The sequence below is a fragment of the Nycticebus coucang genome, chromosome 8, assembly GCF_027406575.1.
Source record: "Nycticebus coucang isolate mNycCou1 chromosome 8, mNycCou1.pri, whole genome shotgun sequence".
NCBI lineage: Eukaryota > Metazoa > Chordata > Mammalia > Primates > Lorisidae > Nycticebus > Nycticebus coucang.
The window spans coordinates 84,638,115-84,710,203 of NC_069787.1; the positions used below are offsets into that span (position 1 = coordinate 84,638,115).

Here is a 72,089-nt window from a genome sequence, read left to right on the forward strand (position 1 = left end):
GAGAACATGATGTACATTACCACGCAGGTCACCAAAGGCCAGAACACAATTGTGACTGGGCCCTAGCAGAGCAGAGGGAGAGACCGAGATGTTGGGTGTGGAGCTGGGGAACACACAGAGGCTTTGTCTGAGTGGCTGTCAGCTCAGTTGGTATCACATTCCTCTGTTTACCATTGAAAGTCAGGGCTATGTAACTAAAAATTTGTAAGGCTACAGTCAAAATCTTGGATAAGACAGATTTACACTGAAAGTGAGGATTTAAGAGCAATGGAGAAACTTTTTAGGTTTATTTCTCTTAGATTTGATCAACTAATTCATTATTATTTACCTTCTAATAATTAAATGATCTTATAGTTATTTATAAAATAAAACAGTACTTTTTCATGTTTATATAGGAAAAATAGCATTGTTGTGACTAAAAAATCTCTGGCATTCCTTTTAGCTTTCTAATTAAAAACACCAACTTTTACAATACATATTTTGATATATACTTTTGTTAAGTAAACAATAATTGTCTAATTGTGGATATGACTTTATGTGGGAGATGTTTTTATCTTACCAATGACATATATATTTTCTTTCTTAAGGTAATTTTCCTCTGTAAATAATTTACTCATTTTATACTAATTTTTAATAACCTCCCTAACAAAATGTTTGCAATTCCCAGTGACCCTTTTTATGATTGAATATCTCTCTTATATTGAATATGTGTCAATATAAAATAGTATTGTGAGGCTTGTCACCTGTAGCTCAGCAGCTAGGGCATCAGCCACATACACTGGAGCTGGCGGGTTTAAATCCAGGCCTGGCCTAGACAAACAACAATGACAACTGCAACAAAAAAATAGCTGGGTGTTGTGGCGGGCGCCTGTAGTTCCAGCTACTTGGGAGGCTGAGGCAAGACAATCACTTAAGCCCAAGAGTTTGAGGTTGCTGTGAGCTGTGATGCCACAGCACTCTACCCAGGGTGACATAGTGAGATTCTGTCTCAAAAAAAAAAAAAATAGTATTGTGTCTAACTGCTTATGAGTTTGGGATTTCTTTTTAGAGTGATCAAGATGTTACAAAATTAGAGAATGATGATGGCTCCAAAGCCTTGTGAATATATAAAAAATCCTCTAAATTTATAAGTAAATTTGATGGTGTGTATAAATTATCTCTCAATAAAAACAGTGGCTATGTCCACTGGTAGACAGTGACAGGTTAACTACACTAACTTTTTTTGATCTACTCCCCCGCCCCCAAACTTATAGTAGAATCATTTTAAGAAGGCAAAGGATTAAAAAATATTTTGTTCCCTAAAGGCAATAAGACATTTAAAAAAGAGGGTTTTAACCCCCATCAAAAAGAAGAAACCAAAAAATGAGAGATTATAATGGAATTTGGGGAGATAAAAGGTGGGTGGAGGATGGTAACTGACTTTAGAGTGGAGGAAGTTTAGGGCTGTAAAGTGATCCAGAGAAAAGCACCTCAGAGATGGCCCTGAGGATCACCACATCTGGAGGTTCCAGAGAGGATAAGACTCGAGAAGCTGCACACTCTGAAAATATTCTTAGGTTTACTGTGCTAGCTTGCTGTGTCACTGGAAGTTTATTATGGAGAAACTTCCAGACTCAGGAACAGTGAGAAGCAAGGGTGACAGGTAAGACTTATAAAAAGAACAAATCCACACACTCTCATGGGTTCCTTGTCTGTTTTGATAACCGAATATTAGCAGCAGAATATTTCAACTCCCTTACCTTCTCTATCCCTGTCAACCTGAAAAACAGATAGCTTTTTATGGAAGTAACTGAATGACCCAGTGGGAAAATCTTCTATGTCCTTGTATTCTGAGGTTGACCCCAACATGGCTGCCCTTACAGCTCCAGCAATAAGTCCACAGAGCATCTGTCATCTCTTGAATGGCAGACTATTAAACAGCAATGGACAGTGAAAGATCACCAAAGGGGAAAACTTTCAGCGAGACGGGGTGAGACAAAAACAAATAACCAGTATGAAGAAACCTGGAGTAAGCAAACCAATGTGATGCAAGGAGCAAAACTAACAAGGAAGTAAAGAAAACCAAAAATTAGCAAACATCTCCCAAGAGTTTACAGAAATAGGTGCTTTGAGAAAGGAAAAGTCAGTAAACAATAATGAGGGCCTGAAATTTCAAAATATGATTGTCAAAACGAAATAGAAAATTCAATAAGAGAGGTATAATGACTAAAATAAGGAAGCTTCATGAAAGCTAAAACAAGAAGTCAACAGCTGGGAACCAGGACTGAGGAGAATGAGGGACAACTTGATGGATCATTGGGTAGTTCAGTGGGCAAATAATGGAAATTTTTAGAAAGAAGAAAGAAAATAGGCAGCAGCAAGTTAATAAAAACAATAACAACAAAAAATTTACAGAATGGAATATCATCCATTTCCAGACGAAAAGAAGTCCACCAAGTGAGGATAAAAAAAGATTCACATTGAAACATAGCATGGTGAGTTTTCAAAACAGTTGGGGTTAAAATAAGATCTTGAACATTTCCAAAGGTTTAGAAAAAAAATCACTGCCACAGAAAGGGGAATTTGAAAAGTCTAGAACTTTTTAAAAACAGCACTAGAGGAAAAAATACAGAAAAACAATGCTTCCTGGCTGAGTGCAGTGGATCATGCCTGTAATTCTAGCTCTCTGGAGGCTGAGATGGGAGGAGCCCTAGGGCTCAGGAGTTTGAGACCAACCTGACCGAGAGCGAGACACCCCCATCTCTACTAAATGTAGAAAAATTAGCTGGGCGTTGCCGTGGTTGCCTGTAGTCCCACCTGCTGGGGAGGCTGAGGAAGGAGGGTTGATTGAGCCCAGGTTGCTGTGACCCAGGTTGCTGAGCAACAGAGTGAGATTCTGTCTAAAATAAATAAATAAATAAATAAAAAAACCCCAAACAATGCATTTACATTGTTTTTCTGAGGGATAAACATTTCAAACCAGAATTCTATACACAAATTGGCAATCAAGTGTGAAGGCAGAATAAAGGAGTTTTCAGGTATGCAAACATCAAAAAAAAATTACTTTGTATATATCCTATCTAAGAAAGGTATTAGGGGATGTGTTTCAGGAAAATGAGGGGGTAAACCCAAGATGAGGATGGCGTGGGATGCAGGACAAGGTGATACCTTACAGCAGAGTAAGGGAGGGAAGGCCCAGGCCTGCATCAGGCCTAGAGGGCCCAATCTAAAGCCAGAACAAGAAGGCAGACAACCACATAAGGCAATTGACATAAAAATTATTCAATGTATTGGAATGCTTAAAAATCATTAATAGATACTTGACAGAACTGTGGGAGTACTTGTGAAAAATGAGTGATAAGTAGGGCGGCACCTGTGGCTCAACAGAGTAGGGCACCGGCTCCATATCCCGGAGGTGGTAGGTTCAAACCCAGCCCCGGCCAGAAACTGCCAAAAAAAAAACAATGAGTGATAAGTAAATTTAAAAAATCTAACTAGATTAAATAAGCAAAAGCAGAACAAGAATTAAAACTTCAGGAGAAAAAATTGTGCAAATAAAGGAAACAATCATAGTTCATCACAAGATTCTGTAGGAAATAATATTTACATATTTATAATAATATGAATACTGACGGTTCTAACTACGTTCACTAGGTGTGGGAAAAGGGAGAGGAAAGAGTAGAATGTAAGAAAACTATACCCTAAAAAGGAAGCCAATAGCTGGCCATACATAAGTAAGTATGTAAGTGGCACTTTGTGTGAATTATTTGGCAATATTGAAATAAATAGAGAGAATATAGCTTGAAAAAGTGAAATGCAGTTGCATCTGGTGAGGGGGATGTTGGAGTGAGATGAGATGGCACAAGAGGCTATTGTGTTTCAACATAAGCCTGTTAATATTGTTATAACCTTGTACAAGTGTTATTTTACTTGTAAATATAAATAAATGTTTACTTATTGACATTTCATGGTGTCTTAGCTGGTATATCAGTTCGTTGGGACTACCAAAACAGAGTAACACAAACTGGGGGTCCTGGACAACAGATATGTATTGTCTCACAGTTCTCAAAGCTTGAAGTCTGAGATCAGGATCAGGGCAACATTGGTTTCTTCTGAGGGCTGCGAGGGAAGAATCTGGTCCAGGCCTCCCTCCCTGGCTTGTGGGGAGCCACTTTCTCCCTGTGTCTTCACACTGTCTTCCTTGTAAGGGTGTCTTTGTGTCCACAATTCCCCTTTGTGTAAGGACACTAGTCATATCATGTTAGGGCCCACCCTAATGACTTCATTTTAACTTGATTACCTCTGTAAAGACTATCTTCAGATAAGATGAAATTCTGAGGTCATGATGGTTAGGACCAGCACAAGAATTTGGACGATGGAGGGAGAGGGTGTGCCACAATTCATCACATACCATTGGGGGGGGGGGATTGTCAGTTGTAGCTGAAGTTTCTCTGGGGAAATCCTCTGTCATGTTAGAAAGTTATTTACCTTTGACTGTGAATTCATCTGGAGTCCTGAGAGGTCTTTCCCTGTGTGAAACACTTTGAAGGGAGTGACAGTGGCTCAGATGCCACCCCCATAGCAATCTTCTGGGAGTGAGAGTGCCATCATAGGAAAGACAAACACCCATGATTGAAACAGGAATAAAAAGGTGGCTTAACCTCTGCACTTTGGTCCCATAAATTGTCTATGACTCTGCATATTATGGATTAGAAGATCAAAGATGGGACTTCACAAAAATTTGTCATTAAGGATCTCTGTTGGGAAGGTTGGAGAAGCAGAGGGGTCCTTTAGTAAAGATGAATCTTTATCATCTACAAACTCAATCTTTTTTTTTTTTTTTGTAGAGACAGAGTCTCACTTTATGGCCCTCGGTAGAGTGCCATGCCCTCACACAGCTCACAGCAACCTCCAACTCCTGGGCTTAAGCGATTCTCTTGCCTCAGCCTCCCGAGTAGCTGGGACTACAGGCGCCCGCCACAACGCCCGGCCATTTTTTGGTTGCAGTTTGGCCAGGGCCGGGGTTTGAACCCATCACCCCCGGAATATGGGGCCAGCGCCTTACCCACTGAGCCACAGGCGCCGCCCTACAAACTCAATCTTGTGGTTTTTTTTTTTTTAATCTTCTGTTTTTTAAATAGTCTGAATTCGTCTCCAGTCGTTTTGTGAATAGAAAGCACCTTACACCTGCCACCCACCCCTGTTTGTAAGCTTTTTTAGGGCTCAGACCATAAGAGCTGACACTGAGGCAGGACTCTGTGTGCTAGGTGCTGTTTTAACCAGTGTACACATCTTCACTGATTTCGTCCTTGCTCTAATCCTATGAGGCAGGTCCTGTGATTATCCCTGGGTCAGGGCCTCCAGAGCCCATGCTCTAGACAACCTGAATATCCTCAGCCCTCAGTCACGGTTACTGCAATACAAGCCAAACACTAACCTCACAGTAGGAATGAATAAACCAGCCAAATTTTATAATTGATTGCTTGGAGAAAGAATGTTTGATTGACTATGAAGTTAGTGCATAATGAGCTTTATATTGAATGTTTGCAGTCTCATTGGATTACCTCTTCAAGGTTGCCTGGCTGATTCTTTTTGTTTGTTTGTTTTTGAGATAGGGTTTCACTGACCCCTGGGCTAGAGTGGCATCATTGTAACTCGCTGTATTGTCAAACTCCTGGTCTCAAGCAATTCTCCTGCTTCAGTCTCCTGAGTAGCTGGGACTACAGGTAGAAGCCATGGCCTCCAGCCTCCTGGCTGATCCTTATTGCCTACACTGAGAAAAGAGCCTAAAGAAAAGTTGGGGACGATGTTGACATTTGTATTTCATGCAATTGGGTGCTTTGGGAATTTAAGAGGCAAGGCTGCTGTTGGTTGAATTGGTTTCAGAAGTATACTTTTATCTTTCAAATTATTAATGGGTAGTTCTGCATATATAAAATAAAATGAAACTTAGGAGCAGCAAAGAGTTACAAGTCCCATGGTGTTTAACAGAGCACAAAGTTTGGGGACCCAATAATGTGATTCTCAAAATTTAAGGGAACAGCAAGAAAATGCCAAAGTCTAAGACTGAAGCCAATATTACCATGTTAATTGAATGAAGTTTATCATTTGCAGAAACCATCCACTGTAAGGGAGGATTTATAAAAGTTTTCGTAAGTTTGAATGCACAATTGTCATGGAAACTTCAATCTCATTTATAACTAGACTGGATTAGACTCATGCTAAATTAAGCGTGCAAGGGCATGCTTCAATTTAGGAATTTGTCATTGTGACTCCAACTCTGTTCATGGCTTGTGATGTGTGGGTTGAGGTGTGGCATGTTGTGGTTACACAGTGGCTTGTTGTGTCAAAGTGGTGTGGTTTGGTGGTGTGAGTTAACATGTGGTGTGATTAGACCTGGCATGTGGTTTGATGTGGAGTTGGTGTGGAATGAGCCTTGACGAGGGGTGAGGTTGCACTTGGGTATTGATTATGTGGGATGTAGGAGGTGGAAGGCTGGAAAATGTGGGTGTGGGGGAGGATATATAGAGTAGATATGGGGGGTGTGTGTGTGTGTGGTATGGTTGTAGCTTAGCTTAGCTTTTGTTTAGATTTTCTTTTGCTCTTTGTTTTGGTCTTTGTTTGGCCTTTGTTTTGTCTTTGTTTCACTCTTTGTTTAAACTTTCTTTGGGTTTTGTTTGGTCTTTCTTTAGCCTTTTGTTTAAACTTTGTGTGGCCTTTTTGTAGTCTTTGTGCAGATTTGTTTTTAAGTGGATCTTGGCTGAGGACCCATCAAAAGCACCTTGTGTGATGAAAAACCCAGATCTATAATCTCTCCCTATATATTCTGCATGCATTGAGGTGGCCTCCACACTCAGGGATCTGGTACAGACTTGGAACCTGCTTCACACACCAACCACTATTTGAAGGTAAGGGGAGTCCACTGGTTTTTATTTGGCTTCATTTTATACTTCAAGTGGCAAGTGTACATTTCTGTATGAACCATTTCATTGTATCCCAGGGAAGACTTGCAGGAATAGCAGTGAAGATGGAGAGGACATAAAAGCCTGGAGAAAACCAGAACCAAGGACACCAAGTTTATTCTGATGTGGGCAGATGGCCCTCCTGGAATGCTCCTGCTCATGTTTGGGAATTGTCTGGGCCTGGGGAGAGGCTCTGAATACCGACTCAGCCCTGTCATGTTTGAGCTAGATCAGTGGTGCTGTAGGTTTCTTTCCCTCCCTTTTCTTCCTTTACTATTTGTTATGATTTAAAAATGAGCTTTTCTTCTTATCTAGGAACAACTTGTTCCCTTGCGCAGTTGGATTTAGGCATGTTGGATACTAATGGAACAGCCAAGCCCAAATCTTCTTAGAATTCTGCTTCTCGCAGACTAGCAACCTTAAGTGGAGAGACATTAATGCTTTGTCTGATACAAAATCTCTTACAAACCACAGGAAGTTTTCAGTGCTAGGGTTGACAGAAAAAGGAAATTATGCATCAGGGAAACAAAGTAATAAACTTGGCTAGAGTATTAGGAGGAAAATGGGAAAAAGGATTTTAATGTTTTGTTTGAAAAACAGGGAGGCAGGAAAAAAAACTGATGTCAGGTGTGCGGGTATGCTGTTTTGTGATTATTTAGAATGGCAGGGACTCGGTGAGTGGATTTCAAAAATTGTTTCAAACAATTAACAGAATAGTTGCAAACAATATAAAAATTCCAGGTGCACCCAGATTACTCAAATGTTAATGTTTTACTGCATTTATCATTCACTTCTCTTTCTGTATATTTTTCTGAGTCATTTGAGATTAAATTACACAGATCATTAAAATTAGAGAAAATGCTATTATTTGATTTGGAGATATCTAGAGTTCATCAATTGTCCCAGGAACCAATTGGAACCATACCTGAGACAGCCATTGTTTTCCACGACCTTGACAGTTTTGAAGAGGATACACCAGTTATTTTGTTAAATGCCCCTCAGTAGGAGTTGGTCTAAAGTTTTCTCATGATTAGATCCAGATTACACAGTTTTCAAAGGAATATGTTTGCATTTTAGATTATATGTATCCAAATTCATACTTGAATCTGATAATACAAACCTTTAATTTAAGGTCTGTTGTAAAACTTGCTAGGATTTTAAATGAGTACCTAAAATCTTTGCACACAAAATTATACAAAATTTAAAAATCCAGAGCTTTTACAGATAATTCCCAAGCAATCACCAAAAGTGGGTTAAGTGCTGCCCTTGGATTATGGATGGCAATTATAGTGATATGTGTGTGAACTTGATAGGGTTAGAGTGAGGTGTGTAATTTAGATTCTTTGTGTGTGTTGTACTCATGTATTAGTTCCATAAACGTAATAATTTCTTTCTAAGAGCAGCCATCTACTGAAAGCAGATATAGGTCAGTAAAGAGTTGCCCTGGGAAGCCACTCCAGGCTCGCTGGCGTCCTTTTGTAGGTTGGCAGAGACGTCTGCATTAACGGAGGAGGTGTCCCTCTGGCAAGGTTGTGAAAAGGTTTCCTGCATGTTCCAGCACTCACATCCCAGCATAGAACTCTCCTCTGATGGGGATGGGAATCAAAACTATGAGATTCTGACCCTGTACCAGGCATTCTTTTTTTTTATTATTATATTTTTATTAAATCATAGCTGTGTACATTGATATGATCATGGGGCATCATTCACTAGCTTTACAGACCATTTACCAAATCTCTTCAACAAAATCTGTGAAGGAAGAACTATTCTACATTTTTATTATTATTTTTTTTTTTTGCAGTTTTTGGCCGGGGCTGGGTTTGAACCCACCACCTACCCCTTTGAACCACAGGCGCCGCCCTATTCTACATTTTATAGATGAGAAAATTGAGATCCAGAACTAGCTCATGATTATACACAGCTAGTGAAGGGCAGAGTCCAGAACTCAAACTATGATACAGGCCTACTGATTTTTTATGGATGACGTGCCTTATCTCTTTTTTACTAATATATTGCATACCTTAAAGCTACAACAACTAATATTAAAAAGGTGGCCTAAAGATAAATTTTATAGCATTTTTAGTAAGAGCAATTGAGTTCAATATGGCAAATCCACTTAGATTATCCTTGTTTCTTCCTCTTTGTTAATCTAAAGAAAGTTACGTTTTTAGCAGTATGAAGCATTATCTTTTTCTTCTGTTTCTTTTCTTGAGACAGCATCTCACTCTGGTGTGCAGTGGTGTGATCATAACTCACTGCAGCCTTTAACTCCTGGGTCTAGGAGATCCTTCTGCCTCAGCTTCTTGAGTAGCTAGGACTACAGGCACATGCCACCATGCTTGACTAATTTATCTAAAAATTTTTTTTGTAGGAATGGGGTCTTCCTATGTTGCCTAGGTTGGTCTTGAACTCCTGGTGGTAGGGTTATGGGCATGAGCCACTGCACCCAGCCATTGGTATGATCTTAAAGTCTTAAGTCATACATTAGTTTCTTCTGTAAAAAAATAAGTTCAGCTAAAACTGGATGATATCATCAGCAAATCCACTCCTGAGGTGCAGTATGTAATAATTTTTGGTATCCTGAGAGCAAAGGGACAATTTAGGACACCCAGCCAGCCAGCCATTGGTCAGGGAAAGTAAGGGCAGCAGAATCAATACATGAATTACATGTTAAATGTAACAATCTCGTTTTTATCCTTTTAGAAAACAATAAATATAAAAGGAACATCTCATATCCCATTTTCCTTACCTCAGAGAAGCATCTTGGGACCCCCCCCTCTGTAGGGTACGTGCACCCTGCTTTGAAGGTCACTAGGCTGTCCCATCTACTGCCATGATTCAGTCACAACAGGAAACAGTGGATCGACACCAGCTCCTCTTGGTATTTCAGGCTCTGCTTGATGCCCCAAGCCTGGGATATCACCTCTTCAATTTCACTCCCAGCTCCTCCTCTGGTATGGGACAGGAAGCATCCTGGCTGTCCCGCTGCTGCCCTTGTATCTGTTCAGCTCTCATCACCTGCTACAACTGCCCAGTGGAAAACACCCAGACAGCTAGTGATTACTCATAGAAGGGATCTAACTTGAACTGAGAAGTACACACTGTAGCTCCAAAGAGAAAACAAGTGTACAGAAGTGTGACTCAGTTAACACCCCCTTGGCATCAGCAGGGCAGAGCTCACTTGTCCACAAAAGGTTTGGTTCAGATAGATGAGGGTTTCTGGTGTCTTCAAGTTCAGTGGGATTTAGTATAGCTACTATGGAGAACCTTTGTGGTGCTTTCCTCAGAATCGCCAAGGTTAACTTCAAAACTCTACTCATCAGGCAGTTCTATAGCAGAGTGCCTAGTAGAGACAGAACTTTCCTTTGCTTTGTTTGTAATGGGAGATCTTCTGTTTGGAAGTGGCTGGCAGCTTTACTTTTCTGGAGATGGAGACTGACTTCCCAACAGACTTGTTTTGTTTTGGAAAAATTATTAAAATGTATTCCTTAGATTTGCAAATATAAAACATCCATTATTTCTCAGAGAAAACCTGGAAGTCATCAAAAATCTGAATGTGAGACAGTTGATGACCCTATTATATAATATTTACAGCGTAGTGAATGTACTATGGCTTTAACAGGGCTGTTCCCTGGATGAAGTAGATAAGTGTTGTTTTTCCCTAAACATAGAATTAGTTTAAAAGTTTGGGGTTCTTCATATGATGCTATTTAATGTTGAGGAACTCAGCTGTTGGGAAAATGTAGTGCCAGCTATTATGACAGCCTTCTCTTGGCCCTGGAAGTCACCCTATAGTTTGATAAAATGTTTTCAATCTAAATGAATATGAAGACTACTCTGGGGTGGAAAATGAGGCCCCACTTCTCTTATTCATACAAAAGAATTGGGATCCAGGGCATGGAAGGCTTGGAAGGCCAGGAGAGTCCTGTGGATGAGCCTAAGCTGCTTCCTATAACCTGGAAATCTGATGGGAGGTCTGGGGCCCTGGGATTAGGTCTCATTATGTGGTCCCTAAGAGTAACTTCCTTTGCAGGCCACTCTGGCTTCTGTTGCTTTGGTTACCCTGAATGCATTAGGTGAAAACCCAGTGTCAGCTGTGCTCTGGGTGGTTAAGGAGCCGCCTGTCAAATGTACCTGGGATTTTGTTTTTATTCTGTTCCTGTGGAGCCAACAGATCAGGAGACAATTCCTTGTGGTTTTGCTGGGAGGAATAACCTAGTCAGGGTAAGTGGACAAGGCAGGTTTAGGATATTGGCTAGTTGGAACATCAGTGGGCTCTGAGGTATAACAGCTGTCCCAAGTTGTCTGCTATCTGGCCCTGGGGTGATCAGGACAGGGGGATAGTGATTTAACCTGTTAAGAGCTTCAGTAATGGATTAATAAATTGTGGTACATGTACACCATGGAATATTATGCAGCCTTAAAAAATATGGAGACTTTACCTCTTTCATGTTTACATGGATGCAGCTGGAACATATTCTTCTTAGCAAAGTATCTCAAGAATGAAAGAAAAAGTATCCAATGTACTCAGCCTTACTATGAAACCGATTATAGCTTTCATATGAAAGCTATAACCCAATTATAGCCCAAGAAGAAGGGGAAAGAGGGGAGGGAGGAGGATGAGGGAGGGTAATTGGTGGGACCACACATACTGTGCATTTTACAAGGATACATGTCCAATTTACTAAGTGTAGAGTATAAATGTCTGAACACAATAACTAAGAAAACGTGGTGAAGGCTATGTTAACCAGTTTGATGAAAATATTTCAAATGGTATATAAAACCAGCACATTGTACCCCATGATTGCATAATTATGCATAGTACATAACTATGATTTAATAAAAATAAAACTCCATGGATCAGATAAATTATTGTAAGAAAAACATGGATGGCACTAACTTAAACAAACACAGGATCAAATTACAGTTGTGTTGCATAACTCTAGGGATACATTCTGAGAAATAAATCATCAGGTGATTTCATCATTGTGTGAACATCACAAAGTGTTCTTATGACATATGCCTACATGGTGCAGCCTACTACACACCTGGGCTATAAACCCTCACAACATGTTACTGTACTGAACCCTGTAAGCAATTGTAACACAATGCCAAGTATTTGTGTACCTAAACATATTTAAACCAAGAAAAGGTACAGCAAAAATACAGTATTATAATCTTATGGGAACAGTGTCATATAAGCAGTCTGTCAACTGAAATGTTGTCATGTGGCTCATGACTGTATATGTATCACCTAAATTATATAAATATCATCACCTTAAGTAGCGATTTTTTTCTTAATTGCTTTTCTCATCCACAAATTTTAATACTACGGATATACTGAAACCAATTTACAGTCACTCACACTTTCATATGAAGACTAGATCACAACTATGGCCCAGGATGAAGGAGGGAGGAGGGGGGGATGGGCGAGGAGGGGGGGATGGACGGGGAGGTGGGAAGGTCAGATGGAGGGAGGGTGAAGGTGGGATCATACCTATGGTACATATTGCAAGGATACATGTCAGATCTATTAAGTATAGAGTATAAATATCTTAACACAATAATTAAGTAAATGAGATGAGGTATGTATGAAAACCAGTGCGATGTAAGCATTCCTAATTCTATATGAAATCAGCAAATTGTACCCCATAAATACATTAATGTATACATGATCAGTGTGTTTATGATTTAATTTAAAAAAGAAGAATTACATAGAGGTGATGTACCCTTCTCTGATCAAAGAGTAAATGATGATGATTTGTTTTACTACAAGTGATGTTAATGTTGATCATTTGATTCAGGTGGTATTTTTCAGATTTCTCCACTATAAAGTTACTACCTTTTCTTTTAAAATAATAAATATTTCTTTTGGAGGGGTATTTGGAAATTATGCAAATATATTTTCTCTCCTCAAACTTTTATTTATGAATTTTGGCATCTATTAGTGAATGTTGCTTGCAAAAATTATTATTGCATTATTCTAATAGTGGTTTTCTATTTCCCTCATTGTTTCTACATTTATTAATTAAAATTCTTCTTCCCTTTCTTCTCTATTTCTTATTTTTTTTTAATAAATCAGAATTTATTAATCTAAAGGAGTATTATCCATCAGGGTCTCAGTTTATAAGATCACAAATGTATTTCAAGGGCATTATAATACTCAACATTCATTAATTCCAGCTACCTTTTTGGAAATCCACCCCAACTGGCCCTTTTCTTTCTTTTTGAGACAGAGTCTCACCCTGAGGCCCAGGCTAGAGAGCCATGGCCTCAGCCCAGCTCACAGCAATCTCAAACTCCTGAGTTCTAGCTATCCTCCTGTCTTAGCTGTCCAACTAGTTAGGACTACAGCTAACAGGAGGTGCCCACCACAATGCCCAGCTAATGTTTCTATTTTTCATGGAGATTAGGTCTTGCTCTTGCTCAGGCTGGTCTTAATTGGCCTCTTACAGTGCTAGGATTACAGGAACGAGCCTTTGAACTTGGCCATATTAATTGGAATTATTCTTTAATGAAGAATATTTCAGTTCATTTATTTACTCAGTTATTTATTTATATCAGTAGAGAACCAGTGATATTTATTTTATTCCTTAGTTTATAATCCAGTACTATTTCTATTTATTTTCTTGCTCAAATGGCTTCGGACATTGTGAGCTCTTTCACATTGGCTCCTGTGCCCTTTGAGGTGTTCTTATCCTCTCTGAGCACTTTTTGACATTACAATTTGCTCCATGATCAACTTATATTTTCTGTCTCAGCTTTGAATTAACCACATCTTCAATGAGCCATGATTCTTTTCATTGGATATCTTACTAGCCTATCTTGGTATCCAGATGTTTAGAACTCAAAATCTGGGTATTACGTGTATTCTTTGTTATTGAGGTGTCACTTCTTTTAAGCCCTCTCAGTGGACAGAGCTAGGAAGTATATTTGTATATACTAATTTACATATGCACACATCTGTATTTATTCCTGTATCTGTGACTCCAATTCAGCACCAGAGGTTCATGCTGGCCTTCCTCCTTTCCCTCATCTGTAGCTTCATTCTTTGATAATAAGAAACCTGATTCTCATTACCTACGATATATTTACTAATTTGCTCAATCCTGTTCTTGTAGGATTATCTCCATTATTTTCCAAAGTTACTTCCTTTTTACCCCTTCCCTTCAGTGTGGTTTTGTGATTAATTTGATTTGTTTATTATGGTCAGATTCACACAGTCTACATTCCATCTTGGATTCCCTTTTCCTCCCACATCTTGATTGATTTTTAAGAAAATTTCTTATTCTTTGCTGAAAAGTCACACTTGTTATATATCATTTCTTTTTTCTGTTTTCTTTAGCATGTCAATAATGATAATCTCTGATTCTATTTCAATTAATCATTTTTTTCTCTTGAATTTTGGTATTTTCCTGTGTTTTCAGTATCCTTTATTATATGCTAAACATTGTGGATAATAGATTGTAGAGATTCTGTGTTATGTTAAATTACTGGAGAAACATTTTGATCTTGTCAAGTCTTGGTTTTAGTCCTTGATAGGATAGACCTATTCTATCTTTGCCTTACTCTTAGGAGTGGTCCCTGACCTGGAATGAGATCTTTCTGGGGTATCAACTGAAAGCTTGGGGCATTCATTAAGATCTTACACTGTTTCCCCAGTAATGTGTGAACTCTGATACTTCTGGTTGGTTATTAGCTACGTAGTAGATGTCACTTCCTGGGCTTGCCAAAGTCTCATACTGTGATTATTTGATTTGGATTAGGCCAAGTCTCTGAGAGAAATTGTATACATTCATGTGCCACATAATGACATTTTGGTCAATGACAGTAGTGATCCCATAAGATTGTACTTGATAATGGTAATAAATTACTATGCTACTGGCGTGTATTTACTATACCATACTTTTTATTGCTATTTTAGAGCATACTCCTTCTACTTATACATACAAAAAATTAACTGTAAAAAAGCCTCAGGCTGGGCTTTAGGAGATATTCCAGAAGAAAGCATTATTATCACAGGAGATGACAGCATTGCCCCTGAAGACCTTCTAATGGAATAAGATGTGGAGATGGAAGACAGTAATATTGATGATCCTGCCCCTGATCCTTTGTAGGCCTAGGCTTATGCATGTGTTTATGTCTTAGTTTTAACAAAAAAGTTAAAAAGGTAAAAAATAAAAATAAAAATTTTAAAAAATAGGAGAAAGCTTATAGAATAAGGATACAAAGAAAGGAAATACTATTTATTGTTCAGCTATACAATATGTTTGTATTTTAAGCTAAGTATTAGCACAAAAGAGTCCAAAAGTTAAAAAAATTAAAAGTTTATAAAGCAAAACTGTATGGAAAGCTATGAGGTTAATTGTAATACTCAATATATACTGATAATATCTGTTATCTTATATATTATATCTTGTATCTTTTGTAATCGCAGAAGTCAAATGTGACTTAAGTGTTATAATTTTAATATAGTTTTTTTCTTTCTTAAGATGTGTATACTTTTTTGGCACCCTCTTATAAATTAGTGTATCCTAAGTGTTTATAAAGTCTACAGGAGTGTACAGTAGTAATGTCATAGGGCTAGGCCTTCACATTCACTCGCCACTCACTCACTGATTCAACTTCCAGTCCATTGTAAATGATCTCTATAGGTGTGCTATTTTTTATTTTTTATACCACATTTTTACTGCATCATTTCTTTATTTAGATTTGTTTAGATTCGCAAATACCATTGTGTTACAATTGTCTACAGAATTTAGGCCAAGTGATACAATTATGGCCTCGGTGTGTAATAGGCTATACCTTCTAGGCTTGTGTAAGTACATTCTATGATGTTTGTGCAATGACAGAATTGCTTATTGACACATTTCTCAGAATGCACCCCTGTCCTTAAGTAGTGAAGTGACACATGACTGTATCTTCCCAGTGATTCCCTACTGTCTGCTACTCTCCCCTCTGCCCGTTCAAATTCTTATGTGTTAGCATAGCTCTTACCTCCTACCTCTTACTACTGTTTCTCTTACCACTCTTTCTTTTACCCCTGTTTCTTCCTTTCTCTTCTTAGACTTTTTTTTTAATCTTGTATAGCAGTTTGAAAAATATCCTCAGACAGAAAACCAAGATGAATGTGGGGTTTAACTCACTTAATTCCTTTCTTTCAAGGATCTTAGCCTTGCAATGATAGCCATTCAATGCCTGAACTTAATTATTTTGTATGTTTTCTTCAGTTTTATTGTTTTCAGTGGGAAGGTGAGTTCAATATTTGCTATTATATCATTATTGATCACTTTTTTTTTTTTAAGGAAGAAAGCTTGTAGACTCATAAGATTTCAATTATTCTGCCAAGCAGATGGGAAAAGAGTTATAGGCTAGAGATCTTTATCTGACTTGACTTGTAACTCTTACAAAGATTTATATAGTTATTATACAGAGTTTTCAATAGCATCTTTACTATTAGTATAAAAATTATTAACTAAGACAACCAATCAGAATTATAGGTTTCTTTTTGTGGGTATTTTTATGTCTAGAATTTTCATAATATTATAAGATCTTTTTATTCAAACTACATTTCCAAGATCTAATATATTTTAAGAAAAATTGCCATAAACCTCCATATTGCGTACGGAAATGAGACTGATGTCCTTTGAAAGTTCCCAATTTAATGACTTATCAAATCGTACTTCATCTAATTTATTGTGCAGAAAACATCTCTCTCTCTCTTTTTAAAGAGCAATAGGGAGAAGGACATTCCTTTAACTCCTTTCTTGGGATGATTTATTTGACTGTGAAGACAGATCCTAAAATTTTCATTTTTTTAAAGCATGAAATGAAGTTTATTGAGGAACAGAAAGATAAATTTACAGATCAAGAGCAAGATACGTTCACCATAGATGATACTGGGTCCCTTGTCATAACAACAAGACTCTGGAAGTTTGTAGTTAATGTTACAAGCAAAAATCAAGCAGGTAGAACTTACTAGGAGAAATGGAACTATGATTACAGATTTTTTATTTAATGATAGTGAATTAACTGGACACGTAGCATTTTTTTTTCTCTGTAATGTTAACAGTGATTTTAAGGAGTTGACGTGGTGTTGTGACGGTATTCTCCTCTTCATCCCTCAACTGGCAGATAGCACGTAGATCAAACCTTATAATCCTTTCTAGGACTATGAAAGTGAAGCTCTGTGTATAACATTTGAATTAACTACCACCTAAGACACTAAATTAAATGGAACATATTGTACTGTTTTACTTTTAGGAAATAAAGAAGCAAATGATACCAAGACAAGCTCATAACAGAGATCTATTCACCAGATGTGTATGGACAAAAATACAGGTACAAATGAATCTCTTATAGCTTTTTGGGTCTATATCTAAATTATTGCAAAATGATTACTAGTATTCAGAATGTTATAGTAGAGTGTAGAATTGGCAAAGACTGGCAATCAAACTTTTGAATAAGAGTTAAACACCTTTCTTATTATGTCCAGGTGTCTCACAGTATTCTAGATTTGGGGAGTAGAAATGTGAAAAAAAATTTTCTCTGCCAGTGAAAATTTTCCAGTGAATTATCCACTTTGCTCATCTATCTATTGTCATTCTATGGCCCTTGTCAATACTTGAAACTACTTCATCAGTCAAATAATGCAAAAATCTAGCATCTTATTCACAACCTTCCTTTCTTTCCACTTGCCTTCCATACTCTGTTATAGCTATTTTTTCATTAGGTGTGTCTTGCTGACTTGCCCTTCCATCTCCCCACCCATTCGCGAGTCCATTTACCTGTCCAGTTTTCAACCTCCCCTTTCTGCCTTCTGTTTCTTCAAATTACTGATAGAATCGAAGATTCATCACTTTAATTATTCTCTTGCAAATTGTCTGACACATTTCAAACTTGGATGAAACTATTTTCTTCATGTCTATACCCAGGCTGCTGAGAACAACTGGGGAAAAACACAATGTAGCAGATTCCTGCACTACAAATTAATGGTCAGTGATCCCAACTAAGCTCTCAAAACTGCCTGGTAGCCTGGTTCCAATTTTTTTTTTTTTTTTTTTGCAGTTTTTGGGTGGGGCCAGCGCCCTAGTCCTTTGAGCCACAGGTGCTGCCCAGCCTGGTTCCAATTTTTTACAAAATCTCTCTTAAATCCATCCTATTCTTGTCAAATGTCCAGCTCTCTCCTCCTCAGTTGGTAACTTTGCCTCCATTTCACTGGAACAGTGGAAGCTATTCAGTGGGAACTTAATACAGCCAAACGATTTCCCTCTTCTAACAAAGGCCGACCATTTCACAAGTGCTCTGTAGTCTGTCTCCTCGGGTTTTCCTCAATAGTACTATTTCCTCTCTTTCTGATTTTATCTTGGTTTCTTCCTCTCTACTAGACCTTATGCATGCTCTCATTTTTCTTATTGTCATGAACAAATCAGCAAACCAAACAATCACCTATTCCCCCCACCCCATCCTCTGCAAACCACCTAAGACTCTACTTACCACCTCTCTCCTTCTTCTCTTCTCAAACTTTTGGGGTGAGTTTCCTATATAGTTTCTCTCTCCAGATCTTTAGCTGCTATTCCTGCCACAAATCCTCAAATCTAACTCCTGTTTCAACCACTCCATGGTAACAACTCTTGCTGAAGTCACAAATTATTTCCATATCACATAATCAAATGTACTCTTATAGTCCTCATCTTACACCACCTCTCAGAATCGTTTTACAAAATTGACCACTTTGACCCAGTACTTGCCTTTGGTTCCCATGACATCATCTGCTCCTAGTTTCTCTCCTACCTCTCTAACTCTTTATTCATCTTTTGCCAGTTTCTACCTTAACCTGTAAATATGGGACTTCTCCAAGGCTTGGTTATGGTCTCTTCTCATTCTGCCACCAAGGCAACTCCACCCACCCTCATGGCTTTAATTGCCCCCTACACTCCAACAACTTTCAAATTCTATCTCCAGTCAGACTTCCCTGAAGTGTCCATGTGACGTCTCCATCTAGATGCCTTCAAACACCTCAACCGGAATGCATCTAAAATTGAACTAATGCTTTTGTCTTTGCCCCTTTGCCTTCTTTTTCTCCAATAGATATAATTACCACTTACCTAGTTGCTCAAATGATATGCCTTGGATTCACCTTTGACCCCTCCTGGTTACCACTGGGTACAATCAGTCACCCAGTCTTGTTGATTCTGCTCTAGTTGTCACCGCCATCATTTATCACATGGCCTCCTGGAATTGCATGATAATAGGTCTCCTTTCTTTCATGGGCCTCTTCCTTCCATTTTTCCAAAAACTATAAAGGTGAGCTTATAAAAGTGCACATATAATTATTTACACATTCGTCAGTGGCTTCCCCTCCCTTCCAGTATTATGTGATCTACTAAGCATGTCAGGTCATAAGTCAATGTCTGATTTCCTCTCCAGCCCATTCTGATCCACTTTCCTTCTTACATACAATGCTGTAGCTACACTTGCCTTGCCCTAAGTCCTCAAATGCACCCCCACCCCACATATACTCTCAGAGTCCTCCTTCTCTAGGCTAGAATAACACTGACTCACTCGTTGGCTCCTTTCCTCCAAGAAGACTTCCCTGACCTCTTATTCTGGTTACAGTCCTCATTCTATATGAGCTCATTGCCCACTGGACTTTTCCTTCAAGTCACTAATTATAACTCTAAGAAATTACTTCTAAACATGTTACTTGTTTAACATCTGTTCTGTTTGCTAAAGTATGCACTCCCTGAGGTCAGAGTCTTTGTTCATGGTCATATTGTCAGGAACTAACATTGTGTTTGCCTCATCATATGTGCTCAGCAACTGCTTTTTTGAATTGATGATTGATTTCCATATAATATGGTAAATATAAAGATGGAGGTATACAGATTGCAAAGTCGAACAAAGATAAGTGACATTTCATCTGACCAAGGAATCTACCAGTGTAACTGCTGTTAGGTAACTTGGATGATGGTCTTGGACCTGAAATTTGGGAAAAGAAGGACCTGCGATGCCTAAAGAAGGGAGAAAGGGAAGCCATAAAGGTCGGTTAAGGCAGTACGTGAGCCCTGAGGAGACAGATGCACAGCTCCAGGCTGAAAGGAAAAAACCAGAGAAGAAGAGGAACAAGGAAAAGAAGGTGGAGATGGGGCTGCAGGAGACCCTCAAAAGGAGAAGAGATCTCTAGACTCAGATAAGAGTGAGGATGAAGAAGATGACTACCAGCAAAGATGTGGAAGGGCTCATTGGCATCAAGAACCTCAACCGGGTGACACAGACACCAAAAAGGTCACACAAGTGGATCTAGATGGGCCAAATGAGCTTTCAAGGATGGAATGAGAAGAAATTGAGAAACAGAAAGCAAAAGAACATTGTATGAGGATGAATTTATCTGGGAAGACTGAGCAAGCCAAGGCTGACCTTGCTTGGCTGGCAATCATCGGGAAACAGTGGGAGGAAGCTGCCAGGAAGAAAGAGGAGGAAAGGAAAGCAGAAGATGATGCCACATTGTCAGGAAAATGAATGCGGTTGCTCTCCCTGAATAAATAAGCATGACCTGTGGGAAGAGATGCCAGGAAACTGGGCCATGCCGCCAGGACCTCTGCTGTGTCTCACTCACCCCGTGCCCTGGTGGGGCTGCAGCAGCCCCCCATGGCTAGAAGCCTGCCACAGCCTGAGATTGCCTCCTCTTCTTGGCACAGAAACTGGGGGAATGTGGGGGTTCTGGGGGGCAGCTACCCTCTTTGAGACAGAAAGATGCAGGACAGCACTTCATATGTAACCATTTGAAGGTTTTCACTGTTTTAAACTTCAGAACCCTTGTTGAAGGGTGCCTGGGAGGTGGGGTAAGAGGAGCTTCCATTTGTCTGGTAGATTGCACATTAGTGGATGGTTGTGCCAGGAGGTGGCTGTTGACAAGCTGTGACAACCAGCCCCTGTATGTGGCCTGGGTGCTCCTTCAGAGAGGGGCTGTCATGTGGGAGTCCATACCGTGGGTCCATGAGGGTCAAGGCTTGCCCCTGGCCAGTCCCCTGTGTCTGAGGCTGCTTCTTTTTGCCCTATCCTATCCTATTCCCACCTCTCTGGCCAGGGTGTGGGCCCATTTTTAACTGTACCCATCGATCATTTCAAGAACCTCTGTTGACTGTGCAGCACCCAGGTAAAACATGCTCCACAAATTCAACTTGTATATTTGGCAGATTAAATTTTACATTTACGTAAAACAAATTTTGGGAAAAGGGGTGGTCAGGAATCCAGTGTTTATTTCAACAGTGTCTCCAGTCCAGCCTCTTTTTCATCTATCTAAGACTGGCACCCTTGGACAACCAAGACATCTTAGTAATTATCACCACCTACTAGTTGTAAAAATCAGCCCATCAGGCAATCTGAGTTCTCTTCTTATGACCCCTGCTATGACTACAGATCAAATTAGCATTTATTTTTTATAAAATAATGCAATCTAGAAAATTGGTTGCCTTCCTCATCCTTCAAGAAAGAATTATGAAAGGATTTTGTTTAACCTGTATGTGTACATTCAAAATCCCATCATTTTCATGGGAAAAACATATAATCTTGATTTCTTACAACACAAACACTGTATTAAAAAAGGCAAATGATTCTAAATCCAAGCACACATTGAAATAGTAATGTTTTCCATGGAGGCACTGTTTTATGTTAAAACTTTAATTCATAACGGAGTTGTTCCTAGAATTTGACAAAAGTAGTCTGAGTCCCACATGGCATCCCAGGGAACAGAAGAACCTGGAGATTTTTTTTTTTCCTAAGTGACAGAGTCTCACTTTATCGCCCTTGGTAGAGTGCCGTGGCATCACAGCTCACAACAACCTCCAACTCCTGGGCTTAGGCGATTCTCTTGCCTCAGCTTCCCGAGTAGCTGGGACTACAGGCGCCCACTACAATGCCCAGCTATTTTTTGTTTGCAGTTTGGCCGGAGCTGGGTTTGAACCTGCCACCCTCGGTATATGGAGCCCTACCCACTGAACCACAGGCACCGCCCAAACCTGGAGATTTTTAAGATATTTTCTATCCAATTCAGCATTAACATTCACTCATTGACTGGATGGTACAACAGAGCCCCAAGGATTCAGACAGAAACCTTGCTGTTAAGGAGTGTATGCTGACAGCCTAGGTATATAGCTACATTATTAATAACCTGGTCCATTAATAGAAGTATAAGTTGTAGAGATAGCCCAGAGGAAGGACAAATCCTTTGATAAGCTAAGACCCGAACTGAGTTGTTAAGGGTGATTAAGTATTTACTATTCGAACATGATGGGGGACAAGATATTCCAGGCAAAGGAAACAGTATACTCAAAGGTACATTCCTTTTATGCCAGGATAATGCTTCTGTCCCATACCAGTGAGGGGTGGTGTGGGAGGTAAGGGAAATGTGGACAGGGATCAAATCATGAAGACTATTATGTGCCATATTAATTAAGAAGCAAGGACTTGTTTCTGTAACTGATAGGACCCTTGCAGTTTGTGACTAAGGGTAGATATGATAAATTTTACATTATCTTCATGGCAACATGGAGAATAGACTAGAGAAAAATGAGTTTAGAGACAGGATAAATAGGGAGAGTCCACTGGACTCTCTTGGCTTCCACAGCCTGTAGAACATTGTGGGATTATTCATCCACATACAATCCCAGCATAAATTTGTTTGTTCCTACATCACATATTGTATGTGTGTAGTTTTAGATATAAGATAACAAAGGGTGTCATGTTATTTAAATAACATTCATAAAACTACTGTTCTTTTTCTTTTTCTTTTTTATTGTTGAGGATTCATTGAGGGTACAAAGAATTAGGTTACACTGATTGCATTTGTTAGGTAGAGTCCCTCTTAGAATTGTGTCCTGCCCCCAAAAGGTGTGTCATATACCGTCATCCCCATCCCCTATTTCTTGTATGTTTATCAAGGTTTTAATCCTGAAATACTTGCTAAATATATTATCTGCTAAGGACATCAACTTTACATCACACTTTTTCCTTTTTCTAGAATAGCCACTTCCAGGTGGAGTTTGTTCATCAGACAGGGTCTCTCACAGCTCCAGGAGACAGTCGTCGGTGGGCAGGGTGTCTCTTGGACCACTTCAGTTTGTCCTTGTTGCCTAAAACAAAGCAAAGCAATGAGAGTGTTTAACATGGCATTGTTTTGTGTGCCCATATGGACTATTACCTCTGAGGTAATTAGGACCCTCTTATTCTGTTATTTTTTTCATGGTCTTGGCAAGACCCCACATCAGTATTAAATTTTGACATCTTGCTGCTGTCTGTGGAAAAGCACCCTGATTCCAAATAAATATGTGTATGAAATTTTCCATTACCTGGCACTGGTTTGTCACCAACAATCTATGGTTCAACACTCATTGCACTAATTTGTCAATATAATTGTTGCCAAGGAGATAGGTGGATAAACAAGGACAAATGGAAAGCAGTATCCTTAGAAAGAACATGTAATAGTCACTACAAGCTTATAGCTGCTTCCCTCATCACAACCAACGTTCACACGCTACATTTTTGTGTTTTTGCTACTGTGGACTAACACCGAACCTTGTCTTTTACTGTGTAAATCCACACTCAAGAAACCATCTCATCTGGCCCGAGAGAGGATTACTAGGGTTTTAGGGACTACTAAAGGTCTCTAAGAGAGCTAGCAAATGTGGGATGAATTTACTCTGCATAACAATTGATCATTTTCTGTACACACATTTTGGGGGGACTGTATTGAAATTGTAATACTCAAGTCACATTTGACTTCTGCAATTACAAGAGATACAGACACAATATACAAGATAACAAATGTTATTGGTATAGGTTGAGTGTTGCAATTTTGGTAGTTTTTTCCTTTCTTAAGGTGTGTGTATATTTTTTGGCACCCTCTGTATTATAAAAAATGTTTCCTCGACCAAATTGGGACTTTTCTTTCATATACTGCTTGGTAATATTCTTTTCACTTAACATTGTACGTTGTTATCTATTTTCACTCTAACTTTAAAGTCAAATACAATGGATTTTGAGTTACTTTTGTACATATATATATATTTTTTGTAGAGACAGAGTCTCACTCCATTGCCCTTGGTAGAGTGCTGTGGCATCACAACTCACAGCAACCTCCAGCTACTGGGCCCACACGATTCTCTTGCCTCAGCCTCTCAAGTAGCTGGGACTACAGGTGCCAGCCACAACGCCCGGCTATTTTTTTGTTGCAGTTTGGCCAGGGCTGGGTTTGAACCCACCACCCTCAGCATATGGGGCCGGCGCCCTACCCACTGCTCCATAGGCGCTGCCCCTTTTGTACATATTTTATACTTTTTTTCCTCCTTAGTATAAGACCATCTATGTGATATTGTGAGTAAGTTTCTTATTTTGGCCAAAAAAAGAAAAAGAACAGGGAGGAAAAAAAGAAAGCAATATATAATAAACAGAAATGAATAAAATAAATATATCCAAAAAAAAATTGATCATTTTCCTTACAATGGAGGAGTTGGGGCTGAGCAGTGTTTAGAAGGTGGTGGTTAGCGATATGTTAATGAGAGTTCAAGCCTGAGGTGGAAGCTTTGAATCCCCAGTTTTTATTCCAGAATAGCTCTTCTACAAGCACCCATATACTTCTCACTTGCAGGGAGTGTGGGTTCCTTCTGACAGCCCAAGGCTCGCAGGCCAGTGTCAGTTCTTCACCCCAGTGCACACCCAGTCAGTGTTTGTGCTTCCCTGCCTCTCTCCAGAGCCTCTGATTGGCCGTCTTTCCTGCTACTGCAAAGTCGTTTTTTCATCTGTTTTTGATGGCCAGGTGGACACAAAATGACCTTCTTTAATGTTATTCCCCTTTCTCTGAGTACTACAGAGTTAAACATATTTGTAATATGATTGCTAGCCATTTAAGATTCCTTTTTAAAATGATTTACCTGTTTTTCTATTTTTTTTTTATAGTTTGCATTTACTTTAAACATCCTGGTTTCTAAAACTTTATACTTTTATGTGTGAGAATATTTTATTCTAAGTCAGCATTGGTGTTTTAATTTGTAACTTGAGGTTATGGTGTAAAATAATCCTTTCATTCTACAAAATAACCTTTATAGCTTGCTTTCCTCCTCTTGCCATTTGTTGTGTTAGAAGGAACATATTCAGGAATATTTTAGGAATATTAGGAATATTTTAGTTTATCGTAGCTGGCATCTTGGAACCTTGGTTACTAACTCTGTGTTCTCAGATGAGTGATCTGATTTCTCCGTGTCTCTCATTTGCAGCATGGGGTTTTATGAGATCATGAGGATGAAATGGTTATATACATAATGCCCTTGAATTGCGCCTGGCTTGTATCTCCTGCTACGTGATTGCTATTATCAATCTTACTAGGGTCCTTGGTCTAATTTCAGTTTGTTTTTCTTTTGAAGTCCATCCACTTTTTAATTAAAGAAAAAAGCTCCCCCTGTTATGAACTATGCTACTATACATCTGGGAGTCTGTTTCTGGGCTCTCTATCCTGTTCCATTGGTCCCCTGGTCTTTTTTCAAGCCAATACTTAACTATTTTAATTAGTATAATTTATTAGGAGTGTTGCTACTTTGTAGGACAAAACCTTCTTCTTATTCAAAATTGCCTTGGCTGGTCTTGGTTCTTCATACTTCCATAAAAACTATAGGTTTATTTTATCAATTATATGAAAATCTGATATTGATTGGAATCACATTAAATTTATAGATTTTCTTGGAGCTATTCAGCATACTTATGGTGTCAAGTATTTCTTTTTTTCATCAGATATATTTCTACCTGTAGGTGCCCATAGTTTCATGGTCAGTGTGAATGGCTTCTTTTATTTCATATTTTCTAATTGGATTTTCCCGTTCTATAGAAATGATGTTGATTTTTGTATATTGATCTTGTGTCCAGAAATCTTGCTGGATTCTGTTTAGTTCTAATAGCTTGTAGAGTCTCATAGCTTCATTTTTTTTCTTTTTGTTTTAGACAGTCTCATTCTGTTGCCCTACACTAGAGTGCCACTGTGGCATCATAGCTCACAACATCAAACTCCTGGGCTCAAGTGATCCTCTTGCCTCAGCCTTCTGAGTAGATGAAACTACAGGTGCCTGCCACAATGCCCGGCTAGTTTTTCTCTTTTGAGTAGAGACAGGATCTCACTTTTGCCCAAGCTGGTCTCGAACTCCTGAGCTCAAGTAATGCACCTGTGTCGGTCTCCCAGAGTGCTGGGATTGATTACAGGTGTGAGCCACAGGGCCAGATCTTCACAGGTTGTTTTTTGTTTTTGTGTTTTGGCTAGGATTTCAAGTGCTAGGTTGAATTGTAGTAATGATTGGTGGTGTCCTTGCTGCAGTGTCTGGTTTAGATAAAATGTTTCTAAGATTTCACTGGCGGAGGACATTTTCTACCCTTTCCTTTATGCTAAGAGTATCATGAATGGATATTAAATTTCTTAGTATCTACTACAAGTCATTTTCCCTTTAATTTGTTAATATGGCAAATTAGACTTATAGACTTACCTAATTTAAACCATTTTGAGATTTACTTTATTTAGTTTGTATCAGGAAACATTCTACCTATCAGATTGGCAAAAAATCCAAAGATTTGATAAGCCACTCTGTTGTTAAGATCACAGCAAAATGGGCATTATCATATGTTTATTATGGAATAATAATTTGTATAAACCACATGGAGAGAAAGCTGGCAAATCTATCAAAATCTACAAAATTACAAATACATAGATTCTTTTATCTGGTCACCCCATTTTTAGGATTTTATCCCTCAGAAAGTCACATGTGTGAAATGATAGATGTGCACTTTTACTCCCTACAGCATCATCTGTAGTAATAACAAATGGAATGCAGCCAAACTGTTCATTTAGGAGATTAGTTAATTAAGAGTTGTTTTATAATGGAATTTTGGGCAGCTATAAAAAGGAATGGAGAAGCTCTTTGTGTTTCTATGGAAAGATAATATGATTAAGTGAGAAAAGTAAGAGATACATGTTATGTTTTTGTGTAAAAAATAATGGCAAAAAGAAAACATACAAACACAAACAGGCACATATCTACAAAGAAAAGCACAGCAATGTATTTTTTTTTAAAAGACACACAAAAAGCCAAGTGAAAACAGCAATGTACATTGAAGGCTTTCTGTGCCCCAAGAACCCTACAAGGCACTGAAGACGGAATGGGAAACAAAGTGCCTGCTCTCATTAAGTCTATTATTTCTCTAAGAGGAGATAAAAATAAATAATGATAAATATCCTATAGGGGTCTTACCTAAGATATCATCAGAGATGTATTTTACACAGTCTCTGTTTTATCTTCTCATTTCTTCAATTTTTTTATTCAGAAGTATGTTTGTTGAAAGGGTCAAGTCCATGTATAGAGATCCAGTTAATTATTTTAAATTGCTGCACAGAATTCCATTGTATGAATATCACACTTTATCCATTTCTCTAATGAACGTGTAGTTTATATTTTGGTTTTTATTTTTCAATTGAAGCTGAAGTCAACATTGTTTTATAAGCGTCTCTGTGCATACATATTATAATTTCTCTAAGATATGTATATATTACTATTTAGAAGTGAAATTCCTGAGTCTTTACATGCCTGCTTTCAGCTCTACTACCTACTTCCAGCTTGTCCTCCCTAGTGGCTCTTCTGAGCTTTATGCTCGTCAGCTGTGCTTGTGTTGTTTGCCTACAACTTGACTTCACTTCACTTTTACCAACCTGGTGGTTGTAGAATGGCATCAGTTGTTTCAATTTATGTCTTGATAAATGTTGAGTGTGAATGTACTTTCTTATGCTTATAACTCATCCACTGCTTGTTCTTCTGTAAATTACCTGTTTACGTGATTTGCCTGAATTTTTTCTAGGTCGTCTTATTGTGCAGGTGTTCGTTAAAGATTCTGGATAGTAATTCTTTGTATATTTGTATGTGTTTTATTCTCCCCGTATTGCTTATCTTTTGGCCATGTTTATTGTGTCCTTTCATACACAGTAGTTTTTAATTTTTTTTTTTTTTTGAGACAGAGTCTCGCTTTGTCGCCCTCGGTAGAGTGCCGTGGAGTCACAGCTCACAGCAACCTCCAGCTCTTGGGCTTAGGTGATTCTCTTGCCTCAACCTCCTGAGTAGCTGGAACTACAGGTATCTGCCACAACACCCAGCTATTTTTTTGTTGCAGTTTGGTGGGGGGTGGGTTCAAACTCGCTAACCTTGGTATATGGGACTGGTGCCCTATTCCCTGAGCCACAGGCACCGCCAGTAGTTTTTAACTTTGATGTAATCAATTATAGCATCTTGTAAGTTAATTATATCAATACTATGGAAGAATTAATCTCCCCACTCACATATAAAAACATCCTTACCAGGCTCAGCGCCTGTGGCTCAAGTGGCTAAGGTGCCAGCCACATATATCTGAGCAGGAGGGTTTGAATCCAGCCCAGGTCCGCTGAACAACAATGACGGCTGCAACCCAAAAATAGCCGGGTGTTGTGGTGGGTGCCTGTAGTCCCAGCTACTTGGGGGGTGGAGGCAGGAGAATTAATTGCTTGAGCCCAGGAGTTGGAGGTTGCCGTGAGCTGTGACACCACAGCACTCTACCCAGGGCAACAGCTTGAGGCTGTCTCAAAAAAGAAAAAAAAAAAAAACCCAACCAACCAAACAACAACAAAAAAACCTTCTTATCATATATCAAGGACTCTTGTTTATATAGATTTGTTTGTGAGTTCTGTTTTCTATGCCACTGTTCCATTTGTCTACTTCTAGTAGACATACTATTGCCATACTATTTAATTACTATCTCTTAGTAGTATGTTTTGATATCTGGTCTGAAAAGTCCTGTCATTCTTTCCAGAACGTTCTTACTGATTCTTGGTTCTCTGTTCTTCAGTCAGATCAGATTGTCACATGCGTCAAAAAATCTGTGGTGATTTCAGTATGAATTATGAATTAACTTTGGAAAAATTTGCATCCTCATGATAAAGACCATTTCTAGGAACAATTTTTCTTTCTATTTATTTACACCTTCTTTTATGCTTTCACTGAAGTTTTGAATTTTTTCCCCATGAAGATTTACACATTTTAGCTTTTGCTTTATTCCTAGGTATTTCATGATTCTTGTTGCTTTTGTGAATAAAAACTTTTTCAGTTATTTTTTTTCATACTCCTTCTCTTCTTGGGTGTTCTTATGTGTTCCATTGGCTGTAAATCTCACTTATATATCAAATACAGTTAAAATGTATTTCTGGCCCTCTCTCAAGATGTCTTGACCCACATGACCAATCACTTCCTTTCACAGCCACTGGGAGGCTGCACAAGTTTTTCAGACTGAACATCTTTAAGACTAAAATTTTGATCCTTCATTTTTTCCATTCATCCATTCTCCCACCTTAAAAAAATGTTTGGTTATCTACCTAATTTCTTTTGTGTCGTCCTGGACATCAGCACTTTCTTGTCTACTTTCAGTGTGCAGGTCCTGTTCATTGCTGGGTTCCCCTGACCTTCAGCAATTTTGAGGCATGTATTAATACTTCTATCTCAGACAAATTTATTGGCTAGCCTCATCGTATTTATACTCCTATCAGCACCTTAGATTTAATCTATTTGGCACCCAGTTGGTGCCCAATTGATATTTGTTGAACAAATCAATGCCCTGAACTGTATTCTTACTTCCTTCCCCACCAGCCTTCTGCACTCAGTAAATTGCTGCACTGGGCACTTGTGTAAGCCATAGCCTGGTAGTCTTATCATTTCCAACAAACCCACATCTAGTTTGCCCTCAAGTCTTATTAATTTTGTCTCTGAAATCAACCTCCTGTGCCGCTGCTGGAGTCCAAGTCTCTGTTATCTTTCACTGGTTTTGTTGTTTGCACTTGTGCCTCCTCCCAATCTATGTTGCAAAGAGACTGAGTGATCTTCATGGAACGTAAATAGGAAGCTTTATCTCCTCTTATCAAGACCTCCCAGTGCCTGCCTACTCTTCCCATCCTAATTTAACTTACCTGCAAGGCCCGGCTCAGTCTTGCCCACACTGCACACCCCAGCCTAGATGTCATCCTTCCTCACTGTGCTCCAGCCAACCCCCTTCTCTAGTTTCTCGAGCACATCAATTCTCAGGGCCTCCATGTGTGGATGGAGCCCACTTATCTATGTTGCTCAGGCTGGTCTCGAACTCCTGTCTTCCAGCAATCTTCTTGTCTCTGTTTCCCAGAGTTTTAGAATTACATGTCTGCACCTGGCCCACTCATCTTTTGGATTTCAAGTTAAGTATCATTTCTTCAGGAATACTTCCTTAACCCCTCAGTCTAAATTTGTCTTACTGTTACATTACATTTTCTCTAGCACTCAGTTCCTTTCCTTCAGAGCTTGAATCACATTTCAGTTTTACATGGTATATGCTATTCATGGGGTAAACGGTGATCTGTTAGGGTCTCTTTCTCCTTGTCCTGTCTCTGTGAGTAGAGAAACCTTCGTTGTCTTATTTACCACTGGCACCTAAGAGTACTCAATAAATCTTCAAATGGATGAGGGAGTGTTAGTGTTGTATTTGGCTGCATGTACCTTTAGTCACTGGTATATTTTTTATACATGTAGTTGAATGTTATCTGTCCTTCTCTGTCAGTGGGGTCTATTGTGGCCATAAAAAAGTTGTCACAATAGCTCCTACATGCAGTTCAGAGGATCCTCACCAGCCTTAAAATTAGCACCCAGAATTGCTCCAGTGTACTAACATCTATTCTAGGCAAGGACAGTTGTACTTTATGGAGGGCACCCTGTTCGCATCCCAGCTCCTGCTGAGATGCTGCCTGTCTAGGTGACTTCAGGTACCTGACAGAGCTCTTGTGAAGTGGACTGCCATACTGAGTCTTAGCTGATTATAGCTGGGATGGCTGTCCAGAGTTGGTGCCATGCAATAAATAATCTGCTTTCTGCCATTTTCAGTTGATAATATAGAAGTATTTTCTTATGTCAGTACAACTTCTTTATGCACAGCTTTTAAAATAGCTGTCAAGGCTCGGCACCGGTAGCTCAGTGGTTATGTCGCCAGCCACATGCACTGGGGCTGGTGGGTTCAAACCTGGCCTGGGCCTCCTAAACAGCAATAACAACAACAACAACAACAAAATAATAGCCAGGCATTGTGATGGGCACCTGTAGTCCCAGCTACTTTGGAGGCTGAGGCAAGAGAATCTCTTGAGTCCAAAGGTTTGAGGTTGCTGTGAGCTGGGAAGCCACGGCACTCTGCTGAGGGCGACAAAGTAAGACTCTGTCTCAAAAAAAAAAAAGAAAGAAAAAGAAAAAAGCTGTCAAATATTCAGTTGGCTTCAAATGACTACATAATATTTTCATGATAAACCATATAACAATATAAAATTAAATACAAACCAGTCCTTACTGATTAACATCGTATTTTTGCAAATATGCAAAGATTACTTTGCCATCCTCTCTTCTTTAATAAGCTGGGGTGACTTTATGAAAGTTAAAGAATAATGAATGCTTCACTATTTCTGTTTTGACAATTTCTTGACCACCCCTGTTTCTGGGGAGTATGCAAAAATTAAGTTTGGGATTTTCTTACCTGCCTCCTCTTGTCCCTAACAGTAAATAAAATCCCACTTATGATTTTTCATGCATATTCTCACATTATTACTGAAAATATGTTTTTATCTCTGTCTCTCCTCATAGAATGAAAGGTCAAAAAATTTTATTGCTCTCAAGGGTGTTGATATTCAGAAAGTAAATATTAGATTATAAAAGGGAGACAAGGTTTAACAAAAACTCATTTAAGATTTATAAATATTTTAAGCACTTGAAGTTAATTCTTCGTGCTTTGAAATGATTCCATATTCTAAATGTTAGACATTTCGTCTTGTTTTTGAAACCAATGTATAAAAATTGCAATAATAATAATTGCAATAATTGGTTACTTCTATTTCTTCCTTACAATACTTCTAATTATTAAGTCACAGAGGGTGTTGGTGTGGGTTTTAAAGAGAAACTATAGTCATCTATTGGAAGAAATTGTGGAAAATGACAGGAAAGGTCTAGGATGAACATGACCCACTTTCCTCAAGCCTTCTCCACTTAGTGAATTCATGTCATACATTTTTAGATTGTGGAAGAGAACTTCTTTCACATTTTATTTCTTAAAGTGGAAGCAAAAGAAGAGGGCTGGGGTAGGTAACTTGTTAGAATCATCTTCACCCTTTCTCTAGTGGTAGGCACATCAGAGTGATGTGACCGGACTGGGAATGACCAGTCGATAAAGCCACAGAGACCCCATGTGCCCTGTATGGATCACAGCAGACCATTGGCCTCACTGGTCACTTGCGAGTTGTGCTGATTCTTATTGACCTGTCATCTCTGGGCTTCAGTTTCCTTATCTGTAAAATAAGGATAAATGTAATAATATCTACCTCCTAGTATTACTAGGCCTCCATAGATTAGTAAATGTCATGCACATAGAAGAGTGTTTGCTTCATAGACAGCTCTCAGTCAATAGTACAATTATTCACTACAACCCATGCTTGCCAATGGGTATGATGTAAGGAATATTAAAATAACATTATTTTTTGAGACAGAGTCTGCTCTATTTCCCTGTCTAGAGTGCCATGACATCAGCCTAGCTCACAACTTCAAACTCCTGGGTTCAAGCAATCCTCCTGCCTCAGCCTGCTGAGTAGGTAGGACTACAAATATGTGCCATGTCCAGCCAAAATGTCCAGCTAATTTTTCTATTTTTAGTGAAAGCAGTGCTCACTCTTTCTCAGGCTGATCTCGAACTCCTGAGTTCAAGCGATGCTCCTGCCTTGACCTCTCAGAGTGCTAGGATTACCAGTGTGAGCCTCTATACCTAACCAAAATAACGTGTATTTGTTCTTCATAATCCTTAGTTCCAAATGATCTGGCAGCTCACATACCATGCCAAACAACCCGCAGCAGAGTTTCCTTAATAGTGTAAAGTGGATGATTTTATGCCAAGAGAATTAAGCCTCAGCTTTGGTACCCTCAGGTAGGAAGAAGATACGATCGAGGTAAAGTCCTCTGAGAGAAGGAGGAAGTGGAAAAGAGTCCTTCTACCCAAAGAAAAATGGGAAAGGAGAGAGAGAGAGAGAAAGAGAGAAAAAGCAAAGGAGGCAGATGTCTATTGTGGGGGATAGTATGGTAGAATCACCCAGATAGGTTTTTTTTTTTTTTGAGACAAGTCTCGCTATGTTGCCCTAGGTAGAGTGCTGTGGGGTCACAGCTCACAGCAACTTCAAACTCTTGGGCTTAAGCGATTCTCTTGCCTCAGTCTCCCAAGTAGCTGGGACTACAGGCGCCCGCCACAATGCCTGGCTATTTTTTGTTGCAGTTGTCATTGTTATTTAGCTGGCTGGGGCTGGGTTCGAACCCGCCACCCTCGGTGTGTATGTGGCTGGTACGTAACCTCTGTACTACAGGCGCTGAGCCTCAGATAGGTTTTAATTCTGTGCATGAGTGTGAGGGGTAGTGCCACATTTAGACAGGAGTAGTGTGGCACAGGTTATAAGCCTCTTGAAGAGGCCTGCCCTCAGCCACATCCAGTGTGGCCCACAAGTGAGAGCACAGCTTTGGTTGGGATGCTGTCTAGGCCGATGACCCCAGGACAGGGTTCTTAATTCCCCACCTGTTGTGCATGGCATGCATGGGAACCAGGAGTTTCCCAGGGTAATGTGGAGGAGCCACGAGGACAGCTGGACCAGAATAGGAGGCTACTGAGTCAGGAGCCTGATACCAAGGGCTGTGGTCTGGTCAAGTGGTCAGCAGCAATATATGTCATTCATGCTAAGGGGCGAGTGAGGCCAGATAAGGCACAGAGTCCAACAGAGAAGGTCACCACCCAGACCTGCCAGCCCTTCCATGGCCATGAGGAGGCCATGAGGATACTCAGCTTCTCCCTACTCTTACTCATCTTGAAAGGGAAGGGAGGAAGGTGAGAAATAGTGTGTTCTCTTAGGGACCTGAACTCTAAATGACTACTAACTAGGGAGAGATGGCTTAAACCAGAAGCCATCAAGGCACTATAAATTCAGAGGTTCAGTTACTCTCTCCCTTTCCTTTTCTTTTCCAGCCGATAATCAGCATGGAGTAAGCTTCTCATATTTCATCAATTTCACAATTACAGAGAAATAGAAAAGTTGTGGGGTTTTTGTGTAAATAAGCTAAATTTTAATAAATTTAAAATTTCTTTGTGGATTCTGGTTATTAAACCTTTGTCAGAGACATAACCTGCAAATATCTTCTCCCATTCTGAGGGCTGTTTGCTTGCTTTACTTACTGTGTCCTTGGCTGTGCAGAAGCTTTTTAGTTTGATCAAGTCCCAGTAGTATATTTTTGAAGTTGCTTCAATTGCCCGGGGGGGTCCTCCTCATAAAATACTCGCCCAGCCCGATTTCTTCAAGGGTTTTCCCTGCACTCTCTTCTACTATTTTTATAGTTTCATGTCTTAAGTTTAAATCTTTAATCCATTGAGAGTCTATCTTAGTTAATGGTGAAAGGCCTGGGTCCAGTTTCAGTCTTCTGCAGGTTGCCAGCCAGTTCACCCAGCACCATCTTTTCCCCACTGAATGTTTTTAATTGGCTTGTCAAAGATTAAATAACGGTAAGTAGCTGGATTCATCTCTTGGTTCTCTATTCTGTTCCAGACATCTACTTCTCTGTTTTTGTGCCAATACCATGCTGTTTTGATCACTATCGATTTGTAGTATAATCTGAAGTCTGGTAGCGTAATTCCTCCTGCTTTGTTTTTCTTTCTAAGTAATGTCTTGGCTATTTGAGGTTTTTTCTGATTCCATGTAAAACGAAGTATTGTTTTTTCAAGATCTTTAAAGTATGACAGTGGAGCTTTAATAGGGATTGCATTGAAATTATATATTGCTTTGGGGAGCTGGAACATATTCTTCTCAGTAAAGTATCTCAAGAATGGAAGAAAAAGTACCCAATGTACTCAGCCCTACTATGAAACTAATTTAGGGTTTGCACGTGAAAGCTATAACCCAGTTACAACCTAAGAATTGGGGGAAGGGGGAAAGGGAGAGGAGGGAGGGGGGAGGGAGGTAGAGGGAAGGAGATTGGTGGGATTACACCAGCGGTGCATCTTACAAGGGTATATGTGAAACTTGGTAAATGTGGAATGTAAGTGTCTTGGCACAGTAAATGAGAGAATGCCAGGAAGGCTATGTTAACCAGTGTGATGAAAGTGTGTCAAACGGTCTGTGAAGCTAGTGAATGATGTCCCATGATCATATCAATGTACACAGCTATGATTTAATAAATAAAAAAATTCTTGCTTTAATTTTAAATTATTTTCATAAGTATATATTAAAAATTCCCATTCCTGAATCCATATAACATATTAATAGGTCTTGAGACCAATCATTGCTTTCCTTTGGACTTTTGATACCTGAAGCCCGAATATTGTTCTCATATAAGATTTAGGTCCTAAGGCCAGGCACAGTGGCTCACGCCTGTAATCTCAGCACTCTGGGAGGCTGAGGCAGGTGGATTGCTTGAGCTCAGAAGTTTGAGACCAGTCTGAGCAAGAGCAGGACCCCATCTCTAAAAAGTAGCTGGGAGCTGTGATAGGTACCTGTAGTCCCAGATACCATGGAGGCTGAGGCAAGAGAACCGCTTTATGCCCAAGAGTTTGAGGTTGCTGTGAGCTATGATGCCATGGCATGCTACCCAGGGTGACAAAGTGAGACTCTGTCTCAAAAAAAAGATTTAGGTCCTGGATAGTTAAGGAAAAGCTTGTCTCCTGTCCCTCCCACTCTGAGTTCTTTTTAACAAGAGAGGGGTAGATCCTTGCTCACGGTTGTGAGGAATCTAAGTGACAAGAGCCAAAGAGCTGTTCTGTTTTCCAAATACTGACCTGCGTTTACTCTTTATTCCTCAGAGAGAGTCTACACCCACTTATGCATTTGACTTTCTGTGGCGTCAGGTAGATGGGGAGGGGTACATGGCTGCAACATGTCAACTTACAACTTGCATTACCTTTCTTTTCCAGAAGACTGCCCAGGACTGAAGTTCACTTGCAGCTTTTATTAAATAATTAGTTACATCTTCTTTTTTTTTGTTGAGACAGGGTCCCTGAGCAGAGTGCAGTGAGCGTGGTAGCTCACGGCAACATCAGACTCCGGCTGCGGGCACCCGGCTGCTTCAGCCTCCGGAAGCCGCTGGGATTACAGGCGCTCGCCGCGGCGCCCGGCTGGGTTTTTCCATTTTTTTTTCATGAGTCGGGGTCTCACTGTCTCTCAGGCGAGTCATGAACTCCTGAGCTCAAGCGATTCTCCCTCCTCAGCCTCCCACAGTGCTGGGATTACAGGCGTGAGCCACCACGCCCGGCAATGTTACATCTTAATTGCCTTTAAAGAAAAGATCATAGAAAGGAAGAAAGGATGAATGGAGGGAAGAAGACTCATTTTATGCAGTCTTCTTAGAGAATGGTGAAGCTGTGTTTAAAAACGCTCGTGACACTGGTGATTATAAAGATTCTAATGCCATCTCTAGGATATGTAATGAAACATGTATGTACTGATTAAAGCTTGCTAATTAATTTGCATGAATTAGGAAAAGGTGTGGCTTGTTCACAAAATCTCTTTTTTGTTTTCCTTCTCGAGGAGCCCAGTTTTATGGCTTTTTTTTTTTTTTTTTGAGACAGAGTTTTATTTTGTTGCCCTTGGTAGAGTGCCATGGCATCACAGCTCACAGCAACTTCAAACTCTTGGGCTTAAGCAATTCTCTTGCTTCAGCCTCGCAAACAGCTGAGAATACAGGTGCCTGCCACAATGCCCAGCTGATTTTAGAGACAAGGTCTTGCTTTGGCTCATGCTGGTCTCGAACTCATGAGCTCAGGCAATCCACCTGCCTCGGCCTCCAAGAGTGCTGAGATTATAGGTGTGAGCCACTGCCCCTGGCCCAGTTTTATAACTTTTAAGTTCAGTTAGAAAGATTTCTTCCTGCATTAAGCAAACGTTGTTGCCTGAGCCAGAGCAGAGTTCCTGATGCAACGTGGGGCTGGGAGAGGGCATTTGGGCAGAGGCAACGAATGCCAGAGGGGTCCTGCAGCTATTGTGAGAGACACTTGTGTTCATTTGTTCATTCTCTCATTGTCATCAAGCATCTACTGAACAGTTGTTCGGAATAAGGGATTTGACAATGGCTTAAAAGAAAAAATTAAGTAGAAGTGAAACAGTAAAGGTAGCATTAAAGTTTCTAGCTACTTGCTTAGAATTACATATCGGGCTCAAAGACTTAGAATTACATATAGGGAGACATGATCATTACTCTTCGGGGAGTTACTTACCAGGGAACATATCACAGTCAAATAAAACCAAGGTTTGTTATTGAAGAAGGAGACTATAGCATAGTCAACTAGTCACATTGATCATTCTGAGTTTGCTAGTTTTAAAAATTATTGTTGTATGATGTTGGAGAGTTTACTTAAGCTCTTCAGGCCTTAATTCTCATGCTTAAAATGGGGATGGTAGAGATTATTTGGAAGAGTTATTTGGGGAATTATAAATGATAGCTAGTAAGCCTATGGTGCATAGTAGGTGCTCAATAAACAATGGGGAGGTTTTGTTCTCCTCTCTTGGGGTCTTCTCCTTTACTCCCTTTTCTTGCTTTGAATACTTGCCTCCCTTTTCTCTCTCTTTAGTATTACATTATATAGAAATACCTGGAAAGCCAGAAGAAGATCGTATTTTACAGTTTCAAATTCAGTTCTTTTTCTCTTCATTCTGCAGCTAGCTCACAATTATCCTTGTTCTGCAGTTAGGTGGTATCCGTTGTGAAAGTGTCATGCAATGTTTAGAATGATTTGTTTTTAGCCATTTAAGTAAATAAAGATGCGATTAATGCTTAAATTAAATGTCATCAGAGATACACAGTGAGATAAATAGAGTGTGTCTAAAGAATTCAGCAGAATTAGACAGGTCGCTTGAATGAATTATCAGTCAGTGAAAGGGGAATGGAATTTATTACGTAAGTTATTTACATTAGCTACAGTGCTAGGTTCAGTTCTTTATCTACTCTTTCTTTAACACTTTCAAAAGCCCTCTGAGTTAAATATTATTGTTATTTGTTATTTTTCACTTTGAGATGAAGTAACTGAGTATATCAATTAGAAATTGTATTTGACTACTTGCAACTGAAAAAATAATGGTTTCAACAAAGTGGAAGTTTGTGTCATGGAAAAAGTGTTCGGAATTCAGGGGAACAGGAGGTCTCCGCAGAAAGGTTGAGTCGGGATCACGGATGTCTGCTGTACCCAAAGAGAAACAGCAAACCTAGGTTGTAGTTTGTGCACATTTTTATTTTCATTAGGTAGTCCCAAATTGTTTCAGAAATACAAAGATTTTTTTTCAAGCATGTATAGACTATTTTAAATTGTTGACTATGTAGTAGACCAGAAAGCAAATCTCAACAAACACCAGAGTTATCACCATACAGACTACTTTCTCTGACTAAATGCATTAAAATTAGGAGTCAATGTAAAAAAAATTCCATACATTTCAAAATTTTACAATAGATTGAAAAATTCATGAAACTAAGAAGAAATCCATATTTAAAATAAAGTGAAGATGAAAAATTTATGTTAATATTTATGATATGTAGCCAAAGTTATACAGTGCAAAAACCATAGCCATAAATATATATTTGAGAAGTGTTTGGTTCAATAGAAAAAAATAACAAGATCTAAATATAAAGAAAATGGAAGAAAAAATAATGAGCATATGTAGAAATTAATAAAGTAGAAAAAGTAAAGACAAGAAAACTAAGACCTTGTTTGTTTTTTTTTAAGTGACAGAATCTCACTATGTTACCCGGGCTGGAGGGTAGTAATGCCATCATAGTTTACTGTAACCTTGAACTCCTGAGCTCAAGCAATCCTCCTGTCACTCAGCCTCCCAAGTGGCTGGGACTATAGGTGTGTGCCACCACACCTGGATAAATTTTTAATTTTTTTGTAAAGATAGAGTCTTGCGATGTTGCCCAGGCTGGTCTCATACTCCTGTGCTCAAGCAATCCTCCTGTCTTAGCCTCACTAAATGCTGAAATTACAGCTGGAATTACCACACTGAACCATTGTTTTTGAAAAAAAATAATGAAGTAGATAACCTCTGACAAGAATACTTAAGAAAAATGAGACAAGATACAAATATTTAATACAAACTATAGCAGAGGTTATAATTACTAATTTGTCACATATTTTAAAAGCCATAATACTATGGATAACATTACATCTTAAGTTTAAGATTTGAAAAAAATGAATGATTTTCCAATTATATAAATTTGAGCAGTATGTAAGTTATGTAAGGTATGTGTCTCACTTTTTATTAACTATGTATTTACATGTAAATATTCTCAAAGAGAAAAATGTTAAAGTATTTTACAAGTGCTTGACTACAAGGTAAGAATTCATGAATTTGTACTATTTTCACCCATCTGACTTTTCTAATTTTCAACAGTGACTATAGATTTTGAAGTCTACTAAAAGACTGAAGAGGGAAGAGTTGCAGTGAGTCACACTCCCTCAGGACCCATCCTAAGTTAACATTCTAGTTCCTGTCTGTGGGCCTTCTTGCTCTAGTGGGGAGGTTCTGGCCAACATATTGTTGTGACATTTCCAAACTCTATTCTTTACCTTTTTCTTCTGGAGAGATCTATTTCCAGCTTTGAGTCTTTTTCACTCTAGGACATGGGCCCACAACATATTTAGCCTCATTACATCCCTGGGCCCATCTCCAGTCCCTTGAAGTCCATTCTGGACCCAGCATCTAAACTGTTGTTTCTAGGAGAGGAGGGCTGAGTATTTGGGAAGTACAGAGTAGTGCTGGACCTGGTTAAAAAGCTTGAAAGGTTGGGTCACACAGATACGGATTCAAATTTCCTGTTGCCTCTTACCAGCTTCGTGAACTTAGTCACATTCTTAGCCTCTTTCATCTTTATCGACCATAATGCCATACTATAAAGATGAGATAAAGTATGTATAACAACCATCATACAACAGGTGCTCAGTAAACTCACTTCTTATCTCTGCCTTTAGTTATTTTCTATGTTAAAAGAAACATGATAGATTGGATATAACAGAGAGCAACTGAGCAAAACATGATCTGAGAAATGGGCAGCCACAAGAACTAGAATAACTTCAGAGCGACTCTGGGGCTGCTACAGCGGCAGATAATATATATGGATGATCAGAAACTGGAAGTGAGGTACAGGAAAGGTGGATTGGTTACAGCTTGGCATTTGCCTTATTTGAACAGTTTGAACAGTTGCCTGCTTATGATTGGTGCAAGAGTAGGTTACAATCTGTTTACACAGATAGTTCTGTTACACTTCACTGTATACAGAGAAATCTTTATGCCGGACTTAAAATGTGGAAGGAGGCAGCTTTAGGCTAAATTCCATTTAACAGCCTGTATTTCCAAATAGTTTATTAACAATTCTGGTGTGTGGGGAAAGGGTGACTCTTGCGGATATTGCTATTGTTTAGCATGTGGGACTTAGCATTTTTAAACTGGATGGTGGTGTGGGCCAGAGTTGGGGGGGAAGCATATACAGCCAGTTACCCATGTACCCCATCGACATGCTGGATTTCTGCTAGCGGGGTAAATAGGTATAGGCCAGAGTTTTTCTGCAGCATATAAACATTTTACTAAGGAAAGGAGAAAATATTATTTTAAAAGCAGGAGAAACTTTCAGGTGATTGCCATAGGACAATGGTAGGGTTCTTCCAGGGAAGAAGATTGCTTTTTGGGTTAAGATCACACATTGATGTAATTGGTGGGAACACACCTATGGTGCATCTTACAAGGGTACATGTGAAATTTACTAGGTGTAGAATATACATGTCTTACCACAATAACCAAGAAAATGCCTTGAAGGCTATGTTAACCAGTTTGATGAAAACATTTCAAATTGTATATAAAACGAGCACATCGTACCCCTTGATTGCATTAATGTACACAGCTATGATTTAATTTAAAAAAATCACACATTAATGAATAACAAGAGGTCCTGCCCCCTGCTGGACGTGGAGGGAAGAGACGTCTGGGGGGACCAGACTCCCAATGGGCACAGAGTGGGCCTGGATCCTGTCAGTTGGAACAGTGAGTGGGAATTGAGAATTCAGTCAGAGCAGGAAGTCAGAGTCATAGTGGACTTAAAATCACCCTCCCATGCCAGTTATTTCTTAGAAAGGTGGGACAAGTGCTAGATTTTCTGTCATTTATGATGGCCCGAGCCATTTAGGAAAAGACCCCACAGGCTGGAGGGATTGAGGATGTCTGCGTTGCTTGTGAGAAGTGGCAGTACCCTGAGGAAATTACTCTTGCACGTAGTCCTGAAGCATTCTCTTTCATTATCTCCCACAGGAGGAGAAACTTGAGGTGAATCGTGACGTGTAGCTTTGGGGGAGGGGCTTGGTAGATATTAAGGGTCTTTACAAAGACTCAGACCCTGTGAAACAGCCGTAGTTTCGTTTCCTTTCTTTCTTTTCCTTCCTTCCTTCCTTCGTTCCTTCCTTCCTTCCCTCCCTCCCTCCCCCTCCCTTCTTTCTTTCTTTCTTTTTGATACAGAGTCTCACTATATAACCCTCAGCAGAGTGCCATGACATCACAGCTCATACCAACCTACAACTCTTGGGCTTAAGTGATTCTCTTGCCTCCCAAGTAGCAGGGACTATGGGTGCCCACCACAACACCAACACCCAGCTATTTTTTTTTTTTTTTTTGTAGTAGTTGTCATTGTTGTTTAGCAGGCCCTGGCTGGGTTGGAAACCTCCAGCCCTGGTGTATGTGGCCAGCACCCTAGATGCTGAGCTACAGGTGCCAAGCTAGCTGTAGTTCTTTATTGGTCCACAATGCCCACCTGGACAAAGAGCTTCTTGGGATATTGCTGGTAATCTCTTCTTCTGAAAATCCAGACATTTTTCTTCTAAGAGGCTGCTGCTTATCCTTCCTCTCTGGGTACACCTGCTTTGGCTTCTTCCTTGGCAGCTTGAAGGCAGGGCTCCTGTAGCTCTTCCTGGGAGCCTTCCTTGCCTGGCTCCTGGCTCAGTTCACAGGCATCTCATCTACACCCAAGATTGTGACTCTTCCCTTGAGAAAAGCACTCAAGGTGGCAGCTGTAACTCCTGAGTTTTGGATGCCAATTTTCTCATGGATGTCCTAGGCACCCTATCCCACATCTTCCTCTTTCTTACCTATTTAGACCTCTGATCAGCTGGTGGTTGGACTATGTACCCAGTCACTAGGGCTAGACACTTGCCAATGACAGGTAACTTTTGTCTCACATCATCACCTCTATCCTGGCATGATTCCCTCTCCAACAGTGTACCACAGACAAGGTGAGGGCTCTCAGGGGATGCCTAATTCATCCCTGTCTATCTGTGCTTAGATATCAGCCATTCCCATCCCCCTCCCTTATCTCTAGCTGGCCACATCCCAGGATCAGATGAAAGGTTTCTACCCATGGAGTTCAACCTGTTGCTCCAGCCCTACATATTACCCCCTTTCTTGTAAACTTCCCACACTATTTTATCAGCACGGTCTCATGTTCCAGAGCACACTGCCCTTGTACTGCACTTACTGACATCTGTGGAACATTCCCCTACCTATAATGTGAACTCACCATGAGCAGGATATTTACTTCATCTACCACCTTACTTACCTCAGTAACTTGTACATATTTGGGCTCAATAAATAAGCTTCATGGTCATTAGCCCACCATGTGCATTTTAGTCACATACTTGTCTGTATCTCTAACTGGTGGTAAGTTTCTTCAGGACTAGATTAAGTATGATGCAGCTTTGTATCCATTTTATCAACTGAGCACTGGGTCTGGCACAACCTAAATATACAATAAATTCTGAATTAAATGAGTGAAATATACTCCATCAATCATTTAGTATTTATTGAACCTTGAGGGACTCTACATTAAAATTTTTGGATAAAAAACAAAAGTTTTTGGGTAGCGCCTGTGGCTCAAGGAGTAGTAGGGTGCCAGCCTCATATACCAGAGTGGCAGGTTCAAACCCCATCTGGGCCAAAAACTGCAACACCCCCCCCAAACAAAAAACAAAAAAACAAATGAAAGTTTTGGCTAAAGCAGATGAGCATATAAAAGAAATAGAGAAGGAGAGCTAGAGATGGAAGAAGAAATCTAGAAGAATTTGGTGTCACAGGAAAGGGAAGAGTTTAGGTGGAGTTTAGTTTGGTAGTTTGCACCTCCATTATCAAAAATGGAGGTGCAAAAATAAGGGAGGGAGGGACTAAATAAGAAGACGAGTGGTTTAGCAGCATGGAGGTCTTTGGGGAGCGATGAAGAGCCATTTTTCCTTGGAAAGGAAAAGAATGGGAGCATGGGGCAAGAGGAGTGAATGGAGGAGTAGAAATGGAGAAAAAAATATTGATAATGTTTCAAGAACTTTGCCTATGGAAAGGAGAAAATTAATAGAGAGGCAAATAGATGTAGGAGTGGGATCCACTGATGATTTTCTTTTAAAATAGGATATATATGAGTATGTTTAAAAGATGATGGAGTGGGAAAGATCGTCCTAAACAAAACGTGAAACTCTGAATAAGAACTAAGAAATTTAACTACATAAAACTAATTCTTTTTGCACAAAAGCAAGTGACACATTGGAAAGAACATTTGTAACATACATAACAGATGTAATGCTATCACAAATGGAGGTAGAAAAAAATGTATTTGTAACTACCCCTCTACTTGCTTCCCAGCTCAGTTCCATTTGTAGCAGAGGACAACCACATCAACAAACAAAAAAATCAAATATGCCCTCAATGTAATGTAGTTGTTTTTAATGTAGTCCTCCTTAATAGCCCAGATCACATGTTCTGTCTTCAAGGAGTCCATCTGTAGACTCTCTGTGCTGTCCTTGACCTTTGATTTCTATTGGTCAACATAACATGGCTGTAATGACTGCTGCACATCTGTGTCTCCAATGACCTTGTACTGCACTTACTGACATCTGTGTAACATTCCCCTACCTACAATGTGAGCTCACCATGAGCAGGATATTTACTTCATCTACCATCTTACTTACCTCAGTAACTTGTACATATTTGGGCTCAATAAATAAGCTTCATGGTCATTAGCCCACCATGTGCATTCTAGTCACATACTTAAGTTTGTAGGGAGTAGGGACATTCTCAGTGTCTAGTATATGCCTATTGTATTGTTGACCCTTGTTGATTAATAGGTACATAAGTCCCCTGTGTGCTTCTGTGTTTTGGGGTGTTAGGTAGGACTATTTCTGCGTTTGTCACATTCCTAGAAAGAGCATTTTCAGCCCCCAGCAAGCTCTCTGGTGCCCCTTCTTAGTCAGCTCCACTTTACCCAAATATAGTGATGCTCTTATTTTTGGCATTGTAGATTAGTTTTGCCTCTTTTTGAACCTCATATACAAAGAACTATGACTTGTATTTTTTTGTGCCTGACTTGGTATTTTCAGTAGTATGTTTGTGAGACTCAAACAGGTTGATGTGTGTATCAGTAGTTGTTCTTTTTCCTTGTTGCATGTTATTTTATTGTATGAACGGTGATTGTGGTTTTAATAATAAACTATTTTTTACTTCTTAGAGAAAAGGCCTTTCCTAAATCTAGGATATTATTTAGCCAAAGTTATGTTTGGTATTGCAGTATTTTTTCCCTTTCCTAATGGTTCTTTGAAACATGAGGAAAACCAGAATTCATTTCCTTGTTCTCTTAGAAAACTCGATTTAAAACAATACACAAACGAACATGAATGAACTCTTACTTGAATTATTTTCCACAGAGTTGGACAGGAATTGACAGGTTGTCGCTCTGTGGGGCGACCCTTAATGTTAATTTGGAGTGGCAGGGAGGGGATCCTTGAGCACAGAGCTCCCCTGCCTGACTTGCGTTTCTGTCCCCACCCCTGTCTCCCCCGCACCGGCGAATTCCAGTAAGATGAGTCAGAAGACGGGAAAGGAGGGTCCCAGACTCTCCAAGAACCAGAGGTTCTCCGAGCACTTCAGCATACACTGCTGCCCGCCGTTCACCTTCCTCAACTCCAAGCGGGAGATTGTGGATCGGAAATACAGCCTGTGTAGGAGCGGCTGCTTCTACCAGAAGAAAGAGGAGGACTGGATTTGCTGCGCCTGCCAGAAGACCAGGTGAGTGGTGCACAGCCGCATGGCGGTGGGGCCTGGCGACAGGGGGCGGTCTCTGCTCTCAACCCGCCTTCCCGCTCTGCTCCGTGGGGCTGGGCCTGGGGCTGGGGCTGGGGCTCCGGGTTAGGTTCTGACGCTGCAAGGCACTCCAGGAGACTGGACGGTGGGAGGGGGCGCAGGGACTTCCGGTTTCCAGCTCCTGCCAGCATCTCTTAAGCAGCAGACGAGAGCCACGGCTCCAGCTTCCAGCTTATTTTGACCCTCTCAGAACCAGCCGCCGTGCAACGTCCCCTCAGAGGCCCAAGCTCCAGCCAGCTGTGCCCCCCGCGGTGGTCAGAGCACCAGCCAAGCCAAGGTCCCCTCCGAGGACTGAGCGTCCGCCACGTCCCCGCCCAGAAGTCCGACCACCACCAGCCAAGCAGCGCCCCCCTCAGAAGCCTAAGCAACAGCCGCGCAGCAGCCCCCTCAGAGGGCCAGGCGCCAGCCGTGGGGGGTCCCCCAGCAAAGCTTCTAGGTTCTGGTAACACCATCTCTTCCCTTTTGTTCCCCCAGCCCTAAGGTTAGTAGCTGCTTCCTGTGTTTACTAATATCCAGATTATTTCAATGGTCCTCTTTCAGCCTTACCAACTTGTGTAATCAACTCCCTGCATTAAATCCCCTCTGGTTGAAATACCTAGTGTGGTTTCTCTTTTTCTGCTAAACACTGTAGTGCATACTTCAAAGGTCCAGGTCCATTGCTTTTTGTCTAACAAAACTGGAAGGCATTAATTTATTGATTCAGATTATGGACCATAGGGACAGATTGAATAAATGTTGACCTTGATTCCTGTGCCTCAGAGAGAGGAGGAATGGTGACTCTGACAGAATATCTGTACTGTGAAAGGAGAGGGTTATTATTTTTATCCTTCCATTCTCCCAACGCATTTCTTCTGATGTTAATCTTAGTAGCAATACCATTCGTTATTCACTCACTCGTTCTGCTATTCAATAGTTACTGCATGCCTACAAAATTCAATATACTGTGCTGGGGGAAGGGAACAATGGCAGTGAACAAGCCATGTTGTTTGAGATTTACCAGGTAAAATAGGAGAATAGTTTTGGTCATAGTGTGGGATGTAAATGCAGTAATATTGTTATGATCAGTATGCACATTGGACCAGAAGAGCCTGGAGCAGGGAGTAATTGATTCTACCGCAGAAGTTTTGGGGTTTTACAGAGGAGTTAGGCTAGGAGGAGTAGATGGTATAAGGAAAGTGATCCATGTAGAGAGAAAAAGGAAAGCCTGAGAGGCGGATGTTTGTCGCTCATATCTCAGCTTTTTTTTTTTTTTTAAAGACTTCAGTTTTTTAATAAACAGTTTTAGGTTTATTGCAAAATTGAAAAGAAGATGCAGAGATGTCACCTATATCCCCTGATCCAACCTATGTTCAGCCAACTTTTTAGTCCTTTTAACATTTGGAAGTGAATCTGTTTTATAGGTTAGTAGTTTGAAATTCTCTTATCTCCTGTGATACCCAGCACCTGCAGAGCACAGTTCTGTGTGTAGCAGTCACATGATGTTTACTAGTTAAGTAGGAAGGAGGATCAACTGGGGAGCATGTTAAAGATGCTCCTGGAGAATCTGATTTACTAGGTCATCAGTAATGCCTGGGGTTCTACGTTTTCTTTTCTTTCTTTCTGTCTTTCTTTTTTTTTTGAGACAGAGCCTTAAACTATAGCCCTGGGTTGAGTGCTATGGTGTCACAGCTCACAGCAGCAACCTCAAACTCCTGGGTTTAAGTGATTCTCTTGCCTCAGCCTCCTGTGTAGCTGGGACTACAGGTGCCCACCACAATGCCCGGCTATTTTTTGGTTGTAGTTGTCATTGTTTGGCAGGCGTGGGCCAGATTCGAACCCACCAGCTCTGGGGTCTGTGGCTAGCACCTTAGCCACTTGAGCTACAGGCACCACACGGGTTTTCAATAAGCACGTCCTTTCCCAAGGTACAGTTACACAGGTGGTACACAGACTATACGAGCAACATTGACCTAAATCATTTACATACAAATAATTCAGGTTTTTTTTGTTGTGTAGTAAAGAAATGTGGAAGGTGCACACTTTATCATACCAAAAGCGAAAGCTAAGATGAGTTTAATTTGTGAAGGAAGTAATAGGCTACCCAGTCACTAAAACTTTAAAAGATAATTGTATGCCAGATTACCTAATCACTAACTTAGTCGTCTTCAGGAGTCTGAATAAAAGGGGGCTCGGGCATATAAGGGTTGATATGTGGATGTAGTTAGAAAATGTGCTGAGCAGAGGGAATTAATTGTATAAGAGGCATGCCACCTATGGCAGTGGCTTTCAGGCCACCATCTACAGAGTTGAGTGATGGCTCTTTGGACAACTGGAATTCAAGCAGGACATGGAAAGGAGATGGGAGATAATGAAAGCAAACTCAACCTCAGCCACAGATTTCTCTGGACCTACCTAACTTGTATTCACCTAATCAAAAGAGATCCTAGTGCTGGCATGTTTTGACTCCCTCAGTTAACTCATCTTAGTGGATATCAGAGAAGGTGCCTCTACAGTCTGTCATCATTACCTTCAGGCATTAACCCTTAAGGGGGACCGAAGACGAACCTGAGAGGTTCTGTTCAGTGTCCTATGACTTCACTTCAAGTGCCATCTGAGCCAAGCCTGAAATACTCATTTTTTTCTTCTTAGATTCCCAAAGGCCTTTAGGTAATGTGTTAGAGCCATTTATTTGTTGTTTATTCCCTTCATTGGTATTCGTTGACTATTCCAAATCAAAAGAGTAAGGTGCAAATCAATGGAAAAAAATTTGCTCCTAAGCAGAGCTGCTAGATTACACTTGAAGAAAGGGTAAAAAATGTTTTCTGAAGCTGACTTACTTTCAGAAATGGTGCTATTCCTGAGGGATTGCCTTTAAACAATTTTGACAAAGGCCTATTGGGTTCTTAATAACTCCCTTAAATAAGTCTTCTTAAAACTCAGAGAATAATTTAATCTTAGAAACCAATTAGTATTGTTCTCAAATTTCTGATTAAGCATGGTAGCTTCTCATATTTAATAAGAGGAAACCCTAATATCTCCTTTTTGGTTTATTCTGCTCTCTCAATTCTTTAAGATTTCACAAGGTTGTCCTTGGCTTTGGGGTTGCCAGGTATTTCCCGGGCTGAGCCTCTTGGTTCCTCAGTGCTCTGCTTTTTGGGAGCTATGCATCTGTGGTTCTTTGAAAACCAACAAGGTGGCTATTTTGGAGCAAATCAATCAGATGTATTGAGTAATGCTGGGTGTGCCTTTGACTCATTCCTTGATAGTATGTTATATGGTGTCAAATTGAGCCCTGCACACAAGAAGCCTGGAAGACCAATTTAATTTTGTATACATTTATCAAGCTTATTAATAAAGTCTATGTGTGTAGGACAGCATCATGTTCTAGGAATCAAGAGAAATGATGTAGGCTGAGATGATAATCTATGAATGGCCCCTTCCTCAATGATGCTGCTGTTCCCTCCATAACCCTGAGCTTGGCTGCCTCTGCCTTCTTCCCACATCCCGTGGTTCTCCCTCCCTGATCCCTGGCCTTCAGCCACTTATTTATTCCCTTGTCATTATAGATGTTGATAATCAGAGCCTAGGAAATAGCTATTAGGGAGAGATATATAAAGCAACTTTAGGTTCTCTACAGAACTCGGTCTCTAGAAGTGAGAGAAAGCTCTAGTCTTGATTCTCAAATTGAAGTAAGCCCGAGTTTGGTGGTTTTTGACTGTTCACTGTCCTGTGGTAGGCATGTCAGTGCATTGCTTTTGAAGTGTAGAACATGTACCATCACCAATAACTATGTGCTAGTCATGTTGGGAATAGATAAGAAGGCACACTAGAAGAAAAAAAAATCATATCTGTGTGTTGGTTTGAATTTGTTTAGAATTATCAGGACCTCAAAAGAACACTGAAGTTATAAATGATTTATAATTGTTAATTTACTTCAAAAGAGTGCTGGCATATGAGCAGTGACTATGAGCTGTCTGAGTGCACTGACATAGCAGCTATCAGGGTGAGAAGCTAAGGTTCAGGCATCTCTACCTCCTGTTAGGTAGAGATAGCCTCCCTGCTTTTGTAGGCATGCAGACTCAAAAGTTTTCTGGATGCTTCCTATGACATGATTGGTCTTTTTGTTCATTCTGATGTAGACAAGTAGACTCTGCATTTTCTCCTTCCAGAAAGCCACGTAGCATTCTTTCTTTCTACATGCAGAACTGGGCAAACTAGCCCTTTCACTTCCCTTTTCTGGGCCCTCCCTTTATTTCCTCCAGTGAAAAACACTGACTTTGTAGTCATGTCTTAGAAAGAATTTCTTTCTTACGTATTTGTGGAAAACTTCCTGGGCAGGGCTGTATTACACTTAATTTCATCCTAGTGGTTGTGCCCTTGCAATCTATTGTTGGTCTCTTCAGCCAAACAAAACCAGGAATTCAGCTATCATTTTCCAGGTACCAACAGAACCAGGAAAAGACCTGAACTCTGTTCCACATTCGGGCTTTTGCCCTTATGGCCTGTAAGTTGCATTATTGCTTTTGTAAGTTTGGGGGACTGAACTTTTGACTCTTGCTCTACCTAAGACATGTGGTCTCATGAGAAAGCAGGCCTTTCTACATCATAGTGATCACTACAGTGCCTTTGAGAGCAGAGGCCTGGGTTAGCCAGAAAGGCCTCCAGTCCTGGGACATGTGTGTTTTTTCCCAGTTTGACAGCCTCACCTGGTCACAGGTCCTTACCTGATCTAAATCACATGGTTAACCACTCCTTCTCTAATAGCCTTAACTTGGCTGTTTCTCAACCTCCTGCAACACCAATTTCATAAATCCCTGGTTCTAGATTAATCTCATGGCCTGCTTGCAATGCTCTGGTTTCCCAGTTGCTGAGCAGAGTCCTGACATATACAGCTGTCAAGCACAGCTGGAGAAAGCTTTATAGCCTCATGGATTGGAGTCACCACAAATGCATGAGCCCCAGGCTTCTCCAGACTGGCCTGCCTCCTCCACCTCTGTAGTACTTATCTGGATGTATGTTTGTCTTTAGATCTTTGTGCTCAGCCTCAGAGAATCAATCTAGCTTCCCTCCCTGCTGTGGGCCTTCGTCCCTCTGCTCTTGTCTCCTCTAGGGTCTTGCTACACTACTTAGCTATGTCCCTAATCATATTGGCCTTTCTATACTGTCTCTTTCACTTTTCAACATGTTTAATTCTCTTATATTGACTGTCAGTCACCTCTGGCCCTGTCCTATCTTTTTCCTTTCCTTCTCTGACAAATTTTAACAGGAATAATATAAACTTGTCATCTTTATTTCCCCAAATCCCATTTGCTCCTCAATTTATTGTACTCTTATTTCTTCCTCTAGCACTCCACTGGAATTCCCCCTTCACTGTAATTAAGGCCACTGCAGACTCCTCCAGAAGTAAAAGCACAGGGGCAATTGGCCTATTTGGGTGGCAAAGGGAACACTGGAGGAGGAGGCAAAGTGAGACAGAGAAAGGAAGCAGCCAATATGAAATGCATTATCTAACCAGCTCCCACTGTGGGCTCCAGGAGCTTAGGCCCCCTGGGACCACAGAAGAGCAGGGTAGGACATGTACATCAGTTATCTCATCCGAGTGAAGGAACTGGGGCATTTATCCACCAGTTTTTGTCAATCAGCCAATGGTGCTCCAAGAGTGGGGACATTAATTCCTTGACACTTTCAGCCTGCCAAGCAGATGGCAAGTGGGCTGTGGTAGCAAGAAAGAGCCCTCAGGAAAAGAAAGTTAAGTGCTGGCACCTGGAAGTCAGTCAGTACTGGGAGGGACTGTGTGCAAGGCCCCATCAGAATCTGCCCTAATGGTTTCATAGGGCCTTCAGGCTGCTTTGCCTCATGAATGCTGAGCCCGGGATTTTTTTCAATGGTGCTGTCTGTTGACTTTGTTGACTGCTCAGTCTTTAAACTGACTCAGTCTTTAAACTCTGTTCTCTTGGTTTCTATGACTTTCCTCTTCCTACTTCTTTGTAGGAACTTTCTATCTTCGTCTACTGGTGAGTATTTCCTTTTCTGCAAATTGCTTAAACTTGAGGTCCCCTAGAGTTCCACACTGAGCTCTCGGCTTGTGTGATTTGGTCTTCTCTCATGGTTTTAGCTGTGACCTGCATTCTTATGAGTTTCAAATCTTAATTTGTCCCTGACATTAAACTCATCTGTGAGCCTCTTCACCCAGCAGATCAACTTGATGTTAACAAATTTAATCTGTCTACACTTGACTTCTATTCCATGAAATGTGCTCTTCCTCTTGTTTTCTGTCTCTGCAAATAACAGTACTGCCCCATCTAATCACTCAAGTTGGAAACAAGCACCAGGCCAACTTTCAATCTTTCCCCTTACACAAATGTTTGCCAATTTGACTTCTAATGGGAAGGGGCGCAGAACTAAGAAGAGGCTATGAACAAAGGAGAGGGAATGGAGATAGTTGAAAAAGTTAAGTTTCTTCCAAAGTACATGTGGACAGGCTGACTTTTGAAGGGATTAGAAAATCTGTTTAGTTGTGCAAAGTAGAGGGAGCTCCGTTAATAGGCATTAAGATGGAGGCAACTCATGCCCCCCCAAAGGATAGAACTAGAGGCTTGAGAAGGGCAAATTTGGAATATTAGAGACTGGATGCTAGGCAGTCCTGAGGGCTGGCCAAACTGAACTCAACAGAGCTGCAGATGAATCATTTGTTCTTAAGGAGCTCATTTTCCAATGAAGGAAACAGATCGTCACCTCCAAAATTACCAGTAACATTATCCAATGTTGCATCCACATTTTGCTTCTCTTCCAGCTTGCTTTGTCAAATGCTCTTATGGCAGTTTACACACACACACACACACACACACACACACACACACTCACATGCGCACACTCCAACATAGACCCATCCCATGTATATCAGGCTTATTGAGGTGTAATTTATGTATGGTCAAATTCAATCCTTTTAGTGTTTCTATACATAAAGTCATGTAACAATTGTCACAAGAGAGATATAGAATATTTTCATTATCCCCTAAAACTCTCTCATATTTCTCCTTTGTAGTCAACGCCCTATCCCCTAGTAACCAGTGATCCATTTTCTGTCCCCGTAGTTTTGCTTTTTCTAGGATGTGTAAATGGAATCATATAGTATGCTGCCTTTTGAGTCTGGATTCTTGCACTCACTCAATAGAGTGGTTTTGAGATTGAATCATGTTCTAATGCTGTGGGTCGTGACCCCTTTGTAACAATGAAAATACATCGCGGCATCAGGAAGGCTGAGAACCACTGTTCTAATGAGTCAGTAGTTCTTTCCTTTTTGTAGCTGAGTAGCATTCCATTATGTGGATGCACCTACCACAGTTTGCTGTTCACCAGGTGAAGGGCATTTGTTCCCAGTTTTGATGAATATGAATAAAACTGCTATAAACATTCATGTGAACATAAGCTTTCCCTTCTCTTGGGTAAATAAATAGGACTGGTATTGTTGGGACATATAATAGGTATGTGTTTAAACTTATAAGGAACTGCCAACTTATTTTCCAAAGTAATTGTACCATTTGGTATTCCCATTAGCAGTCTGGATTTCTTGTCAGCACCTGATACTGTCAGCTTTTAAAATTTTACCCATTCTATGAGGTGTGTTGTGGTATCTTGTTTTAGTTATAATTTTGCATTCTCCCAAACATTAGTGAGGTTAAGTATCTTTAAATGAGCTTATAGACCAGCCAGCAAAGATACATATTTGGTAAAGTGTCTGCTCAAATCTTTTGTATGTGAAAATTGTGTTGTTGTTTTCTTACTATTGTGCTTTAAGAACTTTAAAAATATTCTGAATATAAGACCTTTATTCGGAATATGTTTTGTAAATGTTTTCTCCAAGCTTATGACTTGCCTTTTCATTTTCTCAATAGTGTTTTGTGAAGAATCCAAGTTTTAAATTTTGACAAAGCCAAATTCATCAAAATTTTGATAAATATTTTATTTAAGAAATATTTTCCTAACCCAGGATCTCAAAGACTTTCTCCTGTGTTTTCTTCTAGAAATTTTAAATTTTAGGTTTTACATTTACATTATCCATTTTGAGTTAATTTTTTGTAAATGGTGTGAGGTATAAATTGAGGTTCAATTTTTTTGTAGATAGTTATCCAATTGCTCTAGATTTGTGTAAAAGATTCTCCATTACAAATCATCTTTGTAATTTTGTAAAACAATCAATTGATCATACGTTTGTGGGTTTATTTCTGAACTTTCATTTCTCCATTAATTTATGTATTTTTCATTCTATAAATACCATATTTTATTACTGTAGCTTAATAATAAATATTGAAATCCATTAGTGTGAATTGTTTAACATTGTTCTTCATTTTTGAAATTATTTTGGCTGTACTAGTTTCTTTACTTTTCCATATAAATTTTTAGTGTGCCAAGTTTTTCAATATATTCTGGTAGGATTTTGAAAGAGATTGTGTTGAGTTTGTAGAGCAATACTGAGTTTTCCATCCATGAAAACAGTGAATCTCTCCACTTATTTAGGTCTTTTTTGTTTTTTATACATATTTTATTTGCTTTATTCCTAAGAATTTATGCTTTTTAGTGATATTCAAAGTATTTTTTCAATTTTTATTTTCAGTGGTTCATTGCTAGCATATAAAAATATAACTGGTTTTTATATATTAACCTTACATTCTGTGATTTTGGTAAACTCACCTACTCTAGTTTTTTCTTTTGATAGATGCTGGGGTTTTTTTTTTTTTTTTTTTTTTTATTTAACTTTTTTTTTTTTTTTTTTTTTTTTTTTTTAATTTTTTTATTAAATCATAAGTGTATACAATGATATGATTATGGGGCATCATACACTCACTTCATAAACCATTTGACACATTTTTATCCCAGTGGTTAACATAGCCTTTCCGGCGTTATCTCAGTTACTGTGCCAAAACATTTATATTCTACATTTACCAAGTTTCGCAAATACCCCTGTAATATGCACCACAGGTGTGATCCCACCGATTCCCCTCCCTCTACCCACCCCCCCCTTTCCTACTTCCCCCTATTGTTAAGTTGTAGTTGGGTTATAGCTTTCATGTGAGAGTCCCAAATTAGTTTCATAGTAGGGCTGTGTACATTGGATATTTTTTCTTCCATTCTTGGGATACTTTACTAAGAAGAATATGTTCCAGCTCCATCCATGTAAACATGAAAGAGGTAAAGTCTCCATCTTTCTTTAAGGCTGCATAGTATTCCATGGTATACATATACCACAATTTATTAATCCATTCGTGGATCGATGGGCACTTCGGCTTTTTCCATGACTTAGCAATTATGAATTGGGCTGCAATAAACATTCTGGTACAAATATCTTTGTTATGTTGTGATTTTTGGTCTTCTGGGTATATGCCCAGCAGAGGAATTACAGGATTGAATGGCAGATCTATTTTTAGATCTCTGAGTGTTCTCCATATATCCCTCCAAAAGGAATGTATTAATTTGCATTCCCACCAGCAGTGCAGAAGTGTTCCCTTTTCTCCGCATCCACGCCAACATCTCTGGTCTTGAGATTTTGTGATATAGGCTAGTCTCATTGGAGTTAGATGATATCTCAAAGTAGTTTTGATTTGCATTTCTCTGATGATTAAAGATGATGAGCATTTTTTCATATGTCTGAAGGCCGTGCGCCTGTCTTCTTCAGAGAAGTTTCTCTTCAAATCCCTTGCCCAGCCTGCGATGGGATCCCTTGTTTTTTTCTTGCTGATGCGTTTGAGTTCTCTGTGGATTCTGGTTATTAAACCTTTGTCAGAGTTATACCCTGCAAATATTTTCTCCCATTCTGAGGGCTGTCTGCTTGCTCTGCTTACTGTGTTCTTAGCTGTGCAGAAGCTTTTTAGTTTGATCAAGTCCCAGTAGTGTATTTTTGAAGCTGCTTCAATTGCCCGGGGGGTTCTCCTCATGAAATACTCACCCAGACCAATTTCTTCAAGGGTTTTCCCTGCATTCTCCTCTAGTATTTTTATAGTTTCATGTCTTAAGTTTAAATCTTTAATCCAATGAGAGTCTATCTTAGTTAATGGTGAAAGGTGTGGGTCTAATTTCAGTCTTCTGCAGGTTGCCAGCCAGTTCACCCAGCACCATTTGTTAAATAGGGAATCTTTTCCCCACTGAATGTTTTTAATTGGCTTGTCAAAAATCAAATAGCGGTAAGTAGCTGGATTCATCTCTTGGTTCTCTATTCTATTCCAGATATCTACTTCTCTGTTTTTGTGCCAATACCATGCTGTTTTGATCACTATCGATTTGTAGTAAAGTCTGAGGTCTGGTAGTGTGATTCCTCCTGTTTTGTTTTTATTTCTGAGTAATGTCTTGGCTATTCGAGGTTTTTTCTGATTCCATATAAAACGAAGTAATGTTTTTTCAAGATCTTTAAAATATGACAGTGGAGCTTTAATAGGGAGTGCATTGAAAGTATATATTGCTTTGGGTAGTATGGACATTTTGATAATGTTGATTCTTCCTAGCCATGAGCATGGTATGTTTTTCCATTTGTTAACATTTTCAGCTATTTCTTTTCTTAGAGTTTCATAGTTCTCTTTATAGAGATCTTTCACGTCTTTTGTTAGGTAAATTCCCAAATATTTCATCTTCTTTGGCACTACTGTGAATGGGATAGAGTCCTTAACTGCTTTTTCAATTTGACTGTTGTTGGTGTATATAAAGGCTACCGATTTATGAATGTTGATTTTGTAACCTGAGACGCTGCTGTATTCCTTGATCACTTCTAGGAGTTTTGTAGTAGAGTCCCTAGTGTTTTCCAGATACACAATCATATCATCTGCGAAGAGCGAGAGTTTGATCTCTTCTGACCCTATATGGATACCCTTGATCGCCTTTTCTTCCCTAATTGCGGTGGCTAAAACTTCCATTACAATGTTGAAAAGCAATGGAGACAATGGGCAGCCTTGTCTGGTTCCTGATCTGAGTGGAAATGATTCCAATTGAACTCCATTCAATATGATATTGGCTGTGGGTTTGCTGTAGATAGCCTCTATCAGTTTAAGAAAAGTCCCTTCTAGACCAATTTTCTTGAGTGTTCTGATCATGAAGGGATGCTGGATATTATCAAAAGCTTTTTCTGCATCAATTGAGAGAATCATATGGTCTTTGTTTTTTAATTTGTTTATGTGCTGAATTACATTTATAGATTTACGTATATTGAACCAGCCTTGAGACCCTGGGATAAAACCAACTTGGTCATGATGTATAATTTGTTTGATGTGTTGTTGGATTCTGTTTGTTAGGATCTTGTTGAATATTTTTGCATCTATATTCATTAGTGATATTGGTCTATAATTTTCTTTTCTTGTTGGGTCTTTTCCTGGTTTGGGGATCAGGGTGATATTTGCTTCATAGAACGTGTTGGGTAGTCTTCCTTCTTTTTCTACATTTTGGAACAGGTTGAGTAATATAGGTACTAATTCCTCTTTAAAGGTTTGGTAGAATTCTGACGTGAAACCATCTGGTCCCGGGCTTTTCTTTTTAGGGAGGTTTTGTATAGTTGATGCTATTTCACTGTCGACACCCTCTACAAACTTCTTTCTTGAAGCACCAAACATGCTGTTTGTCACCGCATGAATTTTCTCGTTCCGCGGATCCAAGATGGCCAGATGCTGGGGTTTTTATAGTGCCAATCATATTGTCTTTGAATAGAGACAGTTTTTTATTTTCCTTTTCAATATTTATGTCTTTTTTTGCATATATATATATTTGAGACAGAGTCTTACTTTGTCAGCCTTGGTAGAGTGCCGTAGTGTCACAGCTTATAGCAACCTCCAGCTCTTGGGCTTAGGCAATTCTCTTGCCTCAGCCTCCCAAGTAGCTGGGACTACAGGCGCCCTCCACAACGCCCAGCTACTTTTTTGGTATGTTTTAAACTGCTATTTTGTTTGAAACATTGACTCTTGAGGAATATTTTAATAAGATTAAGTTTTGCCCAATTGGCTTTCTGGATTATTAAAAGGGATTAGAGTCCTTAAAACCCATACTTAATCAGATAAAGTGTTTGAGTTGGATTGTCTGTGCTTTCTTCAAATCCTCACTTTATGATATGGCTCAACTTTCCTCATGATCCAATGATTGATGTGCTCTATCATCAAAATAGAAAATGGACATGAACATACTTTGGATGTAAGGAATTGTAGAAGTCCTGATTATTATTTGGCAATTGCCCCAAATCATCAGATACTGATGTCACCTTAATGCTTATGAGAGATGGTTACCAAAGATGCAGAGATTGAATTTACATTATAGATTCAATTCCAATCTACCTTTAAGGCCAACCTCTTAGGAGAGGAGGAGTTAACACCTTGAAGAACAGTTATATGATGATAGGTGTTCATGTGTGAGCCAAAGGCTAATGACACTCTCTTCCCTTACATAGATCGGAGCCATCTATTTCTTCTCTAATGTGGGCAGTCTTTATTTAATTTTAATCTTTCAAAGCTGTGCTACAATAAGATGATCAGGATATTTTATACAGAGCTTGACTTTCACCTGATTTTTTATTTTTTTATTATATATATATATATATATATATATTGGGCCTGTCAGGGGGAATAATATGTGGGGTATTTTATGTAGGCAAAGAAATCTTCTCTTGTGATGATTCTCCTACAGAATCGTCATTATTGACAGTGGCAAGGAACCTTGGTATAGTCCTTTGATTTAAGAACCTTCACATTTCTTGGTGAGTAGATTTCAGACCCTTGCTCATTGATTCACTTACCTGACCATCTCCCTTGTTGGCTGGAATGTGCATGAGCCTGGAACAGCGAATATATTTTTTTAAATTTCAAATTAATATGAGGGTACAAACAATTAGGTTGCAATGTTTGTGTTATTAGGTAAGGTCCCTGTAGTAGTGTGTCTCACCCCAGGAGGTGTGCCTTACATTGTGCACATTAGGTGGGAGCGCACTAATCCCCTTTCTCCTTCCCTTTCCTCTTCTCTCTTCCCCTCTTGCTGCTCTTCCCCCAATTTGAATTGAATTGACTTTTTCTCGTACATGTGTATCAGTTCATCAACTGGCTTCATATTAGTATTGAGTACATTGGATACTTGCTTTTCCATTCTCATAATACTTTACTAAGAAGATTGAGTTTCAGGTCCATCTAGGTTAATACAAAAGATGTAAAGTCTTCATCTTTTTTTATGAGTGAATAGTATTAGGATCGGGGAATTGTATTCTCATATCCCCAGGGCCTGTCTCAGGGCATGGCTGATGTTATTGACTAAATGAGACCTAAAAACATACTTAACAGTCACTCTGGCCCAATGAGAGGGGCAAGGACTTTGGCATTATTCCAGCAATTGGAAAATAAAATTGAAAAAAAGAATAGGCTTTAATTGGAAATGTCTAAAATTGAGCTCTGTGGATTCCCTTTGTCTGAGTTACTTATTTTCAGTCTCGTTTTTCCTGTCTGTAAAATAAGGATACTATCTACTTCATTAGATCTTAACATTATAGTACTAGGCAAGTGGATGTTATTAGAGCTACAGTTTGATGAATGCATTGTGTCATTTCGTCCTAACTGCTAGCAGATCCTCCCCAACTCAGTTACCTCCTCTGGTTGATTTGAAATTCTGGGGCTGTTGCATACTTTGGCCATCCCCATTGCTATCTATATGGCTGCCATTGCAGCAAAAAGTGCCAATTAGATTAGATGCTCCCATTTTCTAGAATGCCACAGTGGCTGACTGTAGTGATACCTGCATGGGGGATATTTGGAAGCTGTGGGCTTCCATGCTAGTCTCAGTGTTTGGGTTCTATATTCAGCAGGACCTATGGGGAGTTCTAAAACACACAGGCTTCCGAATATCTGGTCATAGGGGGTAACCCAGGAAAGAGAAAGAGATTCCTTCCCCAAATTTCAAGGAATGCATTCCAACCCTCCTGGCTATAATTTCCTTTATAAGTTTCAATAAAATATTTCTGCATTTATTTTTTATAGTATCCTCAATCCAGTTTGAAGGGCATGAACATTGTCAACTTGTTATATAATTTGAGATTTTAAAAAGTGCTATCATTAACACCTGAATATGAATTTTAGTTCTAATTTTAAAAACTTAACAAATTACAAGAAAAGCTGTGATCCGCATAAGTTTCGTCTCTAGAATAAAAATTGTGCCACATTTCTTATGTAGGCATCTTGTTTGTGTGTGTGTCTTTGTTTTTTATATTAAAAACTTTTATGGTATTCTGAAACTATTCAACATGTCCTCATTTCAAAGGTAAACACATAGGGTTCTGCTGTCTAAATAAATTGAAGTTGGTAATCATATAATACTTCAGCTGGATAAATTTGTAAGCAATGTTTATCTGTGGCCACATTTTTATAATGTCTCTTTTGGGTGTTATTTATCTCCTTTTTGAACACAGTTTGTTCCCCATCAAAATAGGAACATGTTAACATTGTCACAATTTCATAATTTGAGCACATACATGCTATGTATATACAAATGTATGTGAATGTATGTACATTCACATTTTTATACTTATGGATAGTAAAACATTTCTCCCAGAAGTGGAGTGTACTTTAGTTTCCTTTATGTTTTTCCATTTTAAAATTATCTACAATGATTAACCAGAAGAGCAATGATTATTATAATATATAGGTGAACTTTTAAAGATATCTTTCCCAGGCTCAGGCCAGGGAAAAATGATTATTGTGTTTATTTTGGCCAATTTTAATTGTGAAATTAAAGGGAGGCATTCTAAGGCTGCATTTCCCAGAAGAAAAATAATCACAATTGCAGTCTCCCAATTCACAACTATTTTAACTGAGCATGGAGAGAAAGTGTGTATCACATACCCACTTACCAATGTTGTGAATTTTTCTTTTCTTCTTTGTAAATCAGATTGAAAAGGAGGATCAAGCCAGCCCCAAAGAAGAAGTGATCAAGAAGAAATCTCAAGTGAATGGACAGCCTCAGCTCCTGGACTCACTGCTTTGCAACCCGTCTGCCCTTGGACAAATTATCTGGCTTCAAATATGACGCAGGGGCAAACACCTGCTGATGTGACAACTGCTGATGCCCATAACCCCCATGGTGGTGTGATGCAGCCCACCTGGAGGTGAGCAGGGACACTGCTGTGTGTTACACTTCAGTTGGTGGTGGTGGTGGGGTGTCTGGCAGCACCTCTGGGCTCCAGAGCTCAGTGCACGGTTCTTCTACGGTGCACCTGCAGTCCTTTCTTCCCCAGGAGGTATACAGGCCTCTAGATTTCTGGGTCAGGATGGCTCCAGAGCCAGCCCACATGATGTCCTCCCATCCTTGACATCCTGTTGCTGAACCTGACTTTTAATCCTTTACATTCTTCATAATTAGTTTTCTATCTGGGTTCTTCTTTCCCTGTGCCATTTAGTTGTCTGAATCAGTTCCCTAGATTAGCCCATAGTCAGTGGCTCTGGGGAAGATTCAAGTTGTTTTCTGAGTAAGATATTAGGCTGCTGTATAATCCAGAGATGAAAAGAAATCCCCAGAGGTTAGGAGTTGTCTCAATCCACATGTCAGATGTAGCCAGTGTGCTGTGTCATAAGCAGAGAGAAGGCATGTGGAAGAAGCCCCCTCCTGCTCCTCAGGCCCCTTCTCCAGCCTCTGATGGGGCTTTTTGAACATCCTCTGGTTGCAGCCGGGTGAGAGCAAACACTTTCACGCACTGGCTTTGAGCCCTATTCAGCCTACCTGGATGATCCCAACTCTAGAATTGACTTGTTTAAACTGTAACCTTGGGCAAGTTTTCTGGCTTCAATCACAGGGATGCCCTAACCATATCCCGTCTCCTGAGTGGTCCTGGACATAGGGCTACTGCCCTGCTAACCCTCCCCAACTTGAGACCCAGGCCTGTGGCCCCATGGCATTTCCATTAGACCAGAGGAGCATTCACAGAAGCTCTGTTTCTAGATATTATCCCCCCAATTTTTGGGGTAGGCTGAAGCCTGGTTCCTCAGTGCTTTCCATGGCTATTCCCTCCACATTTCCATGTGGTAGTGTAGTGGGATCAAGAAAAGTGGGAGCTTGGCCTTGGGGAACAGGAGAGTTGGGGGAAGTTAAGCTGTTCAAGACTTCTCTTCCTGTATTGGAGGCATTTTCATGTTGTCAGGGGCTCTGAACCCACTTATAATGAGAGATGTTGGATATTGACTTTTCATCTCTTCTCTTGGTTTTGTTCCCACTATAAGTAGCCCCAAACCATGGGGAAGAACTTTGATCTCAAGTATGGGGTCATAAGCACAAATCCCCATGTCATTCTACCACATCTGCTACACACAAATATACACTGCCTGGAGGGAGTTTCCCCCTGGGTCAAATCAAGGACCTTACGATCATCTTGTGCTTCTGTGGACATGTGTGTTGGGGAACTTAACTTTGAGCGAATATCTTTGGGCTTTCATTTTCTCTCCCACAAACATATACTGCCGAGCCCCTTTAAGTCCCATGTCAGTTCCTGCCCACTGAGGACTCTGACGACTCAAGCTGATCCCAAGGAGACTGTAGTCTAGTACACATCTCTCTAAGGACCAGGCTTTGACTTGGGGTTCCCTTGTATCCTCAGCACTAGCCTTGTATGAAGGAGTTACTTCAGCTCTTTCCTTACTCAGGTTAGAGCTGGAGAGCAGGAGAAGGGGGTTTAGTGTGGATCCATCTCTATTCAGGCTCCAGCTAAGGACATTCTCATTTTCCCAGCTTATTTTAAGCCCAAACTTGGCTGATTTGTGTATTGGCTCCAAAAATACTGTTTTCTGCTTTTGAAGGCAGTGGAGGCAAGGAAAGGCCATGCCCCAACCTATAAGGGTATAAGGCTCACTGTTCTTCCAGGCTTGGTCCACTTTGCTTGTGATTCAGAAGCCATTTCCCTGCCCAGCAAGACTGCACTTTCTTGCCTTCTTTCTGTCCTTTCTTTTTGTACATGTAAACAACATGTGGTCATACACACTTGGTGCTTATGCCCATTCCGAAGCTATCTTCTTGCTGTTCATTCTTATGATACTCTGGCCCAAGATCTTTGCACAGCTTGTCTTCAGCTCAAATATCATCTCAGAGATTCTTCCCCTTGAAAACTCAGTGCTGTTTCCATGGTTACTCTATTCAGTCATTCTAAGTTTTGTTTGTCTTTGTAGCACTTATTGCTGTCTGGAATTAACTTCTTCATTTATTTACTTGTTTAATGCTTGGCTTCTCTTTCGCTCCTAATGTAAACTCTGTAATTGCCAACACCTGTTTATTGCCACTTCCTCGGTTCCTGCACTGGGAAAGAACTCAATAAATACTTGTTGACAGAATGAAAGTTTGATTGTTATTTTTTAATAGGGATGATTTTTCAAAAGTGTAGATACTTTTAAGAAGTCAGAGATGTCTGTAATATTTAGAAACAAAGAACTGTTGGTGATCCTGTAGAGTAGTCTTGGGGTGAATGGGAGGAGAGGAAAAGGAATTTGTGACTGTTAAATATAACTCTCTCAACTAGCTTGACCATGAAGGAAAGGGGAGGAATAGAGCAATGGCTGAGATGTTCTATGAATGGAAGAGCATGGTGGATGGTGCTGAAGCAGGTGGCGGAGTGGGTGTGTGAAGAAGGAGGGGAGGTTAACTGAGGGAACTGAGAACTCAGGAAGTGGAAAGGCAGGAACCGAGGCCCAGAGAGGGAATCAGGAATGGAGCAGGGCTGCTTTGTCTCTGGAAAAGGGAAAGGGGGAAAAGGAAAGTGTACATTCTAGTAGATTTTCAGGGTAAGTGGCAGGAGGTTAAGGGAGTTTCTGCCTGTGGAGTTTTGATTGTCTCAGCAAACTGGGAGATGAGATGGTCCCTCACAATGGGGGTGTTGGTTGGGGGCCAGAGGTACAAGGATGCGAAGAAGACTATAAAGAGATCACATCAGTTCGTGTCTTTGAAATCGTCTATAATATTCCTTTCTCCAGATCAATTTATACTTCCTTTGTATTTGTTTATGTAAAATTCAAGACATTTTGCCAGTACATTCTTGCCTATAACTTCAGATTTAGATCTAAAGCCTGGATCTAAATTTGAGACTCATGGTTTCAGATAGAAGATAAGAGAGTTAAAGAAAGGAAGAATCTAATCTTTCCAAGGAATAGAGATTCATGAGGAAACTCTGACTATGGGAAGCTCCAAAAAATTCTGCCAAATTACAGAGAGATGAGGCTATGCTCTGAGACCGTAACTTGTTTGGTGTCCATTTGGGCTATTGTTCTTACAACAGAAAATGTGGAAACTCTGGGCTTGAAGGGTCCTGGGAGGCCTTCCTGGATAACTCAATATCACTCATTAATAACACCATTAACAGGTGCTGTCCTGTTAGATAAAATGATCCCTGCTTAGGTAAATGAAGTATCCTTAGTGGACTAAGGTGATACAGTTGTCATTTGGAGAGATTTTGCATACTCACTTGTCTTACTTGTAACACAGGTACACACTTGCAGGAATGATTGGTTAAGAGTAGTGATAAAAATAACTTTAAAATTGAGCATCATCTGCTCATCTCTCTAATACCACAGGGTATTTTGTGTTTATAAATGGGAGAAGTTGATCATGGCCCAAACGGCCATGAAATCATCATTGTAAACTTATTGCCATTATGCTGCAATGTAGAAGTTTCTAAATTTAATTTGCTGGAGCCCTGGGGTACTTAGACAAGCCACCTTCTGAGATAAGAAGGAGGCGGAGCTGATAGGACCCCAGGACACACCTCCATGTCAACCAGTGTAGCTTTTAGTGTCTGTGTTTAGCGTCAGCCTTTAGTGTCTTATAATTTTATACAGATAAAGCATTCCACTGTAGTAAAAGAGTCTGAAAAGCTACACATTCTCAACTGCAACCAAATATTGATAGACTTTTTATGCTAGTGATTTTCTACATGATTCACTAAATTGGAGTGAATGCTGGGCACTACATCATAGGTGTATGTTCAGTTGACTAGTATTTCAGTGACTGCTCATTTCCTCTTAGGCAACATTTCAACTATCACCAAGCTGAGTGTTTTGACTTTTGATCAACTGGCTAGTTTTATCCAAAGTATAGATCAGCAAAAGAACATAGATTAGCAAATAGTCCTGATAATTATTCTTATATTTTTATTTATAAAAGCAAATTTATATAAAAGTATTCAACTCGGTACTAGGAATAAATTTCTTTTGCATAATCTACATTAACTATATAAACTACATCAATAACACATAAAATGGGTGTGAGGAGAGTGGAGAAAATGGGAAGCTACAGCTTAAGCAGTGGCCTTACTTCATTGTCAAATCAATTCTCTATCACAGTAGTTCTCAACCTGTGGGTGGCGACTCACAGGAACTGTATTAAAGGGTCGTGGCATTAGGCAGGGTGAGAACCATTGCTCTATCAGATTTGCTTCATTTGACTCACAAAAGTCCTTTAACAATAAAACTATGTCATAAAAAAATGTTAAGTCTAATGATTAAAGTGAAATTCACACTTTGGATTTTGAAGCATGTAAACTGTCTTAAGAGTTCATTTATAACCTGAGGTTGGAAACTTGTAGGAACCAGTAGTGGTGTCATGAGAGGCTGGTGGGCCCCTCTCTAGAACCCAAAATCTATAAGAATTTTGTAAAGGGAAAGGTAGATAATCTCAAGTAACTGGCGTCCAGAAGGAAGGTTCTCTCTTGTGGCAACCTTTTAGAAACCTGAGTTTTTAAAAGTTCCTTCAGCAAGGATGTCTGACCTTTAGTTAGGAAATATATAATCACCGGAAAGAAAGGATGGGAAAGAATGCCTGGGTCTGTGTTTGAGAAGGTGGCAGATGGTGATGGAAGTCCTTTTGGTGATGAGGAGTTAGCGATGGATATTCTTGATAAAGGTGGGAAATCATTTATACCACCAGCATCAACGAAATCTGCCCTCAATGCAGAAAGTAAGAGCTTTGCAGGCCATTCTTTATTAATGAAGCCACACTAGTTTCAGTATTAGAGGCAGGTATTTTTTCAGATATTGAAAACACTTTCTTGGCACAGGTGGAAGCTTATGGACAGCCTGTGTTGACCTCCAGGCAAATCTATTTGATTAATGATGAAATGGAGATACACTCTGGGCCCACCATCAGAGAGAGCGGGATAGTCTGTGAGAGTGGAAGGGACTTAGTAGACATTCTGGCAACTTTTATTAATTAAATCATGTTTGCATGTAGATCAGAGGGTAAACTTTTCCCTGACATCACATGTTTCCTTGACGTCACATGCATGACATCACTGCAAAGCATGCATCTTCTTTAACTAGAACAGGTGACTCCCATGGGAGTCAGCCAGCTTCCGGGATCTCTTACTGATGGGAGTTATTTAGTGGATCTTCCTGGATTCGATTTTACTTCTCTGGTCTCTGAATCACAGGGATCTTTGGGTTTGCTACCTGCAATTTCTGTCTCAGGAAGACAGCATCTGTCTTCTCTCCAGAAAGAAATCACGATGCATTAAAAAGAAAAAACCTGGCATCAGGGGCTGTTTTCGTTCTCATCATGATCTAACAGATTTTTACATAATCTGTTTTCACTTTAACTCATCCTCCATTTCTTGAATTCTTTGTGAACATCCCTTTCTTCTGAAGATGACAGCTTCTGTTCTTTCTCTTCTGACTTAGAAGCTTTCTGAGTCAGACCCTTTAGCAGAGCCTTAGTTTTCTGCTGATGAAAATCATTAAGGATGTCTACTGCCAGCTGCAAGATTCTGCATTTATTTTCAACTGGAGCTTTGGCTTCCAGCAGTTAAAAAAAATAAAAATAAAAAATCATTTTCCTAGTTTAAAATTTTTTGCTTCCAGTTGATGCCTTGCTGACACCTTGTTATTTGGTTTAGAATATAAACCGAAAAAAATTTAAAAACTTTTAATTATTATGGGTATGTAATAGTTGTGTATCTTTATGCGCATATGTGATGTTTGGATACAGGCCTACAATGTGTATTAATCAAATCAGAGTAATTGGGGTATCCATCATCTCAGGCAGTTATCATTTCTTTGTGTTAGGAACATTCCAATTCCATACTTTCTGTTATTTTAAAGTATATCCTGACTTATCATTGAATATAGTCATTTTCTTGTGCTATCAAATATTGTTCATTCTATCTAATGATCTAACTTTATTTTTGGTCAACTCTTGTTAATGTGGATTTTGGCATCACTTAACATCCCTGACTTTTCGTCTTCTTACCATGGTAATTTGCCAGCTAACGGTTCATTTTCACAATCATCACATTCATTTCCTTTTCCATGAGTTTTCTCCTCTGATTTGAACATCAAGAGCAAGCAGTTTCAGCTGCACAGCATATTTATTCATAACTTCAATTCCATTATTTTCCTAAGCCACAGCTTCTTTCTGAGACTTGAGATCTTATCTGATATGCCTGCTGTCTCAGTAGGTGGGTTTAGGGCTGGAAGCAGGAGCAACAGGGAACAGAAAGAGACCACAGCTGCTTCTCCGCTCTGATCATCTGTGCTACCTCCTCTTCTTCTTCTCCCAGTCTCTCTCTTTCATCTCTTTGCTCATTCATCATCCCATTGGACACATTTCTGACCATAATATCTGTTTTTTACAACTTAAATTTATAGAAGATCTTGGTTTCATAGATTCCTGGGAGAGCTCCTGACAACCTTTGTATATTTTTATTGCCCCAGACTTTATACCTTCCTCACTGCCTTCTCTCTCTAGATCTGGTCCTTGGCTGCTAACTGAGATTCTTCTGAAACCAGCACCACCCTGAATCATGCAGTTTCCTACTGTCAAGCCACCAGCAGTGGCCCCTGATGAGGGTGCTGACCCCACAGCTGCCTGCATTCTGACTCCAGGTCTCTCTGATCCCTGAATGGTCTGATGCCATGGTTTTATTAAGTTGCACTGGGTTGGTTCCATCATGGTTAAATCTACTTCCTTAACTTGCTTTCACCTACACCTTTAAACTACTATTGTTTGCATTGTTTTCAAAACTCCTCAGCCAATACTTGAATCCAGCTTCTCATGTGACACATCTCCTCTTCTCTGGCCTAAGTTTATTTTGGTGAACTCTTTAGGTCCTAATAAAAGAATCTCTGAAGTCCAAAGAAAGAATTGGGAGTATTGGTACCAAACATGTTTGTGAGTGTGTGTGTATGGAAGTGATAGAGAGAGAGAGAGAGAGAGAGAGAGGTGGAGAGAGAGAAAAGCAGATTTTTCCCTTCCTGGGGCTGCTGCTTCATGTGCTCTGGAAGATGGGTGCCCTCTTTTCCATCCTGTCTCCTCTTTGCTCAAAATCATGCCAACAAGAGGGCATGGCTTCTGCAGGATAAACCTTCTGACGCCCTTATCCCTATGGGAGGAGGTCTGGCTGGCAATTCACTCTGAATACTTCTCCCTTCTGACTTGTGAAACACAAGTATCTGTGAAAATGAAAAAAACTTTAATGTACATATATCACCCAACAAGGCTTTATAAAGCTGCTTCTTAAGGCAGCTCTGTTTTCTAAATATTTTAAACCCCCATTGGGATAGAACGGATTTAAAACAGTGTTACATGATGACTCTCTGATATAGGGAATGCATTAACCAACTTGGTTAGACCAGGACATTATTTATACCACAGAAAAATCAGACTTGCGGTTGTAATTTCCTTCCTTACATGATATTCAAGTCTGAGAAATCAGACTTGTGGTTGTGATTTCCTTTCCTTCCTTCCTTCCATGATATTCCTTCCTACATATGAATTCATTTTGTCTTAAAATCGGAGCCTCCTAAAGTTTTTAAGGGAACTAATCAACTTTCGCTTCTACTGTTCATGTTTTTAGGCCACCTTCTATGGATCCCTGGAGCACTAAGCACTTTTATATTTATAATATATTAAAAGATAAAGTATCTGCTCTCAGTTTCATGGGGAAATCTACTCATCGTCAGTGTCACTGGCTAACAGGGTCAATATTTGCTCACTGAATAAATAATGAAACTGTATTGAAGATAAAATCATTTAGGGATTTTTCTGAGTATATCAGTCTTAGAAATGAAAATTCTGACCATCAGGCAGAAGGCCAAAACCATGAATTTCAATGTCCAAACTCATGTAGTAATGCCAGACTATAGTTGAACACACTTCAGTGTATGATATCCCCTTATTATTTTTTGTTATATTGATGTCTAACTTTAGTGCATTTAATCAGAGAAAGCAGTCTGTATGACAATGACTCTGATATTTGTTGAGATTTGCTTTATGGCCTAGTACACAGTCAACATTTTGAAACATTCTGGATGTGTTTAAAAAATTATATATTTCTAGGAACAATTTGAGATCATCTAATGAAAATAAAAATGTTCACAAGCTGCAGCTAGCAGTTTATTTTCTCCATGTGGGACTTGACACCGAGATTCACCCTATGGGGCAAGTGCTCACTATAATCGGTTGATGGTCTCATGGTGGATAGGCATGGGTCTGAGCTACAGGTATGGGATCATGGAAGCTCTCACATTCTCATTAGAAGGGGGAGTTGACCATGGCAATCATCCCTCCTTCCCCTCATTGGGAGAGGTGGTATGTGAGGTGGTGCAGAGAGAGGGGTCTGGAAACAGACATCCCTGTAGTAGAAGCCCTGTCTGTGTGTTACTGCTTGTGTGACATTAGATACAAGCTTCATTTTACAAGTGAGAAATATTAAATAGGAAACACATGTAAGGCAACGAGTAGAGATGGCAAATAGAAAGCATCACACAGTAAAACAGGGAAACATGATGCTCACTCTCATAGTCACAGCTCTTATCACCATTGCCTTTATCTTATACTTATTTGTGGACTGGTTTATTATGTGTCTTCACCACTAGGATGTAAACCTTAGAAGAGCAAGAACCATGGCTTTGCACCTCTATTTGTTCCCCCTATCCCAGTTATTTGATGTGGACAGCTAGCATTTTCTGGAATGCATAAAAGCCTGGCTTTAATCCTCCTCTTGGTCCACCATTTAAGCCTTCATACCCATCATGCTATTGACTCAGCAGGGTGTGGACTTGGCATATTTTCCACTCTACTACAATAAGCAGGCTTTGCCTAGAAATGGCTGGTCTTTGAATTCCTTTTTAAAAAGTAGTAATAGTAAGAAAAGTAATTATCTCAAAGTAATGAGAAAGAAATATCTCATTCTCTTTCTTTAAGACGAACATGGTATCAGCTTTTACACAAAAAGTCTCTTATGCTGTAAGACTTGCAGTATGTTGTCAACCTCCTTTTCTAAAACTTTCTAGTTGGTATTTCCCTCCAGCTCAATCAGTTATTTGAGGATTATGTCTGTGATTTAGATAGAAATGTGACTGTCTCATATGCCCTAGCCCTAATGGGGAATGAAGTACTTGAGCTACAGCTGGAAACTCTATGCTAGCCTAAGAGCAAGAGTGAATTGATAGAAGAAGTGGGCAGAGTCCTTTCACTGCTGTCAACAGATATTGGGTGAATTGCAGTAATCTGCCTTCATTGGTCAGAGGGTCTGGAAGTAGGTGATACAATATGGGACCTTCCACATGGTCCCTGGACACTATTCCATGCAGTAACTCTCATGATCAGGTGTTTAGTCTTAATTAGTCTAATAAATAAATAACTGGATTTCACAAAATAAAAATCTGTTCAACTGAAATTCTCACATATTACGAATTATTTTCCCTCTTCCCTGAGCAGTATTTCCATTTAGGCTTATCCACAGTTGGTATTTATAAAGTAAGATTTCATCTGAATATATTAGCCTCTCAGTATAATCTGACTTAATGTATATCTTGATTTTTCAAAAATTATCTGATGTCTAAACATACCCTTGATTTTCTTCATATATGTTCTTGCAGTCTGAATCATAGCTATTTTACCAGATTTAATACCTTCACATAAGAGCAAATATAATTGATTAGTAAGTTTTGCAACTATTTGGCATTCTGAAAGTAGTGGCTCAAAAAAATTCAGGAAAATGGGGAATAGTTATGTAAAAAAAAAAAAAACTGGGTTGGGGCATGTTTTTTTTTTTCCCCATTAACTATGTAACTTTAACCAAGTCGTTTAACCCATCTGTGCCTCGGTTTGTGGAAATGGAATGATGATGCCTGCCTTGCTTTATCCACAGAGATATTACGCTAACCAAGGGAGAAATAATTTTAGAATCTAAAAGCTTAGTGCACCTAGATGGAAATAAGCTTTCACAGGCATTTTTTTTTTTTTTTTGAGAGGGGGTCTCACTCTGTTAAGTGCCATGGAGTCAGCCTCACTCACAGCAATCTCAAACTCCCAAGCTCTAGTGATCTTCCCTCCTCAACCTCCCAGAGTGCTAGGATTATAGGCAATATTTTAATGCTTGTTGGGCGGCACCTGTGGCTCAGTGAGTAGGGTGCTGGCCCCATATACCGAAGGTGGCGGGTTCAAACCTAGCCCCAGCCAAACTGCAATAAAAAATAAAAATAGCTGGGCGTTGTGGTTTGCGTCTATAGTCCCAGCTACTCGGGAGGCTGAGGCAAGACAATCGCCTAAGCCCAAGAGCTGGAGGTTGCTGTGAGCTGTGACGCTATGGCACTCTACCGAGGGCAACAAAGTGAGACTCTGTCTCTAAAAAAAATAATAATAATAAATAAAGTGTGCTTGTTGACAGAGCTTGACTTACCTGTGTTAGGTTGTACAGAACTACAGGAATATGACTATTGTGATCAAGTGGAGTATAGCCAGTCTATTATTGATATAGAACAGTACTGGGATCCACACGGTGTTGAGAAAAGGACATGTTAATTTCATACTCTGGAATGTAGTATGCTTGCAACTGAGCTTCTTGAGTGGGGCAGGCTCAGAAACATGACATATTTGGCAAACCAAAACACTTTTGCCTTGCCAAATAGCATTACAATTCTGACATAGAGCCAAAGGTCTCTGGACAAAGGAAGGGAATTTTTCAAGTCATGGGGAGTCAGGGGGCAGTTGAGAGTGGCCAGAAGGGAGAGACCATCGAGGAATAAGACATATAAAGAGAAAGACCTTGAAAAGAGAACAGAGAAGACTTCATGTTTACCTCTCAATAAGTTTTATCATGTGGATTGTGATTTCTTTCTGCTCTACTGCCCATTGAAGGCTTCATTTTCTGAAGTTAAATTTGTGTGTGTCGGGGTGTTTTAAAGTGCTAAGTGTGAACTTAAGAAGAGTTTAGACTATGAGCAGAGTCTACTCCACATTCTTGGTCACACACATTTGGTTTTAGCTATCTTCTTCCCATTCCATTTGATTATTACACCAGTGTGATAGTAATATGCCATTACAATGGCCAACCACACCAAACCCAGTCTGTGGGGTCTTCAGTTACAATGGCAAGGTTCTAGTTCATATGGATGCAGAGATAGTGTGGCACAGGGGAGTAGAGGTGACTTAGGAGTTCATAGATCAGGTTCCACCCCTAGATATGTCACTGACTAGCTATGTTATTCCAAACATCATCCTTTATATTTGATTCACACATCTATACAATGAAGGGTTTGGATTAAATGGTCTTTAAGAAACTTTCTAGTTCTGAAAGTCTGCAATTTAAATGGACTATGGTGCCATAGTTTGAACAAATTTAAATGGACTATGGTGCCACAGTTTGAATAAAAAGAACATAGATGTATAACACATGGGTGCTCAAGTCCACATGGTTTCTATGTTTGTGGTGGGAGTGGACACAGAAATTGAGTCGCTCTATTTCTTGAACTAGAAAATTGTTGGTAGATGGGCCTACAAAAGTTCATCCACCAATGGGTAATGCTTTTATCTAGTGCTTTTTGTGGTTGCCTCTATCTCCCATCTGTCACAGAGCTTGGGCTACACACCTCATCTGCCCTTTACTACCCTTCCACCTCCAGTAAGTTAAAAAATGAACT

General features: G+C 39.7%; 1 protein-coding gene and 1 pseudogene across 1 annotated transcript; both read left to right on the top strand.

Annotated features, from left to right (window-relative positions):
- Window positions 1-6,760: 6,760 nt before the first annotated feature.
- On the top strand, window positions 6,761-45,805 carry MOBP (myelin associated oligodendrocyte basic protein). The gene is made up of 4 exons (XM_053600420.1): window positions 6,761-6,887; window positions 17,205-17,282; window positions 44,932-45,141; window positions 45,407-45,805. Exons 3-4 carry the CDS (start codon window positions 44,936-44,938, stop codon window positions 45,660-45,662), a joined length of 462 nt encoding a protein of 153 aa, XP_053456395.1. The 5' UTR covers window positions 6,761-6,887; window positions 17,205-17,282; window positions 44,932-44,935; the 3' UTR covers window positions 45,663-45,805.
- Window positions 19,951-20,489, top strand: LOC128592482 (28 kDa heat- and acid-stable phosphoprotein-like; annotated as a pseudogene).
- Window positions 45,806-72,089: the final 26,284 nt, after the last annotated feature.

Excerpts from the sequence above, each read along its gene's own strand:
- MOBP (XM_053600420.1), top strand. The coding sequence starts at position 44,936 with ATGAGTCAGAAGACGGGAAAGGAGGGTCCCAGACTCTCCAAGAACCAG. Across the intron at positions 45,142-45,406 it reads TGCGCCTGCCAGAAGACCAG|AACCAGCCGCCGTGCAACGT; the intron begins GTGAGTGGTGCA and ends TGACCCTCTCAG.